General features: G+C 44.4%; 2 protein-coding genes and 1 pseudogene across 2 annotated transcripts; 2 read left to right on the top strand and 1 right to left on the bottom strand.

The window, feature by feature from the left end:
• The first annotated feature begins 30,035 nt into the window (after positions 1-30,035).
• On the top strand, positions 30,036-49,191 carry LOC146199145 (uncharacterized). The gene is made up of 3 exons (XM_084592057.1): positions 30,036-30,047; positions 30,639-31,124; positions 48,538-49,191. Exons 1-3 carry the CDS (start codon positions 30,036-30,038, stop codon positions 49,189-49,191), a joined length of 1,152 nt encoding a protein of 383 aa, XP_084448183.1.
• Positions 49,192-55,095: 5,904 nt separating this feature from the next.
• Positions 55,096-60,140, bottom strand: LOC146199144 (uncharacterized). Its single transcript, XM_084592056.1, has 3 exons — positions 60,129-60,140; positions 56,710-56,835; positions 55,096-56,046 (listed from the first exon to the last, which is right to left on the bottom strand). The coding sequence occupies exons 1-3, from the start codon at positions 60,138-60,140 to the stop codon at positions 55,402-55,404; spliced, it is 783 nt and encodes a 260-aa protein (XP_084448182.1). The 3' UTR covers positions 55,096-55,401.
• Positions 60,141-71,126: 10,986 nt separating this feature from the next.
• The window catches only part of LOC146199143 (cuticle protein 16.8 pseudogene), a 1,479-nt pseudogene continuing 516 nt past the window's right edge, over positions 71,127-72,089 (top strand).

Genomic DNA, 72,089 nt, shown 5'->3' with positions numbered 1-72,089 from the left:
GAATTTATTACTTGGTTTTAGTGAATTGTAAAAATATTGAGCACTATTATGTACATAATGTCCGCCATAGCACACCTGTATATGTAAAGCCCTTCACAAAGGTAATACCGTAAGTCATATGATAGCTCGTCAGTGCTCCATTGCTGTCATTACTTCGTTTGCGTCGACCCAGCTCCCGTCTTAATTCCCCTAGTTATTTTGTGCCAAACGTTAGAAAAACAGCTCCATGGGCTTATTGCAACTTTGCTCATTATGAGCCAGGATGTTGGCACTGACAGCCTTAAGGCTGTACTGCTGCCTAGTTTGTAGTGCAGCGGAAGGGGATGGGGAGGAAAACATGTCGAGCGTGTTTATTTCTGCTGGCGAATTAATGACGATGAATTGCGAAGCGAGTGCGGAAGCCGAAGCACGTTTTGAAATTAAGAGAAAAAAAAATATCTCATTTCTCGGCACGTGAATTTGGGATCCCGGCCATTCAGGTATCACCTTCAAAATGGCGGCATCTGAAATGCACTGCACCAGAACACGGAAGGCTCGCACCCTAATCTACTTACCAGTTCGAGACTTCAACCAAACCCTTTCACTTTGAAGGATGATGTCAGCCATAGTTGATATGAGAACAGATCTGAGGCCAGCGCAGCCACTGCAGCATGATGGCAGTGATATCTCTAATGCATCACAATTATAACCGAGCTCTAGGCTCCATGCAGATAAAATACCTTTGTAGTTTAATGATTCTACGTTCCTTTTTCACCTCCCGTCGGGTCACGAATAGGGACCTAATTAAAATGTCATTTCTCTGCGCCGCGGGCATATATAGTGTCTATAAATTAGAGACTGCAGCGCTCCGTAGCCTGCTTCCCGAATCCTACATCGTTTTCTGTTATATATGTCGACCCTAAACAATCCAGACACAGCGGATTCACTTCACCGCGCCTGAAGGCACGGAAGCCTCGGGAGGCACTCATTAATCTCCTACTTGCTTTTTCCCCCACGAGGCCTTCGAGTGAGTTTTCTTTTAGAATCGTGTCCAGGAAGCCAGGCGCCGCCACCGGGAACCGGCGCTCGCGTCTCACTGTATAACTGAGACGAAGGCCTTTCCTCTCAGCGGTTAAAGCACAATACCCCCCGCTACGCTGAACATCCACTCGCCCTCTGCACACACGGGCCAAGATGCGTACAAAGGCAACGTTAGTACGGTTGGCCAGAAGCCTTAACTTGTGTACACGCACCAGTGCCAGAAAGAAAACGAGACACTGACCGCGGCAGACCTTTCTCTTTCTCCCTGCCCATGTGCGTGCGTGTTATAACGGTTGTGCATTATAATAAGGACAGGCTGCCGTAATCTCGTAATCTCTCGTTGCGCAATTGAACCTCGGAGGCCTTCAAACGGACTTATGCCAGCCGCCGAGTTCGCGCATGATAGAGGTGCGTGAGTCCGCTGCCGTGCGCGGTGCCACCGACGAAATGACGGCTGAGCTCGGTCGCTTTCTTTCTTTCGCCCCCTACACTGTACACGCGTTCGCGAGTGGGCAGCAGCAGGGCCCCAGGGGGCGACGCGGTAACCCGTATAATTCTTTTGGCTACCTCGGGTCGTTTACTCAGCAAGCGTTGAGGCTTCTGGTTATTGTTCCCGTTGCGTGCCGTATATACAACGGCGTGCCCGCAGGCGGCTCCTGCCTCTACGCTCGGTATCGACGTGCGGACGCAGGCGCTGTCTATACCATGCTAAGTTGTACGTGCATAAAGAGTTCCAAACACGGGAGGCCTGAGCGTACAATGCGGATTCCTACTGTTGCTAGCGCGCGCGCACGCACGCACGCACGCACGCACGCACGCACGCACGCACGCACGCACGTACACACACACACACACACACACACACACACACACACACACACACACACACACACACACACACACACACACACACACACACACACACACACACACACACACACACACACACACACACACACACACACACACACACACACACACACACACACACACACACACACACACACACACACACACACACACACACACACACACACACACACACACACACACACACACACATGACCGAGTATATATATTAGAAAGGATGTAACACAACTCTCCCGGTGGTCATATTTTATTCTGACAACAGTTTGAACGGTGGACCCTCCTTCTTAAGGGTAGGAATTCCACCCTGAAGAAGGACGGTCCACCGTCTGAAACACGACACTGCTGTTATAATAACGTGGGATAATCGGGAAAGTTGTGTGACATTTTCTATGTCCGGACTGTTCATAATCTCATGTGCTTCACGTGCGAGATATAAGATTCAAACTGAATAACTTTCACTTTAAAATTATTTTAATTTCCAAGTATTGCTACTGTTCCGTCATTTTTGTTGTTTTCCGCCCGGCTTCCCAGGACGTCACAAAGAAGTAGCAATGGACACGGAGGCTCAGAGAAAGGAGCGTCATGTTTAGCAATGAACAAACCTCCACCGGTTATTTTTTGCATGAGCGCCCCTGCGCTGTTTATTTTATGCAGCCGCATGAAAGAAGAAAAAAAGAAACAACAACACTACATCCGTAGGTATCCGTGACTTCATTCTTTGTTGAAGCTATAATAGGCGTTTTAGGTGCGTTGAGGTCGCTCCACAAAAATAGCAGCGTCGTATTGGAGTCTGCGCTCCGATATCAGCTGCTTATCCTTTCGCGTAAATCTCAGCTGGTGGTCACGCGAAGCCGCTCCCCGCAGAGCCTGTATGGACCGGAAATGCAAAAGCTCCGTGCTGCGTTCTATGGCTGGGTGAACGTGGAAGGTTCGAACAAGCATCTACTGTGACACTGACCGATGGCCCAAAACCAGCGCCAGTGGCGATGTTGAATAAAAAGGCTGTGTTCAGGAGAATTGAATGCACATTACAGTCCCGTTTCGTTGTCAAATAGCGTTGGTGGAGAGCTGAATAACGAAATGATGATTGCGCCTACATGTATTACTACAAACAAACAAAAAAAAAACAAGAAAAAAGAACGAGTAACCGATGAACAAGGCGCGAAAACTGTTTACTGAGTGGAGTGTCTCCTTTTTTAAGTGGAGTGTCTCCCCTCAGTCTACCAATTTTTTATGTTTTGGGTTCTGTACGTGTGCCTCTCTCTCCGTAAGTTATTTGTCATTTTGTATGAATGTTGTGCTGCTGTTCTCTTCTTTTCTGGTTCTGGTTCCTGTTTTTGTTTCATTTTCAGGTCTGGATGCTACATTCTGGGTTTTTCTTTTAATTCTTCTTAAGCCAGCGTGGACCGCCTTGCGAGATGGACCTTGTTTTTTTTTTTTTTAAATACATTCTTTCGCATTTTAAAAAAAGTTTTTTTTTATCTCGAGCTTCTGCTCCCTTTTATTTATTTTTAATTGGTTTTAAGCCTGGCAAAGCTTTTGCCTGTCCGGGCTCCTTTTTTTTAATGTTTTTTTTTATCAGTTCGAGAGGACGAATAAAATGATAAAATGGAGTGAAGATATTCAAGAAGTACCGCAGGGCAAATGGGCAATGTGTTCTTAGGGAGACTTTTCTGAGGGAAAAATAAAGTTGTTCTGTATAGAGAGATTACCGCATTCTAACCGCATCCATATGAAAAAGAGCCCCTTGTGCCGAAGGTGGACTTTATTACAGTGGAAAATACGGAGGGATGAAATTCATGTCTCGCCGCCGGCGGATATTTTCGCATGCAAACCGCGCTGACGTGTTGCAGGTTTCTGGCAGGGCATCCCTAAATCTAAGCCGCACTGCCATTTCCTACCAGTCGATTCTGACGCAATACTTGTCATCTCTGATATGAGCAGTTCGATTCAATGGAGCACTCAGAAAAAGTACTCATGACCCAAGGATAAACTGAAAGAACTAAAGAACGTTTTTGACAAAATGAAATTGTGTAAACTTGTCATCGCGATGCCTTCAGTGCTTGTTAACGCGACCGCTTTAGATGCCCTGTTCACCGAGAATCAGGGCGCCGGTTCAGCATGCGGCGGCGGCAGCGTTGTGAGCAAAAAGTCACGAGCATTGCGCTGGCAGATGTTAGCGGGCAGCTGACTTGGCTGCACACTGACTGTACGTAGGGTTGCCTGACGTTACGCGTGGCAGAAGCTGCCAACTCGTGCCTCTTATTTCATACGGGAGGGTGATATCAGAATCAGCCTGCCATGACGTTTGAATTAACGTTACCCCTTGACCACGCAGCTTTATATATGTGCTGGTAGGTTACGCTATTTCGTTATACTTTAAAGGCGAAACTTAAGCGTTCCCATAAATGTTTATTTACATTGGCCATGCTGGGAAATGCTAAGCTCAAATGTGACTTAGAAGTTGTTTAAAACTTGTTTTACAATATATTCTTTTTGGTGCGTGAGGAAATTGCTTGCCCAGATTCTTTAAGTAAGCTTCCTTGCAAAAAGGACATGATTTTTGCAACTGAATCTTTGTTTTCGGCAAAATGGGAAGTTCGCTTTCCCGTCGAGCCCGCGGTCATCGAAATGCGCTTTGTTGACCTCCATTGATCACTGACCCAGTCATGCATTGGACCGCATAATTCTTGCGCTGATACTTTGATTTTCTTCTCCGCCCAAATGAGCTGCAAATGTGATTTGTGATTCTCTGGCCGTCTAGTTTAATATGAGCAGATTTTTGAATTTCAATGCAGCCGTAGATTTAGACGTCCACGTACATGACTGTGCAGCTAAGCCCCACAGCCACGGGAGAAAAAAAAAAAATATATATATATATATATATATATATATATATATATATATATATATATATATATATATATATATATATATATATATATATATATATTTTGGTAGCTCCCTAAACGTTGAGAACATGAAAATTTATTTCAGTCTATTCATAAACAGTTCATCTCTCCAGTTCAGAAAGATAGGAGTCATTCGAGATGGACTTGTTTCTCGACTTGTTGCCAAAATCAACATAAGCGGCTTCTGCGTATCAGCCAACCCAACCCAACTCTTTAAAATCCTGTCTATCCGCTAACCGGTGGCAAGATTAATCGAACCGAGCGCCGGCCTCCCCTCAAGGCAACCATTTGAGCAGGCCTCACGCTTGTTAAAAGCTGCTCGCGATACATGTGACAGCAAGTTTGAGCAGCGCGACAACCACAGTGCCCAGACTAGCCGGGCGAACGCTTTGACACTCGATGTCAATGTCGCATGCGGATAGTGCCAAGAAAGAGAGTCCCGATGGCATTTCAAAGCGGCCGCACAGCTGAGTATAACGGGCATACAAAAGGCCATTTGACTTGCTTCTTTTACAGTTAACAGGTGCGGCTGATTTAATTCCGGAGCAGGCAAGCATGCGGCATCTATGCGGGCATTCGTCGAGCGAGTTCGGTCACGCCTTTTTCACTGGGCAGCCGCATACGGAGCGTTCGGCTATGTTTTGTTTCTTTCTTTGGTCCGCGCAACGCGACCTTGCGTGCGTGTTACTTCGTTAAGAAAGGCGGATGAAGGTCGAGCGCGAGCAGAGCTCAGGCTCCTTAAAGGCTCGCGAGAGGAATAGCGGTAAGGCCAAATTGCCTGGCACTGTATGGCGGGGCGCAATATATACACTCGCGCGCGGTTTCGCTGGCACGATTACATTTAATTTTCTTTTTTTCGCTCCCCCTTCGTTTCTCGGTGTCCGACCTTATACATATGAATTAGATCGCCCTCCGCCGGACACACGCTTAGGCACTGTATAAAGAAGACCAAGAAGGGCAGTCGACCAAAAGAATGTCGGAGCACGGAGTGAGGAAGGAAATGAGGGAGCGAATGTCGTGGTGGCTGGTGTTCCTTCTCTCCCTCGTTTAAAGAATGTGGCCCGCAGGGAAGGAGGAGCGCATTGTTGTGAGTGGTACGAAGTGGCCAGTATATATAATTCGTCACCCCTTCTTTCCATCGTCTTCGTGCCGCACCCTGATCGCAACCACGTCAGGGCGGACTTAGCGATTGTTTCTTTGTCTTCATCGAAAGCATACCGCCACTCAGGCGTGAAATCTTGATTACCACCCACTCTTCGCATTGCGGTGCGCAGGCATGGCTCCTCCTCTCAGTCGAAAGGTGGCGTGTTGCTGGAGGGTATGAAAGGAAGGAACTGGCGAAGAGAAAAAACAAAACGAAAATGCGAGGAAATAATGGTTGTTTGTTCGCTGTTTGCTTTTTTCTCGCCTCCCCGTCAAATTCGTGATCATCAGCGGGCGTGGACGCGCTCGTTCATCAGCTTGCCACGACCGCGGTTGTGACAGCCGCGCCTTAGAGGTGTGGGTGTGCAGCTTTCCAGAGCTGCTGAAGCTGCGGGCGTCCACAGAGCTGTGATCGAAATTTCCGTCTTTACACTCTCCGACCAGGCTTTTCCGGAGAAGGAGTGATGGTTCGACAGAGCATGACGAAAGGGATTTTTTGTGCTTTTATTGCAAATACATGAGGAAGACTTTTCCCTCATCGCGTCTACCTTAAGGTCGACAACACCATCGATGAACTCCTAGACTGACTTTCTAAGCAAACTTTCCGCCTCTCTGAAACCACCACTTGACGGCAATTACTTGACGAGTTCGGCAGCAGCCTTCCCAGCACCACGCAACAGAGAATGGCATACCACGTGAATGGAGGAACAAACTTCACACCCCACCCCTAGCACTCAAAATGCACACGAAATACCATGCGGCACGACACAAAGCACGAGCCAGGGCGATGGACAAGGACTATTCCAAGTACAAAGGTGCCTTCTTTGCGGACGCTGTGGGTTCCTGTGAAGACATTACAACAATAGCCGTCACTCGCCCATACCATACGGTAGCGGGCTGACGGCTAAAATATCACACATGGCACGAGTGGAGGAGACAGCAATCGTATTAGCCGCAACACACACCAAATGCTTATACATTGTTACCAACTCCCAAGCTGCCCGCAGAAACTACATTGCGAGTCCAGGTTTCTTCCTTGGCCTGTAAAATGTTGTCACAAGCCAGACACCAGGTCTTAAAGAAGTAATATGGGTATCTGGTCATTAAGGGTTAGAGGGAAACGAGAGTGCACTCGCCGCAGCCCGAGAATTTCTTTCCCGGAATCCCTTAGCACTCCATTCCCATGACCATTTCGAGCCCCTCACTACATACCGCCAGATACTCTAACACATCCGCTTAGAGCGATAAACATTCCTTGCACCTGCTACAGGACTTAATAAATCAGAGGAATGTCACCTCAGTCGTTTACAAAAACTGTCCTGCAATAGCCTAGCTAGACTGCACGCAATTATTCCGGATACATTCTCGGGTGAATGCACGCTTTGCGGCCAGAAAGCACACCTTTACCATAGAGTATAGAGACTTGCCAAGAAAAGCAAGTCAAATCTCGCAAAGAAAACCCAAAGTGGGCTGATTGGGAGGTGGCCCTGTCCAGCTCCGACCTCGTGGTAGAAAGGAACTTGGTTGCGAGAGCTCAGTCAGCGGCTCCAGCCAATGGAGTGGCGGAGTGTGAACTCAACCCACCCCTCCTATAACACATAAGCCATACTCCTAGTAAATGTCTTATACTACTACTACTTAGTTGACGAAGCCCTTCCTACCTATTCGTAAAGCCTGAAACGATAGTGAGGGAAGGTGCACTTTCTTTTATATCCTTTTTTTTTTGTTTCCTCATTTTTTATTTCCTTTCAAACAGCGAACTGATGCCACTTTGTCTTTGGCTCGAGCGAGTGGTTTAGTTCTGCGTTGTAGAGCTCCACGTGAAAACCTTGTGCAGTAATCAAAATTATATAATGGGTTGTAAATGTTTTAGAGCCCCGAGCGACATCTCGCAAGTGCGACGCAGCCGTTGATATATTTTTTTTCTCATCCGGCGACATTAGAAACAGAAGTGGCAGGGGAAGAAGTCAGATAGAATTCAGCAGTTCCCGCTAGAACAAAATGCTTCTGATTACCCCCCGTAGGCGAACGTTTCCAGACAAGGCGCTCGTCAAAAAGGATTGATACGCTCGAGGAGTTGGTTATATCAATTAGAAATATGGGCAACGTAAATCGTTGTTCTCCGAAATTCAGCGGCTGCCTGAAGACAATGGCTTATGCCGATTCACAGTTTGCGACGGAAACCCAGTAAATTAGGCAGAGCGGAATACTTTCAAGGATGCTCATAATGGAAAAAGCTTTGGATAAACGGAGGACAGGCACAATGTTTATAAATTTTACACTGTCAGATTATGTAAAGTGATTGCACAGAAAGGAATGATGTCGTGGAATCCGGAGTGTGGTAACTTTTTCCTGTCTTACTCTGTTCGAATTCTACACTGCTATAGCCCATTTATCCTTATTATGTGGGTTTTGAGCATGAACTGTGGATAGACTGTGAACATAGAAGGTAAAGCGCATAAGTCTGACGCGGATTACCGACATATTGTGGGAACCATTGAAGTCATACTGGCAGAGGTCACCTGCATCACCACCACAAGACCAGTAATCTTCATAATCACCGCGTCAGACGAGGTTGATTCAATGTACGGCACAGCGACCTTTTTATGACACCAATTACTTGCTTTTGTGCGATTGGTACCCAATTTAACACAGGAAATTTCAATGTCCTATTTACATCCGACTCCTTTAAGCACCTGGCGGTGTTTCCTTTCTGCCGGTAGCAAATCTCGTGTTATATTTGATAACAGTCAGCGGCTGGGATCATTAGATGCCTGGCGTATGTATATATATATATATATATATAAGTGAAAAATTGCTTCATACTGTTTCCAAGTTTATTTGTAGTCGACGTTTCGGCAGGAGCCCTGCCTTTCTTGGAGAAAGGCAGGGCTCCTGCCGAAACGTCGACTACAAATAAACTTGGAAACAGTATGAAGCAATTTTTCACTTGTATGTAACCGCTAGCAACCAAGTTCGTCTATTTACTTATGCTATATATATATATATATATATATATATATATATATATATATATATATATATATATATATATATCAGATCTCTTCATATCTCCAGCTCCATATTTCAGCTACAGCTTCCGAGCCCGAAGCTCGTTTTAAAATTCTTGCCGCCACTACTTATGGCGTTTTAAGCTGCATTTTTCTTTTTTTTTTCTTTAGATCCCTTCGTTATATCTGGTTCTGTAAATTCCAGTTTTCTGTCTGTCCTTTTTTTTTGTTAAATTTCCATGCATTCCTAGTTATTTCTGGAAAATATATCAGTCATTTATATACTGTGCCGTTCAGGAATAGGGGTTAGTGAGACGCCCGTAATAATAAATTTCGCATGCAGGTAATTATATGTACGCCGGCTTAGGAAATCTAACTCTGACATCACGGGGAGTGTAGGTAAGGCGACATTTAAATTTTGGATTTTTTTATATCACCCCTTGACTGGAAGCTCGACTTGAATAAATACCTAAATAAATTTCTGTGATGATAGTGTAATTTTATTTTACGCTTACGGGAAGCAATATTCAGCAGTGAACAAGCGAAAGGTAAAAAGTATTCTTATTCTAGAGGCAAGGCTTCCAGTGTTAGTTAGCTGCGGCGCATGTGCCACTGAGTGGGTGTACACGGAGTAGGAAGCGTTGGCAACTATAAAATATAAAAGTATCGCAAAAAAGACATGATTTAAGGGTCGCATGTGTGGAGCTCATGAATCTCAAATTATTTATTTTGATCCCCCCTTTCCATCTTCAGCCAATCTCACACGTGTCTCAATGCCCTTGCAGCCTTGTTTTTGAGGCGGCTACGAACGCATTTCTAGTTAAGGGTTGCGGTCATTAATTTCTTGAAAATAAATATCTCGAATGAAGGAAGGAACTGGTGAATACTAAGGTGCGTATGTTCTCTAACTGAGTCATATAGATATATGTTGTGATCGAATCACAGAGGACGTCCTTCTTGAGCTTGGTGCGCATGTTTATGTGCAATCGGCGTACCACGATGTCGCCCCCCCCCCCTCCCCCCCAAGCAAGGGAAAAGCTCTGTGCTGGAGAGCCTAACCCTGTTGTGTTCACATACAAATACTTTCGAATCCGCGACAGGCTTGCTTTTCTTTTTTTTGAACGCACGAACAGAACACCGGAATGTAAGGGTTGTGCAGCTTGTTGTTAGTACTATATCGGTGAAAAGATTTTGCTAGGCTAATTGGTTCACGTACTAGGGAGAGCACGATGGCAGATAAAGATTTGTAAGGCTAACAACTCAATGCTTTGCCTTCCGGCAGCAACGGTATCGTGAATTTAGTAAAAAGTCACTAAGAAATTATGAAATAGAAAGACCCTGCGAATTTGTAAGCCGAATGCACAATATTTGATTAGTCCTTCATGGAGAGCATAGAGATTTCTTTTTCCGATTTGGTCGTTTTTGCTTTGCCACAGGTGTCAGAAATAATGATTTCCATTTTCATATCCGCGAGAGCGACTGACTAGCCCTAACGCATTCACTATGTTATCCGAGTTTCATGCAATACGCTTCTAATATCTCTCGCGTCATCTTGCCCTTTAAGTCCTACCGTGTTTTATTTCGGAGTGCCCGCTCAAAACCCATAGTACAGAATTTTAAGGCGCAAGCTTCTTTCTCGCACCATGCAATAAGGAAACCTGAACGGCACGCCAGGTGATAGTTGGTACCCGTTTGCGAAAACCGACGGGTATCGATCCGGCCGACAGCGGGAGTCGAACCTACCCGCTCTCGACAGCGAGGCAGATGCTCCACCACGAGGTCAAGACTTAAGTAATTAGTGTACGTTCTAGCAGCTGAAATCATTCATCAACGTAATACTGCACCAACTAGCCTTCCTTCAATTTTTTTTTTATGGTCATAGAAGATGCTTTTGTGATGGCACGGCATGAATGACTAACGACTCATACGATGAGGCGCATGTAACCAAGACTTTCCCTGCTGCGTGCGACTGGGTGGGGCAGCACGGGGAGATGTATTCGAGCACTTTGGCGCCGGGCAGCTGAGGCCTTGGCTGACATCAGAGAACGAATCAAGTCAGGGAGCTTTCTAGCCGAGATGTAAGCGGGTCACACTAAATCAGATGCACGGGCGATACATAGGGGTGCTATGCACTTTCTTGTCCTACATCGCTGTAAGATAGCATGTTGGGCGTGCTGGTAATGAGACATGACTAAAATAACGTTACTGTGGTTGTCCTGTTCTTTACTTGTTTAGTCGTTGTCTGCTGCAGCGCAGTACTATTTTTTCCTACATCGCTACTGAAGATTTTCATGCTGCCCAGAATCTAGAGCAAAAAAGCTTAAGTACTGAGGCGTTCAGTCAAGACGGTAACCTTAAAATGACGCACTAAACTACTTCTGGATTGGCTTCCTCTTTTTTATCGCCGCAGATAACTTCAGGAAGGCATGAGCAAAAGGGAAAAGTGCTCATTGCCACCTATTTATATCATATGTGTTGGAAATTCGAAAGGATTAGAAGATGTTGACACGAGAAGTGTACACAAGAATCACAGTTGTGTAAAAAGAACATCATAGCACTGCTTTATAAGAAATTGAGGCCTTTGGTTGCATTTGGGTAAAGTTTAAACTCTATACTATTATTGAAATTTGGCTTCATTAAGCAAACGCCATAAAGGGCGCGACAAGTGAAACAGCCAGTTTTCTAAAATTTTCACTCCCTTATACTACTCTATTTTTTGTTAATCAAGACTGCTTGATGTGGATGGTAAACAATATTACAGCGAAATATTCAATGAAATTAGGACATTTATAATGCAAACATGCATGGTATATAATAAGTAGAGACCGTTCTTGAGACAAATACCTATTTTTCGGCGCATCATAGGCCCACCATCTTTATTTATTAGCGAATAAGGCGCTAACAATAACTTTAATAAAAGTGTTGTAGTGCCTATAAATGCCTATTTTTGGGTGGTCATGCCTACATATATGTTTATGTGAGTTTAATTCCTAAAGAGGTCCTATTTTAGCGAAAATAGCCCCGAAATACAACGAAAACCACGTGAACAAGAAACACCTAAAAGACCGTTTTCCTCCTGATATTTTACTTTTGGAGTTAGTAGACTTTTTCTGATGAAGTGGAATCGACCGGATGGTGCCGCGTATTGAAAAGTATGCGTAACGAGCTACAGGTGTTTTGGAACATTTCCCGGTTGGTTTCAGCTCTAACAAGTCGTTATTCTTACATACACCTGCTGCAACCAGCTTATCTGCTTAAGATGTCCATCTGAGTAATCCGCCTTATGTTCTTTGCTCATGCTCCGGACGTATGTTATGCTCACCAAATGATAACTGACGGCTATCTGGTAGATGCACGCCACACTGGAAAGCTTTCAGTCGTGCATGCATATGACACATTCGTCCTCTAACATCAGCAAAGTTTATTAGGGCTCAGATCTAAAGCCTGTATCAATATCACTTTTCAGCTGTTGCTCCCTCTACCCTTCAATCGTAGCGATTCCATCCGCCGTTTGGCAGGTTGCGCAACACACCTGTAAAAGAACCGCTAACAAAAGCAGCAGAAGCGACGCTGCAGCATCATGCCTCCTTAATTTCATATTTAGTATGCCAACGACCTCAACTGTGCTTAGGAGGCGCTAGCCGGCCACCATTCTAGGATACTGAGGAGTGTAAATCTATCAGATGTTACGCAGTACAAGTAAGCTTCTGGATTTTTTGTTTTCAGCTTGCAATCTAGTTCTGAGTGAGAAAAGGCATAACTTCAAGCTCATTAACCAGGGGTTGGTGCTTGAGGGCGACTGCTTTTATAACTTAAACAGTGATTTCTAGGTTGACAGCGTTTATAGGTCATATGACCAATAAACAAACTGTACTGCACGGGTCTGCGTATGTCCACTGATGGCCCATCGGGCCATCAGCGGACGTACGCAGACCCGTGCAGTACAATTTTTTGTCGGAATATTCAATCTCAAGCATTAATGCCGGCAAAATTTTCTCGCATCAGATAGTTCGGATGCTCCAGCCCTAATATAGTGACAAGCACCATTAAGAGGGGGCGTGGCTCAAGACGCTTGAAGCTACTTGCTAAAAAATTCTACATAAAATGGCAACGTATTTGTAAGTGTTGGAGTATCGCCTATAACGAAATAACTAAGAATAATTATTTTAATAGTGAAGACTTTGAACTCATATATCAGATAATTTAAGCTAACAATATTTCTGTTTCTTTTATTCAAATAGATGACCTGCTGTGAATGGTGCATTGTTTGTCTTTACTTTTGTAGAATATGACAGGCCAATCATGGCGCTATACATTTTTATTAAAGATTTTTATAGTACTTTAGTGCTTTTCAATATTTGTATTTGCGTTTTATTGTTTGCTTCCACGCCAAATGCCTTTTTAAATTGTGGGTAAGACTGTTTACAACATTTCTGTCAGTAGAAGGCCACCTCACGGTGTGCTGAAGCATGTGCGTTGTATGGTATGTTGCGGGACAGTGTTCAAAAAATTGCTTCTAATGTTCGCGCCTTTATTGAAATCCCAAATCATCTCCCGTGATCTTTTTCTTTTACTATTTTTTTGCGCCAAATAATATATATCGAGCACTTTTGATATTGTTTTTAGTGGCTATATTTTTTCATTGTTGCCTAAAATGTAAATCTTACTCCCTATTTCTGACGCCTAAAACGTCTTTTTAGTGCCTAGAAATCAAGGCCTCTGATTATAGGTAATATTTAAAACTCCACGAATTACCGAAACCTCTTAGCTTAGTTGCACACAATATAACTTTGCAAACGTGATGAATTTGCATTTTACTAAATATTTATGTCCCAGGGGTGCATTACGAGTATGTTAACCGTAAATACACGATGGTTGCAAAACTAGCTTTAAACTGAAGGCAGTTCTGAAATCAGTATAAAAACACAAGTGTGTCGCATTACGGCTACATTTCATGCATAAACAAGGAAAACAGTGTTATTTTCGCGTCGCCTTAATAGTACTGTGCCACAGTGTTTGCAGGCACTATACGTCCGCAAATTTATGAAATCCATGGCCTAAACTGTTATCATAATTTAATCAAAACTGTGGGGAAATATCTGCAATTTTAAGCATTGCTAAGAGTAAATTATTTGTCTTCACGGCTTTCTTTGAAGCTCAAGAGTACGCAAGAACGATTTTTTTATAGTGTGAGAATAATTGTCGATTGAACGCAGAATGATTTCAGAAAATCGTCATACGGCGTCGAATAGTGAATTGCAGCGTGATTACCCTTCGGCACACCGCGTACTGATCTCAGGTGTCTTGATATGTGGTTTCAGGTGGGGCAAACAAGAGGGCAGTCAGCTCGGAAATACTCTCGAAACTTCGGCAGGGCGAAGTCTTACCACGTACGGCATAACGGTTACTCTGCCACTTATTCGGTTACTCTATATATGTCCGAAGGTGTAAAATTATGCTCGCAGCCTTGTGAAATAGAGAAAATTGCTTCAGAATTAAGTACGTTAGAGCCTGACGCCCAAGAGAAAATATCTAAAGAATGGGGCGGTATATGAATGGAAATCACCCTTCCGCGGTGGCTCAGTAGTTAGGACGCTCAACTGCTGAAGCCAAGGACGCGGGGTTAATCCTAACAGAGGCAGCAAGGATTTGGATGGAGGCTAAAAGTAAGGCACCCGTGCAATGCACTGTGCCAGTGCACGTTTTAGAAACCCCAATTGGTTAGTACTTTCACAAACCTCCAATACTGTCTGAGAGTCTTTGAGACGTTAAACCCTCTGAATAAAAAACAAAGCAAAAAACGGAACTTCGTATAAATTCCATGGATAGTCACGTAAGCAAATTTTTATCACTAGGGTTTGACTTAGACACAAAGTTCAACAGAAGGAGGGTATATTAGCGCAGAAATTGACCTTTCAGTTGAGACTCGGTGACCGCATTATTCCTGAACATGCATGCACGCGATCTTATGAAACACAAGGGAAGCGTCGACAACGGCCGTAAAACAGGATTGTTTGACTTATCGGTGATCGCTTTCCTTGTGCGTACGGCTGCACTGTGGCTGGGTTTACTCCACTGAGCCCTCTGTCAGGGGTTCGAAGTAAGCTGAAGAATCGAACGAAATCCCCACCATCCCAGTTCCCGCGGCACCGAAGTACGCAGCAGTGCCCGGGCCAATGTGTAAGCTACTTCTCACACCGTGGTTCCGGCATAATTAGACCGCGCGAACTTAACATGCACCCTCCAGCATCGACGAACTACCGGCTGTCGCTGATTCGGTACTTACAGTGGTGGAGATGTCAACAGCAGTTTAGCGAGACAAGCTGTATGAAACGAAGTGACACAATATGACCGCACGATGCCCATTGAGGAAGCCACTACTGTTTACTGCAGTACGGATGTATTTATCAGTCCAACACTTTACAAGAAAATAGAGAAATGAGAAAGAGCACAAATTTACACCTGAAACGCATTAAATTCCAAAATATTCTGTTGGCTGCAAGGTACGTAAATAAATCACTATATTTTTGCAGGCAAGCACTAATAAAAACGTTTTTGTGGATTTGCAAGGTTTGATTTGTCAGCTTATCTTAATCGGAGCACGCGAAGTTGCGCGCGTCACAGAAATCGCTCGGGGTGGTTAGAGCACCTGCCGCTGGCCGAATATTGGCGCCTGGAGGTGACTAAACCTCTCCGTCGCAGTGTTATGACGGATGTATAAGGGAGATAATTATAGGCTTGTCTAGATGATGATGCTTCCATTTTCGTCACATCTTCAATCTCTCCAAAAGAAAACAAAACATGACACCCGTAATAGAAAACAACATGTTGGGATTGTCTTCAGAACATTTTTAAAGTAAAAGCTTTAGTGGCCTCGTCGAGCCAGTGTCATCGCCGGCGCAATTTGACCTTAGGTACACTGCGATGCGACGGCGGTTGTTGTTGTTGTGCCCTCAGATAATGGCACATATACTCACGAGGGGCATTGGCCAATGTGAAACCAGTAGCAAGGGAGGTATGCTGTTAGATATGTAAATAAAAAAAAAACTAAAACATATTATAATGCAATACGACAGAAAACGGCCCGACTGATCAGAAAACAAGGAATAATTTCAACTAAATAAGGACCTGCAGAGAAGCAGCGGAATCGCCACATACCTAGCAGGGAATCCAACCAGAGGCGTTAACAAATTTGTGCACCGGTAAGCGAACTGCCCCGCTGCTGAAGCCCAGTTGAGTAGCGCCAAACGAAAGTAAACTTGGAACAGTCTAGTACATAGATACATTTTTGAAAGAAATTTCAAGGAAGAGTTCTCGGAGCGAGGCGAAACGACGCCGGCGCCGGGCAACGCTTCTTCTTCGCACTTGTGGCACATTGAGACGGCGGCGCTAAGTTCTTCTTCAGCTTCTGCTCTTTCGCTTCTATTTCGCACACCTGCTGCTTCTTCTTCCTTACACGCCTGACAAACTTCATTCGTACATGTACATATCTCCCCAAATATACTACAATGCCTGACACAATGCCATTCAGCCTTCCGGTCCCCTGCCCACACTTTTCATCCACCGCCATCGTTGGCTACCTAGCTCACCTCCTGGGACTTCACCTTCAAAATTCCCTCCACACTATTCGGATAGACCCGGCTGTGGTGTTTTGGAGGTTCTCAGACAGCCATGGAGGAGTAGCGCGCTGGACAAAGTGTTTTGGTGGCGCTCCTTTGACGTTCGCAGGCAGCCATGTAGGGGTTAAATCAAGGCAAACCATTCCTGAACGTGCTTAAGCGAGCTTCTGATTTGCAAACAAGGCCATCTATATGAGTCTAACGTGGCTTAGAAACTCAGGGTAACCAAGCATAACAAAGATTGGGCTTGCATAACCAGGCCTAGTCGAGCTAAGTCGCGGCAATTACTTCTTTTCTACAGTTTGGCAAAGTTGATCCCAATCGCAAGAAAAGTCACTGCTCAATAATCTTGTATTATCATTTTAAGCTTAGTGTTTTCGCCAAGTGTGATGCACAATCAAAGAGGTGCATTGGCCACGAATTATGGTGACTCTGCTATAGTTGATAGTTGATCAAGCAAGCCACGAAGGTGATCCTGTGCTAGCTACAGCCAGATGAAGGCTACTCAAAAGCTGTCCTGGGAGTCCTCAAGGTGTTCGGTGCCTGGTGCTTCTTCGTAGTGAGGCCTTTCCACGTTCAGGGGGCTTTTGGTCAGTGTTCAGGCTAGCTTTATAGGATTTGGTAATGTAAAGGTGTCATTACCTTGCGCTGCAGGCATGTCTTTCACCCTCCCCGGGAGGGGGCTCGACAGATTGGTTCGCCAGCCTGCCGATTGAAAGCTTTTCTCTGGAATCATTTGCTAAAAATGGTGTTAATGTGATTCCTGTCGCACTCATACCGATAGGCGATGGAATGCTGAAAATAAAAAAATCCGAAAACTATTCAGCAGCAACTGAAGAGTCTGACGGATCACTACCTTGATATCTCTGAGGTGCGACCTTTCGGAAGACGAGGTATAATTTGCAAATCTGCAAACATTAATTGTGTGTCAGATCTACTACGCTGCAGTTCTTTTACCTCGATTCCTGTCCAAGTCTTTATTCCTAAATAGCTGGCTTGCACTAAGGGTATTGTACGTGGAGTGGATCCTGCATCTACTGCTCAAGAAATTTTGGAGGAATTTCAGGACGCAGAAGCTGGTGTTCTTTCAGTGTATCGCTGCTCTCGCATGGTGTCCGGGGTGCGTGTTGATACAGAGTCAGTTATAACAACTTTTGCCGGTCTCATGTGTCCATCTGAGTTAAAAAATTTGTCCAATTATTTATTGCATTGACCCGCTACGTCCTCGCTCCGTTCATTGTACAAACTGTTGGCGATTTGGACACACTGGAAGAGCGTGTAAGTCTGCGACAAGATGCAGGGTTTGTGGGGAAGGACGCTCTTCTAATAGCTGTACCGCTGAAAAACCTATCTGTTGTCTATGTAATAACGAGCACTCGGCTGATGACGCTAGTTGTGAGAAACGGTCTCAGGAACAGGCATTACTAGAATTAATTCAAGAGAATCGTTGCTCTCGAGCAGATGCTTATGCCCTTCTTGATCGGAAAAGGCACACTTGTGCCAACTGTGTGCGCCCTTCTACTCAAGACTTTGAGGCCACGTTGTCTACCGCAATTGTAAAAACGGTTGAAAAACCCCTTTCTGTCGTGGTTGACCGTATGCTTACCAGCTTTACTGAAGCCTTGTCTGGTATTGTTGGTAGCCAGTCATCTTTCCCACCTCAACCTGTGCTGACTCCAGCATCTATTTCATCTCAAACCTGTGCTGAAAGTTTAAATGCATATTCTCCTCTAGTGCTGGCTCAAGTGCACCCTATCTACAGTGTCCCTGTAAGCATTTGTCGCAAAGGTATTTGCTCTAATGATGTTGAAATGGCATGCCCTACTCAGAAGTGCCGTGCTTCTAGCTTACCCTCTAAGTCCTCCATTTCCCAGACCAAAGTTAAAAAAGGGCCTTCCAAAGTTTTACAGCAAACAGATGTGTTAAAAGAGGCTGTTGCGGCCTCATTTTTAGGTATGTAATCATGGCTGGTGTACATGGTCTGTAGTGGAATTGTCGCTCTATTGTATCTTCACTTCCAGATTTATATCTTCTCCTTTCAACACATAAACCAGACATAGTGCTTTTGCAAGAAACTTGGCTCTCCCCCCCAAAGTCATTTACCTTAAAGAAATTTCATGTTTTCCGCGCCGATCGTATAAACGGTAGGGGCGGTGGCTTATTAACCTTCATATCATCAAAATTATGTCACCGGGCAAAAATAAGCAAAACAATAATGAGTCCTGAGTGTGAGATTTTGGCTGTAGATATCACATTGTCGCATTGTGGCCCTGTCACAATCGCTAACGTCTACTGCCCTACAGGTGTACGTAGCACAGACTGTTTTGACAGATTACTTACAAATTCTAATAGGTCGTTATCGCAGGTGATTTTAACTCGCACCATATATATTGGAATAACTACTCCGACGCATGTGGACAGCTATTGGACGTCGATGTCGGCAAATGCTGTGCGCTGCTGCAATCCTCGGGCTATAGCCTTCATGCACGGAAATTCGCGATCTGTCATCGATTTACCCCTGGCAGCAGATGGGACAGGTATAGGAGGATGGTCAACAGTAGACAGTGGTACATCTAGTGACCACTTTTCAATCACATTTACCATCATGATGAGCACAACACGAGATAGCACTTTTGACATTAAACTAGTAAACAACGCCAAATATGCAGCTTCGCTACGCTCCTCCCTCAAATCAGACCTTTGTTCATGTAGGTCCAACAAAGCACAAAAGGTATTTTCCTCAATAGCGAATGCTACTGTAGATTCCCAGTACACTGGGCGGTCTGCAGTAAACAATAAGTCGCCATCCCCATGGTGGAATGACGCGTGTCAGAAAGCCTTCCGCCGTAGGAAAGCAGCATGGAAAAACCTTTCTTATAACCAGAGCCCAGTAAACTGGATAAACTACAAATTTTGTTCGGCGTCATTCAAAAGAGCCATAGCGCAGGCAAAGGACGAGTACAACGAAAATTTAAATACTTATTTGTCAAACCCTAAGCACAGGAAGGCTTTGTGTCGTTTCATGGAACTAAATAGAAACTCGGACCTTTCTCAGTCATTAAATTCAGTAGTGTTGTCTCCACAGGAGGCAAAGGATGAGTTGGAACAAATTGCACAAGGGCTAGCATTACGTTTTCAGGAGCAGTGCAGAGTTCCCTTGCACGCTCCCATTTCCTGCTCAGACTATGTTGAGGTTGATAGGTCAGAACTCCTATCTGTGATTTCCTCCAAGCAAAACTCGGCTCCAGGTTGGAGCGGGGTTACGGTAGGTATGCTCAAAATTTCAGCAAATGAATTCAATCAGGATATCCTGGATCTGGTAAATGAATCATTAGAATCTGCATGGCTGCGGTACGTCAGGAAAGTGGCGAAATTTATATTGCTCTTGAAAGACCCTGGTAAAGGATTTCATGTTGAAAACATTCGGCCGATACCTTTGACTTCAAATCTAGCAAAATTAATAGAAAGAATCCTGCATGGCCGCCTCTCAGAGCATATCTCAGAGGTTAATGCTTTGAGTTCTTCCCTGATTGGTTTCCGAAATGGATGCTCAATATGGTCTGCACATGTAGATTTAGAAAGCAGGATTTGCCTTGCAATGTGCAACAAGGAGGTATCAGCGTTAGTGACGTTTGATATTGCTAAGGCCTATGACAGCATTGAACATTCCATTCTACTTAACAAGTTTTCATTATTACGTCCTCCGTTCTACATTTACACGTGGATCAGAAAATTTTTGAAAGGACGAGAATTCTTTTGCACTGATGGCTCATTAATATCAGACACCTGTGCACAGACAAGAGGAGTGCCTCAGGGCTCTGTGCTCTCCCCACTCCTTTTTAATGTATTAATGTGCGATATTCCGGTTCATCCTGATGTCACTGTATATGTATGTGCAGATGACATAGCATTCGTCGCCTCTGCAAAAGATATTCATCCTATATCGTTCACTACAGGCTTACCTAAATGCACTTGAGGTCTGGTTGGACAAAATTAAATTGGTTTTAAATGTGTCCAAAAGTAGTGTGCTGGTTTTTAAAACCAGAACCCCCTTACATGTTTCGTTAAACTACCGCTCAGATGTCATACCTCAAGTGGAATGTGTGCGGTATTTAGGCATTATGTATGATGCTAGAAGGGATTGGAGGCTTCACATCAAGTATAATGTTCGGAAAGGTGAGCGTGCCCCTGGTAGGCTAATACGGATAAGTAATTGGAAATTTGGTATGCGTCGAGATACTCTTCCACTTTTGCACAAAGCCTATGTGAGACCGATTCTGGAATTTGGATGCATTCTTTTTTCTGGGTGTCCAAAATATAAGCTGCATCCTTTGCTGCTTTTAGAAAGACGGGCGCTGCGCCTCTGCCTAGGGCTTCCACAGTCAGTCTCTATTACTGTTCTGTACTTGGAGGACCGCATTCGGGACCTTAACTCCTGTTTCCGCCTTCTAACTGTCAGATCATTCTTCAGATCATTTGAGGCTACTCCCGGTGTGGCTATACCTATTTTTGTGTCAAGCACCACCCTCTTTCTCACACACCACTGGCCAAGGGTCTGGAAGCGCCAGGTTGTTTACACGCAGAGCATTTTAGCAAACATTGATGTGGACCTTGCTTCTATATGTCCTATTGGTTGCTCAACGTCCTTTGTGGATATAAATTATGATTCTATGTTTCCATCTAATGTGAAGCACTTGCCCTGAAGTCTAACATCCAGTCTCCTATTTGGACACCTTGAAATGTTCCCTGATCACACTGTAATTGCCCCTGATGCGTCTGTGATTGCGCACAAAGCAGCGATTGCAAATTTTTTCAGAGTCTCTTTCCTGGAGGTTTTCGGTGCGTGTCCCGGATTACACACCGATATTTCTAGCAGAGTTCATGGAAATTGTGCTAGCACTACTAAAAGTTCCTTGCAGTCAATCAAAAATAATTTTTCTATCAGACTCTCCTTCTGTTTTGTTGTCACTGGAGTCAGCACGGGATGCTCTGTTGAGTCGCTCACTAAAGTATTTCATACCGGGGTGGGTGAAAGAAATACGCTTCATCTGGGTCCCCAGTCACAGCGGTATTTTCCAGAACGAAGCGGCTGATTTCCTGGCTAAATCAGCTCTTGATGCATCTGTTTCATGTACCATTCCTAATATCACCATTTTTGGAATGTCCCGTTTCCAGCGATATCAATACCTAGCCGCTTCATGCAATGATCCTTTGCTATCTACAGCCGAATACCAGCATGTCATGTACTCATGAAAGTTCGTTCATGTAAATCACGGCAGTGTGAGGTAACGATGACTCTCCCGAGATTCAGGATTCCTCGCCTAAATCTTTATTTATGTAGATGCGGGATCAGCCCCACAAACCTTTGTGAGGCTTGCGGTGAAATTGAAAATATTGATCACTTCCTTTTCGCTTGCCGAAGGTTTTCACGTCAGAGGAGGGTGCATTTAGAAACTCCAATTGCACGCTTGGGATTTACGTTGTTGGTCCCGCTTCTACTTCCTTCGGTGCGAGTGCGAAAGGATTTGCGTTGCCTCAAATTTGTCAGTACGTACATAACTGCATCACAGCTACGGACGGATTCCCTTGCTAATTGTATTCCAAATTTACAAAATTCCAAATTCTTGCTTCATATTTTTTCTTTCAATAACTTTTGTGATCTTAAATCTTATTTTTTTGTTTAGTTGTCAATTACTGTAATACACTAATTCAGCTTGTGTAGGACATTTGTCAGTCCACACTGAACCCTGGACAATACCCCTTCGGGGGTATGTGCCAAATATCAAGGAAGAAGAAGAAGAAGAAGAAGAAGAAGAAGAAGAAGAAGAAGAAGAAGAAGAAGAAGAAGAAGAAGAAGAAGAAGAAGAAGAAGAAGAAGAAGAAGAAGAAGAAGAAGAAGAAGAAGAAGAAGAAGAAGAAGAAGAAGAAGAAGAAGAAGAAGAAGAAGAAGAAGAAGAAGAAGAAGAAGAAGAAGAAGAAGAAGAAGAAGAAGAAGAAGAAGAAGAACAATAGCTCCAGACCTGATCAAGCTCTCGGTGCTCAAAAGGCACGGAAAAGGACGCTGCTTACCTGATTTATGAACACAGTAACAACGTAAGCAATCACTTTCACTACAGAACTTTGAGCATTCGCATTTTTAGTGCGCATCTCATTCGACCGTAATCCGTCATAATGGAACTAAATTGAATTCAGAGCCTCAGAATTCACTCTATACGCATAGCAGCTCCCATACAACTCCATTTCAACTGAATTCAATTTCACCTGCTCTTAAGACACGAGAATTCGTCCTTAATGGGAGTTCATACAGCGTGATCTACCCTGCTGCAACTTAATTCAATATAATCACCTTCACTTCGGCAGGGATTATCAGAGTCCTAAAGGGACAGAAAACTAACTAAACTATGTGATGAGATTATGGTGGATAGCAAAGATGGTGCCTCATATTGTACAGGTGGAGCAACAAATAGGAAAAGAACGAGAATTTATAATTTTTATTTCGAAAGGAAAATCGCATGAAACCAATTAAAGTTACCTATTTCGGCGAAAGCGAAACGTCGTTATCACTGTAGCACCGAACGTTACCGCATCACAGGGATTACCAAATATTTTCTTAACTGCACAACGTTTTCTTTCAGGAGGGTTCTTCAAGCTTTATTATGTTTTGCGCAGTGCACCCTTCCACATCAGGTATGACGTGTTTTTATTGCTTGTGTTTAGATGGTGCCAGAGTTTTTAAATTATTTGGGTAAAGAGATGAGCATTGGCACACTAAACCTTACTTCGACGAGGTATACGTTCCTGTGCCATCATAGCATTAACCAGGGAACTTATAAATTGGACGCTGTGCATTAAAATATCAAGTTACTCTTTGGCGGAAGAGATTTATATTAGTTTCCGGTTCATTACTTTTGTTGACGCCATCTCGTCAACGCGGTCGCTGCTCATGGTTTTCAGCATCGGTCTGCATAAAAACGGATGCGTGCACTGATCGAAAAATTCTCGGGGGACTTTTTCTACAGAGTTTCCAATAAAGCTGCTGCAGAATCAACCTCTTTAGACAGGAATCTTGCCAATTCTTCAGAAAGGATTGGATGCCCAAACTCTAGTGTTCTGCCCCTTTTATTCCTATTGTTCGTGGCCAACCGGTGGGTCATTCGTTCTCCTTTCTTTCTTTTTTAAGAGTTTACATCGTGTCACTGCCAACTCACAGTAAAGTACAGCCCAGTGGCAGTGGCTCACTGTGAGGCACTGCCATGGTATTTTCTCGGAACCGCCACTAAGTTGCCAGAGGGCCATGCGTGCTTTTTGAAGTCTCGTTGAAAAATCGCAGCTCTCCCACGGTTTCATTGGCGTGAGTCAGTATTTGCTGCCCCTCAGCATAAACAAACGTAACCAGCCGATGTCCCACGGCGCAGTGCATGTGTTTATTCCCCATCAATCCTGAAAACGTAAATTCACGCGGGCCAAGATTCCTTCTTGAATTAGCGGTTGTTGCGAATCATACCTCGGGTTGATGACGTCATAGTCCTTGACAAACATGAGGTTTTTGGGAACATAAATTACCCGCGGCAATGTCGCCGCCAACGACAGGTATCGTTGTTAAGGCCAGTATTGTGCTTTCCCCATAATACATTCTGGCATATTTTTGAAGGAAATCTCGGCAATGGGTGGAAGCTGCGCATGCAAAAATATTGCAGCAGCGAGCGCTAGGCACGCTATCTCTATTTCGCTTGGACGCCTGAATGCTCTTAAACGCGATCATTGACGACTACGGATATGGAGGTGAAGGTAGTGTCAGAAGCGTCGCAGCACATGTTGTAATGCAGATTGTTTGAAATCAGCTGTTATCGGTAGGTTTCTCCCATGCAGATCAAACCACGCATTTAAGCGCTGTAGACAGCCGCGCAGTACTTCACGATGATGAACAGGTTAAACGGCAGGATAGTAAGGAGCGCAAGTAAAAATTAGTGATTCGTTTTGCCGCTGGCTGTCTGGCTAATCTTGACCTGAAATAAACTAAAATAAAATGCAGCGAAGTAATGCAGTGGTCAGCTTCGCTCGTCTATGCCTTAGACCGGTGTCATTACCGGTGCCGAACATTCCCTGTATTTTACTGCCAGCCTCCATCGCCATGCTTTGGATGTCGTCGTCTGCCCCAACTTCCATCAGCGCGCAATCAATTCAAAACACACCGTTGTCGCTTTGCATTCTTAAGGTACGTAAAGTGGCCCCGTATAGTTTTATAGCGCACTACCAAGGCCCTTAGGATCCATTTCGCCGGTTATTGGCTGACTCCTCTTCGACCTTGAAAACCGAGCCTTGAACACAAACCGAATCCTAAGTGAAAACTCAAGTGAAAACCCAAGTGAAAAACAAAGAGCTAGAATGCATAATTGGTTGTTGGCTTAACCGCACTAAACCATTTGCTATTTCTTTTTTCACCGCTTCAGCAGTATTCTCCCATTTTTAAACACGCATGCTCGTCTGTATATATGTGTATGCGTGAGACGCCTCAATTCTTCGAAAGCAGTCGGCAGTGGATGCCTCAATAATCGGGGCCCATCTTCGCCTCCGCACTCCTCATCGCTTGACTACCCCTTCTGCAGGGTGAAGGCCTCTCCCATATTATTCCGGTTAATATCTGTGCCACACGAACACTTTAGATCCTCACTGTACTCTATCTGCAGCGAGATCTAAGAAGGATTGAAGCATCCGGTGCTACACGGGCGATTTTAATGACCATTGAAGAGTTTCTTTCGTGTGCGTTCAGTAGCGTCAAGCGTGGCGTCGGGATTACAAAAAATAACTCAATATCAGCTAGAACTATGTTCAAACAACATTATTCATGCCTTCATAGACTTTTGTGTTAATATTTCAGGATTTGTTTCATTCACTTGATTTTATTTGTAGGGCTCGATGATGACGAGGGCGTCAACGGCAGCTCTAGAATGTGCTTGAAAATTCAAGACATCTTGAGGAAGCAGCTTAGAGCCAAGCAGACTCACGCCTGACTGCAGTTGAAAGTTGCCGTGTGACAGCCTCGATCTGCAGCGAGTTCAATGCAGATATTATTCAACGAGGATCGAAAGTGTTCATGTGGCAGAGGTATGTATGACCCAGTCAGGTATGACCCAGTCCTGCTTCAGCTGAATATATTTGAGTCATGAAAACTTACTAATCTTACCCGCTCACTACATTTATCAGCCGTGACCTGCACAGCTTGCCTACTCTTTGGATGTAACCTGTTACTCTTATCGACGATCGGTTATTTTCTGTTCGCATTAATTGTCCATGCCCGTTTATTCTTACTTGTTTCGATTAGAATGTCATTAAGTCGCACTTGTTCCTTACTTACTCTGTGCTCCTCCTATGTTTTGTCTTTGCAGTACCGGAACCAAACGACAGCAGGCAGGGCGATTAATAAGAAATAAAAATGCACGACCAATGCTGGTAACAAAGATTTGGTTCATCATCAGGAAGTTTTTTATGTCACTCTTTTTTGTGTTATGGTCACGTCTCAAGCGCTGTTTCCATAATTTATTTTTTACTCGTAGCATCATTTGGGCAACAATCAGGTTATGATTTTTTTTGTCTCCGAGACACCTATTATCTCATATTGCGACTTTCTATTTACTCTGGGTCTCGTGTCTGTCTCCGATTGGGCACGCCTGCGTCCGACTTATTATAAACGCGAGCAAAATACTTGACAGATGAAATGGACCTGTTGAGAACGAGCCCAGGAAAAGAAGAGGTGGTTAAGCTTAGTCACTGTGCTTACTGGAGCATTCGGATCTCCGCTGGAAGAGTGAGTCTCTCTTTTGTTTGTTTGTGGATTTATCTATGCTCGCTATAGTAAGAACATTAGGGCTAACGAGAGCACCTCGATTTGAGAGGTAGGATAAATAAATTTCAACAAGCTCGTGCTTTTTAGCATTTTTTGATTTTGAGATTGTTTTAACACAACCGCAGTTCAGCGGCAGACTGATAACAAACGATTGGTTGTCCAGGATGCCTTCGACACAGTCAGAAAAACGGAGTGAGACATGCCGGTCACTCCTTAGGACTTCCCCATGCTAATGCGTTGAGTTCAGAGTTTTATTTTTAATCTTCACCCTATTGTCGAGAATGATAGGTGGATAAATGTTTTGAGTGGAATTGGAAGCCATACACTCTTTGTGTATGTCTTGCCACTCGTTTCCGCAGTCATTCTTTTCTCATACTGAAGTTGTTACACGCAAGTATCATGTTTTGTTTCCGCAGATGAGAATTGATATCGGAGCGTACGATGCCATGTCACTGTAGCCATGCGCTTGCTTTTATATGCTTAAGTCCATGCGCCGTCGTTTTCAGCAATTTCTACCCAATGGGAGAGAAGCAATGAGAGTAAAGGGAATAGTTCCGAGCGAGCTGAACAGCAGACATGAAGGCTAATGTTGTCAGAACTGCCTGAAAATTTAGTTTGTTAAATACAGTCAGGATTGTTTAGCAACTTCCACAGAGTTGCAGAAACGTAATGTTTGGTGCAGGTAAAAGCTCACTCATGTATTAGTTGCTTTTGAAATAATATTAGGGAGAAACCGCTCACTGAGAGAACGGAAATGCTTCCATCATGTGTTCGTGCTGAGCTTCTAAAGAAGTAGAGGTATGACGGTGGCATGGCAGGTATGACAACTGGTGCTTAATCTTGTGTCTTTTTTCCTACACTCCGCAACGGCGTGCTACGCTTTCAATGTTGGACAAAACACTTTCCTTGTTTCCGTTTTCCGTTCCTCCTTTCTCTCGCATGAAACTTTCCTGCCCACTGGATTTCATACGACGAGAAGTATCAATACTTCATTGCTTTTGGACTCCGCCTGTAACTGCCTCCTCCCATTTAGCCGACGTTGCGGTCTGAAAAAGAATTATTCAGTGGTTGATGTCAGAAGCTTCTCCTGCTTTCCGTCTTCCGTTGTCTATAATTAAACCCATTGAACTATCTCCTTGTGTTTTTTCACCGCTGTGGATCTTGGATATTGTCGATTAAAGCGCTCGGAATTCCGACAAGGCAAAACCCTTTGTTGGTGGTTGGTCGTATCCGGCGAGCCATCTGAGTCGGTTCGATGTAGGAAACAAAAACAGAGAAAGTGGGCTCTAGAGACGCGTGCCCCTCACTCTGGCCGAGAAGAACCACGGCCAGTGAGGCAAGATTATTTACAGTAGAGGTAGCACAAACAGGCCCAGGCAGGCGTGAAACGCGGGCCTTTTTGCGCCGCTCAGCTCCCGCTCACTCCCATAGACTTCCTGGAAACGCCGATAACATCGGTAACGAGGAACCTTCATATTCTGCCACAGAGAGGGACGAAAATGTGTCGACGCCTGGAAATCGGAACGGCATTTGCCTCCACACGCGGTATCAGTCGCGCTCGCACCGCTTGCCTTCCGATGGAAATCAGAAGGGCATTTTATTTTTCATTTCGATACTACCGAAGAATACTCGAGCGCATAATATATGACACCAATGTTTTGCATCGAACCGTCTCCAGGAGCTATGAGCTATAGGGACAAAACGCGGAAGCTTTCTCGACATCCGGTGGTGGTCGGGTAGGTTCGAATTAAGGAACAATAGTGTGACTCGCAGTGTGCCGATTGATATCTCAGGTATCGGCGTGAAACATCTGTGACATCTTCCTTCATGGCGGCTTGGCCGCTTTATGTTCAGTCTTGCACCGGAAAGGGGTTTACTATCCGTGAGCTGGTTAACGGAACTGTTGTAGCACGCTGACTACGAGACTGCAAGTTACTTGGCCAGTTATCTCACCTGCTTATTCAGTGTAAATTATGGGCTTTACGTCCTCATTAAACGACAGATAGCGTGGGTGAATACGCACGCAGTTTATCTAAAATTTACGATGTCATATCTTCCTTTAGATCAAATGAAATTAAGCGCCTATTTAGCGGTAAACGTACGTTTCATCTTTTTTTTTTATAACATTCCTTTTTTTTTACTTTTTTGAAGAACGTTTGCTTCATTGTATTGATTGTGTCGTTCATTAAGCTAAATGAACCTACTCTTCGGCACCTATAGGAATACGCAGCTTTCAACCCTCAAAGACAGACATAACTTGTAGCCTACAGCATTCGTATGTGGTTAAGGTGAACACACAAAGTTTAACTTCGTTGTTTTGGCCTTTCTTTTTATGCTGCACGACATGTGCTATACGAATACATAACGCTCTACAAGATGCCTTCTAACACATAGACAAACCTGAAGGACATATATCAGAGCGTGCTGAAGTCTAACGCCGTCAACGCACCAAATATGAATTCCGGCCGCTTCGAAGGATTAATGATTCAACCCTTGCTTTTAGCCATCTCGACCTCTTTGAAAGTCCTTATGTCATGAAAGTTCTCCCTACGCACACGACGCGCTATCTGCGCAAAAGAAAGCCCGCAAATAATTCTGGCGCAAATGCGGTCAATATATACGGCGCTTCAAAGTGTCGAAGGCGGGAAAAGAGTTCAAGCGCCTGCGCATGCACTTCGACGCCGAGCATATGGTCTAAAAGGCGCCTTAGCCGCGCCGCATGCCGGAATAATGAGCTATGGTAATTTGTCGTCCAAGCCCGCAGCGGGCACTTCGCCCGAGCGCATTGGCGAGCCACCAAACCTGCCAGTGGGCCCTCTAAACGACTGCTGGTCTCCATGCCGGCCGTCCGGTGGCCAGCAAATGTGTAGCGGCTGAAACGAGGTGTGTCCCACGCCCGCGGCTACTTTCTCGCTATCAACGGAACGCACGCACGTCCAGGCGGAGGGCGGCGGAATCACGTTCCCACCAACGGCAAATGCGGTGGCGGCCGGCAGCTCGGTTATCGCGCGACACGCACCCGAAAGTGAGACTGGGAGCTGCCGGCGGCAGCAAACTCTCCTTCCCTGCCTAAGCACACACGCGCACGTGAAGCCGAACGGGAAGCAGCGAGGACACACACAGACACACACGCGCCCGCGCAGCCCGCTATTCGGCTCTGGCCACGCAATGCTATAGCTGGTGCAGCCGACAGGATCATCGATGGTCCCTTCGGCCCGAAAGTGGACCAAGCGCAAGGACCACCAAGCATCCGCCGCTCCCGCCTGCCTACTGTTCGCCTCTTTCCCTCTGCCTGTTCTTTCGCTGCTGCTTCTTCTGCTGTCTTTCTTCGCAGCTGGAGGACCCGCCCTACTTTCGACGTTTTCACGTGTTTTGGGGGGTAGCCGGGAGAAGGAGAGAAATCGCGGAGAAGCGCGCTCCTCCAGGCCGGGCCACTCTTCTTCTCCCGGAATACGGCAGCCACCGCCGACTGTGCGGGGCCCGGAATGAAGTGGAGCACTTCCTTATCCTTCTATAAAAACCGTGCCGAGCCGCTGTCCCCAACTTATTCAATCTGATCCTGCGCTGTTATTCGGAGGTGCGTTTTCGAGAGAGCGCGTGTAACGCCATCACCGGCATGATACTACGGGTGAGTCTCGAGCTGCGGATATTACCGACAAGGTAACGTTGTAGACAGGGGAGAGCATTACATGACAATGCTGGAATTGAAATAAGGAGGTGTGAAATATTCAACACGAACTTTTTCAGCACCACTATGGCTTGTGGGCCTCTTAAACAAAGCATTGGCACCTAAGGCCTCTTTGCCTTTTTCGCTTGTTCAGTGAAAGGTGGCTGAGTGCCAGGAATGGTGGAAACTCTGTCATTGAAGTCTTGGGAGGCCCAGTGGACTATTTTTCAGTAAAACGCCTAAAAAACTGTTTTTTTTTCAGCTAGGGGGTATTCAACACTGTCATCAGCCTGCTGTCAAGCAAATCAAGGGTCCTCTGAATTAGATACGCACAGCTGCAATTATACACAGCCCTATGAGCTGTGCCCCCCCCCCTCCCCCCCCTATTTCGTCTATTTTTTCGTTTGCTTGACGCAAACCGTGATGCTGACACATTAGGAGCAAAAATGTTTTCTGCAGGGACTCTGTAAAAGCTCTGAGTGGTTTATCGTTCATTGGCTTCTGGCGCCATTTTCTTTCCATCGCATGCACCTCCGCCGATTACGCGTGAAGACCTTCGCTCTGGTGGCGCTCGCAGTAGCAGCGTCCATCCGAACCACCTTGGGTGAGCACAACTTCGGCAGCCACCAGCAACACCCCGGTGCCTTCCACCCAATTGTGGAAGGGCTCTCGCGACCGCACCTGGTAGAACCTCAGGGCACACCCGTCGGAATCAGCATTGTGCCTCTTCAACACCACGTCGGCGAAGGCGCCGTCGGATACCAGTCGCAGTCCGTGGCGCCTGTGACCGTGCATGTGACTCAAGTGGGCGTCCACCAGGCGCCCGTGATCGGTGTGTCCGCGCCGGACGGCTTGCGCGACGGCGCCCTCGCCCTACACGGCTCGCATCTACTGCTCAAAGCTGTCTCCTCGCCGGGACTGGTGCTCCACGGCGCGCCGGTCTTTGGCGGCGCCGCCTACCAGCCGGCGGCAGGCATCAAGTCGGAGCCCGTCTCCGCTGTGGTGCCCATTCAACCGGTCGCCAGACAAGCGCCGGAAGTGAATGTGAGTACCTGAGTGAAAGGGAGCATCCAGTCTTTGGAAGTTGGAGGGGACTGATAGCACAATGCGTCAGCTGCAGCGGCCGGCTATATTGGTTTTGGTATTTAGGGTTCAAGGTCTCACTTTGTTGCTGTTTATTTACATATTTTTGTTGCTCTGACATGGTGTGCGTCAGAGAGAGTAGCATTACCTTAGAAAATTGTTAAACTGCTTGAAGATGGCTCTGTGTATATGCGAATGTCGGCGCCGCATTGTTGGCCGCTTTCTTATACAAGGTTAGCGAGGGTCGTCATGCGAGCTCCGGAGAGCTATGCGAGGTGTCATGCATGACAAGATCGAAGTGACTGAATTATATATAGCGCTTTTTTGTGCCTGTCAGGCGCCAATTTGCACGATCTCAGCCGTTTGCAAACGACGCATAGTGGTTTATTGTTTAGCGTAGTTTCCGAATATGTGAAAGCCGACAGATCTTGACAGGGTAACTGCTTAAAGCATGAGAACATACAAGCTGTGGACTTTGGCTTCTTTCTTTCACAAGAATAGTCGGCCAAAATAGGCAGCGGTTGTAGCATACCCATTTTAAGTGCTTGCATGGGCTTGTGCTGAAAAAAAAAAAAAAAAAAAAAACACCTCGGCCACTTTGTGATTGATGTAACATGTGCTACTATAAGAAGACATGTAACCGGCACCACATGTCAAGAATAGGTCCTGGAAGTTGGATGTCAAGTCTGTAAATGATGTATTACTATGATTAGAAAATTTCCTATCGGCTAGAACCCTCAAAGGGCTATATCAGGAGTCGATATCTAGAATACATGGCAAGCAGTTGCGTACAGATATTTTTGAATGCATACACACATAAATATACATACAAGATGCAAAATAAAACTAATAAAGAGTAGGTGTTAGTGACATTGAATAGCAGCGAAAAGTTGCAAAAATCAAGCATACAGATTGCGACTGGCAGGGAGTTCCATGTTTTGATGGTACATGGGAAGAATCTTTATTTATGGGTCAGTGTGTGCGCAAAGTAAAAAAAAAAAAAAATATTTATGTGTCAGTGTATGCGTAAAGTAAAAAAAATATATATTCTTTGGTGGCATGCCGTTGGTAAGGTTTAAAAAAATTAACATGGGTGCACATTGCCATAAGGCGCGGTAATGAACGTGTAGATACACCTAATGCCCTCGATATAGCAGTGTGTCGTAAGTGGGGTTCGAGATAATGACCTGAGATTGGAGAGGGAAAACATTTTCTGTCATAGCAGCGGTATATTGAAGTCAATTTTCATCTGCCAAGTTTTACACCCTTGACAGAAGATGAGAAAATTATCATTTATAAGGTTGAGCCCTGAATAGCGGTGATGGTATGGTACAGCACGCAGTCTTCAGCATATAAGCGAATTTTAGTAAATACGTTACAAGGCAGATCTTTATATGCAGCGGAAAAAGAAGTCCCAAAACAGGTCCTTGCGGAACACCTGACGACACATCCATGTTAAAAGCGGCAGAGTTTAAGCATACATACTGCGACCGAAAGGAAAGAAAACTGACAATCCATTTCACCACAGTTGGATTGTATAGTATGGCGACGAGCTTTTTTTTCATAATTTAGGGTGATAAACACTGCCAAATGCGTTTGATAGTTGAAAGATTAGAGTCAATCTGGTTACCGAGATCAAGAAAAAGAGTGATATCATGAGTGCATTCTATTAACTGCTAAATTGTGCCGAAGCTACGGAGAAAACCGTGCAGAAAATCACTCACAACATTGTTAGCTTCAAGAAATTTCATGATATATTTGTAAGTGATATGCTCAATTAGCTCGCAAGAACAGAATGTTAGCGAGATTGCTTTATAATTTTTTAATAATTGAACTTAACCCGATTTATGCAAATGTACAAATTTTACGAGCTTCCTCGGCGCCCTAATAATGGCGCTTCATAAAGAGTTATGAAATATGACAGGTATCTGCGGGTCCTTTCCGCATAGCGTATAAGGAATAAATTGTTAATGCCGTCTGAACCAGGAAGATGTTTAGTTAAGTACACAACCATATATTGCCCAAATGAAAAAAAAAAAAATTGGTCTGGCTTAGCTTATGGTTAAGCCTAGGATGCGAAGTATAGTAGCCTAAAAAAATAAACATTACCTGGCTATACCTGGTTAGCCATTTCATAGACAAGAACAACTCATGTGTTACTCTGCTTCTTCCTTTATTTTTCTCTAACCATTCCTCGATTTCTCCAAAGCTTTCGATAAATTTTCTCACCAATTACTACTTTTCAAATTAAGTAACCTCAAACTCGACCCTAACATCGTTTCGTGGCTTCAGTCTTTTCTCACTAACCGTTCTCAATACGTGACAGCAAATAAATCGAACTCTCGTTCCTCTCCAGTGGGCTCAGGCGTTCCCCAGGGCTCCGTACTAGGGCCCCTACTTTTTCTAATTTATATTAATGATTTGCCTAACAGCATTGCTTCTTCTGTGTGTCTCTTTGCTGACGATTGTGTTATTTACCGTAAAATTAACAGTGACTCTGACATTTCTGTTCTTCAGTCTGATATTAACCAAGTTCCAGAGTGGTGTAAATTATGGCAAATGGAGCTTAACATTAACAAGTGCAAACATATGCGTATTTCTCGTCGTAACAATGAAGTAGCTAATTACAACCTCAATAATACTCCTCTTGAAACTGTGTCTTCGTATAAATACCTTGGTGTGCACATAACTTCCAATCTTTCTTGGAATCTGCATGTGGAATCTATTACTAACAATGCTAACCGCATGCTGGGGTACCTGCGCCGAAACTTTAACCTTTCTTCTAGTTCAATAAAATTGCTTCTTTATAAAACCCTTGTTCGGCCTAAACTGGAATATGCAGCCTCTGTCTGGGACCCTGGCCTTGCATCTCTAGAATCTGAAATAGAATCTGTTCAAACCGCGCGTCACGTTTTATACTTTCCAACTATCACCGTAACTCCAGTGTTACCGTTATGAAAACAACATTATCATTGCCACCGCTTTCACTACGCAGAAAAATTTCTCGCTTATGCCTATTTCACAAAATCTATTACCACAATCCTGTCCTTAAGAGCCGGCTACTAACTACCCCCACATATGTTTCAGGTCACATTGATCATCTTCACAAAGTAGGTGTTCCGTCATGTCGTACTAAACACGCCTCTTATTCTTTTGTTCCAAACACTTCTGTCAGTTGGAACCACCTTCCTAGGTACATTGCTGATATTACGGACCCAAATTCTTTTAAGACTGCCGTATGTAATCTATATTTATAGATGGTAGTCAATTGTTTTTGTTCGTTTTCGGTGACATTGTTGACTGTCGGAAATGTTTTTTTGTCTCAACTGCTTTTCCGCTTTTTTTTTTTTTTGCGCCAATCCTCTTTTTTTATCACTTTTTGCCGTGTTATTGTTTCTCCTATGTTGTTTTATGCTGCACTGTACCCTGTACCAATGTATCTTTCCCACTCCCCTCTTTAATGCCTTCGGGCCCTGAGGATATATAAATGAATAACTAAATAAATAAATAAATAAATAAATAAATAAATAAATAAATACACTATGATGATCAGTCTTCAGCACGCATTTTCCGTTTAGTAGCATTTCGCCGCTCGAACCGAGTAGAAGTACTCGAAGCTTCATCCTTCACCTCGGCATCGGTTGTCGAACGCTGCCGTCTAGCTGCATACTGTGCACGTCGCTTGGCAAGCCGTACTTCTCGTTCTTCTCCCGTTTCCGTGGCTGTTTGTAACTTGCGCTTTGCGGTCTGGTGAGCTGCCCTCTCCCTGGCCGACATCTCGCTGCTCAACTGACTCAACGAGTGCGTCGCCTTTTATAAAACTGCATGACGTCAGTATTTCCTAGCGGTAGGAGCGGGAGTTGGGCCGCCGGCGGAGGCTGTGCGTCCGCAAGCGAGCGCACGAGTTGAGCCCCAGCTTTAACAGCTGTTGTGACGTCATATCACGTGGTGCGCCGATGTATGTCAAGTGGTAGCTACGCAGCCGCGCGCGGCGCAGCAAGGAAAAGCTCGGTTGTGCGGCTAGTATGCTTCGCATAAAAAAAAAAAAAAAAAAAAAAAAAAAAAAGCGAACTTTATTATGTCTACATTGCGCTTGTTGCAGTACTCACATTGAAGGACCTAATCAACGTTCTGGCAGCGCTTTTAACACGTTAGAAACCGATATGCAGTCAGTTATAGTCAGCATTTGATCCATCATGTAGAGTTTGTGCGAGCTGCGTGAAAGACCAAACAGAAGGCATCGAATTCGTATGCCTAGATGGAGCAGCGATTGTTTACCTTAAAAATCTATATCTGTTGCCTGTGTGGAACATCTGTGTGGAAAAAGAAAGTGAGTTGGACGCTTGCTGGTAGTCATCTATTCGCGCCCCCGTTTGCTGCACACATGTTACTAGAGTGAGGACACATTTTGGATAAGAAGGCATTGGTGACTGAAAACGTGTTGATGTCTAGCTTCGAATGCAAGCTTGATTATAGCAATTATTATGCGGCCTGCAAACAGTATGTTGCCAGTTCGTGACATCGGGTGGTTATGGGCTTGAACAAACATCGGCGATTAGTTAAGCAGTGTCGAAGTGCACTTTTTAGAGGCCTCAGTAATAGAAAGAAACAAAGAGGACACCCCAGCAAAAGACAAACCGATGTGCGTGTGAAATATGCGCGAGGGCCATCTTTGTTCGAAAGGCGCTACCCCCAAATTTTCTCGTCGTGCAACAGAAAACGAGTGAGGCTATTTCGAGGTTGTCATTTGCTTTCTGTGACCGACAGAGAGATATCCAAGCGGAAGTGATTATCAGTCCGTGAATAATATTCCAAGTAACCAAATTCTTTATCGCTTTCACTGAAGTTTGCAGAGGCAAATTCATAAGTGCCGCAGTACAAATGTGCGTTGCGCTGGCAATAACATACATACTTGGTTGAGTGGCGCCATCTAAGAAAGATCCCGGGAACTTCTAATTCCTAGAAACGTGGGGCTACACACTTTAAACGCAGCAGGAATTATCGTCGATTGAATTTGGCCAAAGCAGGAATGTTTTGTAGAGAAGAGCACTAACGGGAGAAAGACGTCTCAATAGAGCTACTGCAGCACGCATTATTATCGGTCTGGAAAAGATTATCGTAAATCGGGAGACACATTTCTGCAGTAAAATGCAAAGATTGCTTGATCCTTTTTGTAACACGCGAGTGCTAACGTCTTTCTCTGATCTTACCTTTTTGCCACGCGGAGAATAATATCTCTCAGACTGTTTCACTGTTTTTTTTTAAATGGTGCATCAGAATAATACACTCATTTTAGGTTTCGGGTGTGTAGAGCACTGAATATCATTTTTACCTGGACCATGAGCCATTTACGGTCTCATAAATACACTCATGCCTCCTAATCCGCTGCAGCTAACGTAGAGCTACCGGGGTATGTAGCAATCGAGAGTCTAAATAAATATGTCATGTGTTTGAAGGGTGTCTGTTTGACCAGCCCTTCTACTAATGCGCACCGGACTATCGCTATTGTCATGGGATGGGCTCGAGACAATCGTGTGCAATTATTACATTCGAGGTGCTCTGGTCGTTTGGTCCCTACGGGATGGTATTCGAGTTTTGGCACCAACCTTCAGAGCAAGCGGATTGAAGGACAAATCATGAGTCTAGTAACATCCGCATGAAATCTACGAAGTGTTGGTTCTTTTTGCGTTTTCACCAACAGTATTCCGAGGTGAGATCCAATTCTAGAAGCACGAAACGTCACATCATGGCGAGATAGCGGTTCAGCAACAGGAGACATATGAAAGTGAGGATATTTTTGTTAGACATACCTAACTTGAGGGCATAAACACGGACACAAAAAGAATATGAGGACACAAGAAGCGCTCACTGCAAATTCTTCCTAAGTCCAGGGGGCAAATGCACAGAACGAAACAAAATACGTAACAAGCCAGAAAAACAGTAATAACACAAAGACTTGAAAAAAAATAAAGAACCTAAAAACAAAATATAAATATAAGAAAAATTATAAAAACTATAGTTAATGCACAACCATAGTACCCGGCTTTTTCCTTGAGTTCAGAAGTTTAAGTGAGCGATTATTGTGGTTCAATATTCTCTACTTGTCCGTGTTTATGTGCTAACGTTAGCTATGTATTTCTAGCAACTCGCCGAGATGTCTGCATTGAGCAATGCTATTTTTATTAGTACTGCATTGCAGATACTTTATTGAAGCACTGCATTAGTAAAACTAGTGGCGCGAAGCTTTGTAACTATTGGTAGTTTAAGTTAAGTTCTTCGCAAGCTTTTGTTTGAGGGCGGCCAAGAGCCGCAGTCATTCTTCCTAGGATGGCCACCCGATATTCTTGTCGCTGTCGTCGCAGCCAAACGGTCCCTGTCTTTGCGGGTGCAAGTTAGTATGCGCATGAATTGTCCACCATATTGCCATCCGTACGCGAAAAAATGGGAAGATTTTTATTTGGTGCACATACGCTGAGGCAATCCTTATTATATAATATTAAATAAAATTAACTTCTCAAGACTTCTGCAGCACGCAGGTCGTAGTTTAATATCCATAATATGCACCTTAGTGATTTAGCGAAACTAGTTTTGCCTCAGAATGGGTGTTTACATTCCGTGAAACCAAATAAACTGTGGGACGTTTTGAAGACGTCGCCCACATGCATGAGGCTGCCTCATTCACAGAGGTATATGGAGTAAAGCGCTCACTTTAGCTAATATTGACTTGGCTGCACCTAAACGTCTTGCAAAAGTGTACTTAACTGAGAAGATTTAAAATGCAGCGTTATATAACTAAAAGGAAACAACGGTCATGCTTATATTGGTAGCTAAGACAAATCGCACGGACGGCGGCTAGACGCCCACGGCGACCAAGGAAAGCGATTACATGCGACATACAAACCACAACAGCTGTGTCAACCAGAAAATTTCACATGACACGAATATGCGCATTATGCATGGAAAATATATACGTTGCCTAGAAAATTGTGTACCACGTATAGAGGATTCTTCTCATATGGCTTCTGACATACAGTTGGTCAAAACTACATTATTTTAATACCGGCCGGTTGTATCTCAAATCGAGGATACAATAAACCAGTTTCATTATACTCGCTGCCGCTGCAGATTCTCAGATCATCTGTGATAGCGCTGCCGCCTCTAGTCTACATCACTGCAGCGATTAAAGGAACATTTTTCTTGTCGTATTTCCTGACGTACTCGAGTGCGTACCCTTAGATTGCCTCGGTTCGGCAAACACAAATGGCCTTTTTGATAGACAATAAATTCAAGTAGAGCATAATCTAAATTGGTTACACAAATTAATCATGCTACTTTGAAGGATTACTAATAAGCCTTTCCTGTCGCCACAAAGATGACCTAAATAATTGTTTTTATGCAACTCCGTTACGGACTATAAATACCGGCATTTCCCACGGCATCTGGGATTTAGATGTGATCAGTGTAAAATCAGGTTACTTCGCTCATCAAGCTGTTGTGAAGTTTTATTAAAAGAAACGTATTACTTTTATTTTAGGGCACTTGTCGCGAATAATGTTTCGTGAGGCGAACTATTTGAAATGGCAAGGAACTAGCTCCCAAGGATGATGCATTGGAATCATGCATTACCTTCTTAAAAAACAAGAAAGGAAAAAAAAAAAAACAGCCGTCGGCGTGGTTTTCTTTATTCTACAACCGAATTTTTACTGAGGTGAGTTCTTTAATAGTCGTGCGATACAGCATTACCCTGCACTTGTCTCTGCATTGCCAGAGATCTTGAACAACTCATAACAACGGTAGAATTAAGATCTGCTTTAAGTCTATTTACGCAGTTGTGACTTTAATTGAATTCGCGAAATTGTATGCTTCAGCAAAATACTTCCTTAATAGTAAGTGAAATCTGATTCAAAGAACAAGCCAACGTGCAGAGGGAAGAGTTTTCCAAAAGCTCGGCTACTCTGCTATGAGAGAATAATGATGCGTAGGAGGAGGAAGGAGCGAGAGACCGCGCTGCAGCCCCATTAAGTTAAAATGACGGTACTTTCTTGCACTGTCGCGTAGTGACCCAATGCATCAGCACCATAAAATATAGGCCAAAAAGCAGCAAAGATCCTAGCAGATGCAGCGCTATGTACGAGGATGTCCTAGTAATTGCAGCTCTGTGCAACCTGGTTCATTCCGAGATGAATGAGGGCCATGATTAAGTGACAGTTTTAAATCTTCCCCTGCGGCGGCTGTTTGGCAGCATAAAAACAACACCTTTGTACTGTGCATTGTCAGTGCACGGTAAAAAGCACGCACGAGCAATCTAATTTAACCCTATAGATTCCTCCTTTAGATCACTCTTCATAGTCCATGAGCAACTTCCTGAAGTTAAGCAATAACACTAATGTAGTTTTAGATGCGGCGTAATGCTTAGGTTAAAAAGGGCATTGAGCATAACATACGACTAATGGAATTTCTCAACAAATGTTACAAATTTTAAAGTGAATATTTTGTCCTAATCTCATTAAAAGGGGTTAGGTAACTTGCTTTCGTTACTTAGCGAATCAGCAGCTTAAAAAAAATTCGTCTTAGGCGCTTTGTACTGTTCACGTGTAGAAATACGAGAAGATTACAGTCCTGCAAATGCAGTGTTTTCGAGTGAACCGTTCGACCTACATTACAGTTATTTCCGCTAGAATTTTTGTGCGTCCATTCGACGTGGACTGCTATGCTTCAGGCAGTTTCTGGAAGCCGTAACCACTGAAATTTCGTATGAAGGCGTACAATAGAACGTATTGGTTGAAATCCTGGTTGAAATCATTGTAGACTGCTAGCCTCCAGTTTGACTAGCAGCTGTAGGCTATCTGCAATGTGAAAACGTATGACATCAAACGAAACGCTTTGCGACGAATGGTTGTACACGAATTTTGATGCGAATCGCTGGAAAACTAATAATACGATAATAACGCTTTCGCATTCTAATGTTGGCCTGGTGGCGCCAATTATCTGTTTAGAAAAACTAGTAAAACCTTTTAGAGCGCACTGCATTGTTTGAAGCTTGACACGTAAGTTAACAAAAGCAGGCAGCATCAGCAAGGCCATCATCGTAATTTCCAAGCATAAACGTGTATTAAAAGAGAATTCCGTATTATCTAAGAACTCGTTCTGTCAGACCAAACTATAACATTCGCCTATGTTTTTCATTTAGTACATGCTGGCTGTTTGTTTCTTGAAACAAAAATTCCCTTTAGTGCGTGTTTACTACTCCTGGTAGTAACCGGAAACAAGTGCTTCTCTTTCAGCGCAGTCAGGATAGCCGTTCCAAAGAGACACGCACCCTTATTAAGTTTTGTTGCATAAAATATCGCGCTAGTGTTCGTGAGTGTGCTGGAAATGAAATACGGAAGGAATTTAGGCATTTTGGCGATATTTGGGTCTTAGCGGGATTTTCTTGTTAGTTTTGAGCGCCATCAAGCAAGTTGTAGTAGCGAAACAGGCGTTTAAATTGCTGTATTTTATTACTCTCTTTCATCTGGTATATAGCTGTGAACCCAGACGGGACAGGCTAATACACACATGAATGAATGACATTTACTCAGGAAAACTTAAAATACGCCAAACATAAGTGACACTTCGCTTTTAATGCTGTACATGCATGCGAAGTCGTCATCTAATTCCCATATATAGTTTACTGCTGCAGAAGCATTGAGTCCAACACTCAAGCATTCTACTGGGAGTCTCATGCCGTATCGCGTGGGAAACTACTACTTCCTGTATGTGCGAGGGTAACCATTCTCATTGTCTTTTCTCTTCCGGTTCAAATCTAAATCCCGTGAAGGTTTAAGTCGTCCTGAATTCCCACTAGAGGGGCGCGATTGAAGTGTACCGTTACGTGCGACGCATAAGTGAAGACCGGTTCAAGCCAGGCCCGTTGACCCCGAGAGGCGCGACAGGTCGCCGATATTCAGCTCGGATTAGGAAGTCCTGCCAGCCCGCAACTGGTTTCCCTCAGAGGCCTCGACTGGGAAAGCACGCGCGGTCATTTCCGATAGCGATACGCACAGTCCGGAAGCCAATGACAAAAAAGGTGATGGTTTTATACGACTGCAGAAAGTAGGCAGAAACGGCGGCGCAGGGCCGTGTTGAAACCAGTTACCGGTGCGAATATCGATGCCTGCGCTGGCGCTGGTTGTCTATCGCGGTTTAGCGGTTGCCTGACTAAGGGGCCATCGATAGTTAGTTGCACGGATCGAGTCCGGAGAACTATTTATTTGCCCTCTGTGCAAAAATAGTCTAGGAGCACGCGACATGGCCACCTTGTTATTTGGAATTTAGGCACGAAGGTTTTATATACAGCGCCACTGATTGCGATATTGAACAATGTGCTTTGCGCAGTAGAAGATATATCCTTCGGGAAAACTGCCATGAAACAAGTCTCCTTTTTTAACCCTCTGCGACATCACGTTTATAAAAAAGGGCCGTGTCCAGTAGGAAGAGCAGTTTGTGCAGAGACTGTATGCGAAGCTTAAACCTGTAAATTATCCTAGAATACTAGTTGCAATAGTTTAACTAGGATGTATAGGAAACTGCAAAGCAGCACAGAGCTGTTTTGTAAAGATCAATTATTACCGAGGAGAAAGCATGCCACAGAAGGCTTGCATGACACGTCTTGTCACGCAAGACGTGTCTTTTGAGCTCGAGTTCAAGTTCAAGTTTATTTCCTTTCTTAAAAAGGAGGAGTCGGGACTAAAAGCTGTGGTGATAGTTTGACTGAAGGTCCCGACTCCTAGAGACAGCGGCAGTACAGAAGTAAGATAACTTTCACATCATTTCATACCATCATTTGTAGGTTATATAGCGCTGCACTTACGCTAAGCGCGAGCACACTTGCAAGAAACAACACAAAAAGAAAAACCATATGTAGTGAAAGCAACTAGAATATACGCAGTACATGGTCTCAAAGAACAATCAACAAATAATTTATATGTCTGCTTCTTTCACATACGGAAATTGTCACGGCAGTAATCACAGATTTCGTGTTTTGAATTGCTGGTAATATCAAAATTATCATCACTTAATTTGTTTATCAAGACGGGAAGGTTGTAACTCTAGGACTGATCCATAGAGTAAGTTATGGGTGTTAGTGTGATCCAAGTTTCTCTGTGTCTCGTGCTACAGCAGCTGATGTTTTCTTTGAGTTGTCCAAGTGCAGTGAATGGACTATCACGTTGCTGTGAATGGTATTTATAGCATAACATGAACCTGTAAAAGCATAATGCAAAGATCGGAAGGATATCGTACTTTATAAATATATGTCTTGTGAGGAAAAGATATGGCACATTCGCTATAGACCGGGCAGCTTTTTTCTGCAGTTAATGCAACCTATGTAGATTTGTTACCCCTGTTGTTCCCCAAACCAAGCTTCAGTATTGAATATGAGTTTGTACTAACGCATTGTAGAGCAACATCTTTACCTTACTGGGAAAATGTGTCTAAAGCGCGAAAGTATACCTAGAGCTGAGGAAACGTTCGAACAAATGACATTGTTCTATGTGGGCATTCCAGGTTAGATTAGTTGAAAAGATAACTCTTAGCGTTTTTACAGAAGTAACAAGCTCTATTTGATGGCTATTTAAGACTATTTTGAGAGGATTAGATATTTCCTCCCCTTCGAGAGGTATAAAAGAATTTGGGCTTTTGTGAGATTTATGCGCAGAAAGTTTGCATCTTCTCAGTAGATATTCGGCGCAGCTGATACTTGCACACAGCCGATAAACATGCAAGGTTTAAACTGGCTAGTTTGGTTTATGTATTTTAACGTCCCAAAGCGTCTCAGGTTAAGAGAGACACCAGGGGAGGGCTCCGAAAATTTTGACCATCTGGGGTTTTTAGCGAGCGCTAAGATTACATAGAACACTTTCACCTAGCTTTTCGCTTTCATCTAAAAGCGGTCGCCACGGCTTGGATTCGATCCCGCTCTCTTGGGCGCAGTTGACGAGAGCCCTAACCACTACACCCCCATGGCGGTGTAGCAAGCAACTTTCACACTGTAAACAAAATCTGTGATAGCATAGACAATTATTCACCAACCTGAAAAACCTGTATCGGGGCTATTACGAAAACGGACGGTTTTCGATCTCTAAGCATGATGCTGGAATTTTCAGTATTGCCGCCAGGTTACGTGATTTGGCTGTAGCGTTGTCTTTAGGCACTAGCGAGTTATAAATACAGTGGCAGTGCACACAAAATTCATTGGCATTTATGTTCTCGTCCAGAGGCTTTTTGGACTTAAATTCAGAACCTGGCGTTTCAAATCTGGCTTCGCAATATGCAGTGACTTCTTGGAATGACTGGTATAATTAATAACAGGCATATATCAACATTTCGAAAAGCATTATTCTGAAGTATCATAGACATACTGAAAAAAGCTCATTTTTAAAGGGTACTTTTCTTTCATGCTTAATATGCAGATTGCCAAAAGCACACGCAATTTCTAAAACGAAAAAAAATAAGGATTTAAATCTTGTACAAAAATTTTGTTTTTGCTTTATTACTTTCCTGTTAGCCTTCAATTAACGACGAGATATAAACGGGTGTACCTCTGCCGCTATATTTATAAGGACGTTACTGCTGAAACAAGAAAATGTGGTATGCGTATAAATTTGTTTAAAGATTAACTCTTGTAGTTTTGTAACTGTTATATTGACAAGTAAAATAATTTGTTCACCGAAACGCAGCCCACTCTTAAAACGACCGACTATAATATTGTCAGGCATGCGATCTGAAGCTGGAGAGTAATTTCGTGGTGGTTCATAGCGGTAGGAGCCCGAAGAGGGTAGAAAGGTCTGGTCACGGACTTCAGGACTCACATTATATCGACAGTTCGACCATTGGCGCTGGTAACGTGGAGCCTGGTTCCGTCGGCTGCAGAATCTGAATACGTGGCCGAGCATACCACAGCGATAACGTACAGGTGGTTCGCGAGCACGGTCCAAATAATAGTCCTCGAAGGCAGGATCGAAGCGATCAGCAAAGTCCGGCCGCTGGTGTTGTTGCGGAGGCAGTGACGCGCTGTGATTGGAACGAGGGAGTAGACCAGGGCCGTATGAGTCGTTCCGGGGTCTACGGACAGAATGAGTGTGAGCGGTAGTAGCCCAAGAAGTGGAGCGCTGGACTGGAGCTGCCTGCAAGGAACAGCTGTCACAGGAGACTGCATTGCGGCTCACAACATCTTGATGGCGAGAGAGTTCATCACGGACGATGTGGCGAATCATGCCGGCTAAATTTAGAGGCTCCTGAGAATGCTCATTATATTCCAGGCTTGCAACAGTGGTCACATTAGGCAAGCGGCCGAACTTCGGGTTATGCGACGCTGCTTTAAAGTTTCGAACGTGCGACTGTTCTTGATGACGGCCGTGGGAGAGTCCAAGTTATCTTTCGTGATAAAAAAAAAATTATATACGTCCACAGCGATGCCTTTGAAGAGGGGACCAACCCTGTCTTCCTCAGGCATGCGGGGATCCGCCGCTCTGCAAAGCTTTAGGACCTCTTCAATATACGTCGTGCACGTTTCTCTCGGCACTCGCGCGCTGGAGTGATGTCTGCTCAGCACATTTTCGTTTTGTCGTGGTATGCCCAAAACAACTGCGAATCTGATCTTCGAAGCGGTCCCAGCTAGTTAAGGGTGCTTCATAGTTCTCAAACCATGTCAGTGCTGTGGAGTCCAAGAAGAAAACAACGTTAGCCAGCTTAACTGTGGCTTCCCAACGATTGTACTTGCTCACCCGCTGGTAACTGGTGTGCCACTCATCCACATCTTCGCCAGCCTTGCCAGAAAAGGTCCGCGGCTCACGGTAATGCTGCCATGTGGGTGCCGCTGAGCCTGGCTGCCGTGCGTCGCCGCCCTGGATCATTGTCACGCTCAAAGGGGGGAGTCCAGCGAGTCATCGGCTCGAACGAGGTAGCGACGAATTCGTGGTGATCGTAGCAGCACCTGCCACCACACTGTTAATGTTTGTTTACAGAGCACAGCCTGATGCGCTAACCAACCGATGGTGAGTTTCCTCTTCCTCAACCTCTATTCTGTAGAGCCTCTTTTTCATTTCCTTGTCTTCTTCTGTGCGCATGCCTGACAAAAGTCAGGCATGCGCGCAGAAGAAGACAAGGCAGAAGAAGAAGAAGAAAAAGAGGAAGCTCACCATCGGTTGGTTAGCGCACCAGGCTGGGCTCTGTAAATAAACCTTAACAGTGTTGCGACGGTGATAGGCGACACAAAATCGCCATGTGCCATCTTTCTTTTTCACAAGAATCACAGGGGCGGCCCACGGGCTAGACGATTACTGAATAATTCCCCGTTACATCATATTACGGACCTGTTCGTCAATTATCTTGCGTTCTGAAGGTGAGACACGGTATGGCGTCTGTCTAATCGGGTGTGCAGACCCAGTGTCGATCATGTGATGGGTGCGGGAAGGTGGAATCGGTTGTCGCTGATATCGAGCAAAGTCGAACACGTTCACATGTTTCTTAAGAACTTCCATCAATATCTGGCGGTCGCTCGTGGGTAGCGATTCGTTGATCATGAACTGGGATGACGTGCTTCAATTCATTACATATGCATATAACACCTCGAAGCATGAGACAACTGTTTATAGTCCATTTTTTCTCCTATACGCCCACCCGCCTCGACGTTCTCTCGACACCATTTTGCCGTTCTCTCTCGACACCGAGCCTTCTGTTTCGAGCACCCTCTGCCGCGCTGAAGAGGCTCATCGGGTAGCCCGATTACGCACTCCGGCCTCGCAGGACCGCTCTAAGCAGCGCTATGATCGTCGGCATCAGGATGTCTCCTACCTTTCCGGCGACTTAGTGTGGCTCTGGACACCTCTGTGCAAGCGTGGTTTGTCCCAGAAGATCCTGTCGCACTACACAGGCCCATTTATTGTGCTGAAACGCATCAATGAGTTGAATTACGTCGTGTCTCGCCAATTTTCCCAAGGTTGCCCCTCTCGGAAAACACAAGTAATCCATGTCGCAAGAATGAAGCGCTGCCAGTCTCGGGACTCTGACTGACAGCCCAGTGGCTTCGTCTGCGAAGGTGAAAATGTCAGGCATGCACACAGAGGAAGACAAGGAAGTGAAAAAGAGGCTCTCCAGTATAGAGGGGGAAAACGAGGATGCTCACCATCGGTTGGTTAGCGCACCAGGCTGTGCTCTGTAAATAAACCTTAACAATGTTATTGATTCATCTCTCGGAAAAAAAAAAAAAAAAACTATTTGAACCTTAACTGATCGTGAGCTATTTCCTCGGCTAACTACCAATAACAAGCGCAGAATTTATCTTAAAGAATGGTCTAAGCAAATAGGCATGCACTAATTCCTGTTACTACGATGAAATCAAACAAGCACATCTTTGGTGATTTAGTCCTGTATAAACAGAACTTGTTTTATGTACTTAAATAGTTTTCGATATATCCAGTATTTTAGTAAGCAGTAGGTTTATTTGAGATGTTTTCGACATTGCAAAAAAAAGAAGAAAAGAAAAGAAAAAAAGAATTGATTGGGTAAAAGAATGGTTGTGTGAGTTAGAGGGATACAAAATGCCTCTGTGCGAAATTTCGTTAATTAAAGTCGAAAAAGTCCATTACATGTCGGATTATACAAGGACGTCGATACAGTGTGCAGACATCAAAAGAGCGACGGACGTCACCATAGTCCAACAAATGCGCCCACACTTGGCAAAGGAGCATAAATAGAGGAAAAGGAGCAAAACAATAAAGCATGAAACATGAAACATAAAAAAGAAGCATGAAACGCATTCGCCTTACCGCACTTAAGAGATATCTAAGTTCATTCAACGAAGCTTTGCTGGCGTCCAGGATTCTGAAGGAGATTTGATTGGTCATCAGTGGTGCCGCGTCTCAGTTGCGAACTATTCATTTCTGACAAACAGGCTTAAACTCTTAGCTGTCTTACGGGCATGCGGCCAATCGCCATGTTCCGTTGTAAGAGCGAAATTAGAAAATGCTCCCCTCTACAGGAGCTATAAAACGTTACATCGTAGACGCCGAACAAAACTTATAAAAAACAAAAACAAAAATGCGCCTACAGATGGCATCTGCACAAACGTCCGTTGTGAAAGCGAATGATGCTTCTCTGAGTTTCCTGTCGGTCGCTAGCACCCTACTAAGGCCACTGAATTTGAGCTATACTTTGTGACTATGCAGCGTGCTTTTAGATTTTCGAAACAAAAATTTTCTATAGTGCGCAGGTACCTCGCTGTCGAAATAACGAAGAAATTAACTTGGGTGGGCCGCATCACAAAAATTTCTGCTAACACTTCTATAACATTTGGCTTCATTCAAAGATCAGGGACTATGTCCTCTCCTCCTTGCATCAGACAATTAGCTCTTGAAACTTACGTCCGCTCTAAAATGGAATATCCCTCGGCAATATGGAACCCCTACCAGGTCTACTTGATCCAGTCGCTGGGAGTCATTCAGAATCGTGCAGCACTATTCATAACTTCCCGACGTACAACTCAGCTCAGCTTTCCTAACATGAAATCGACTCTTGGTACTATGGGCGCCAAAACTTTGTATGCTTTGCATTCTCACTCAAGGGGAAGTTCACTACTTTTTCTACATATAGATGCATTGCGAGGAGAGAGAGGCTCCAGGGCCTTAATGTTTTGCTGCCGTCGAGACAATGTAACAGTACTTGTATACGCTGTTCCAGTTCGTGTCGCGATTACCTTTTCGCTGTAGAACAGTGGGTGAATAAGAGTTTCTTTTATAGTCAACCCATTTGTACCCGCCGTTGTGTTGCAGTGGTTACTCCCCTAATGTGGCCAAGGATGCGAGATCAAATCCCCGCCGCTGCCGCCGCTTTTCGGTGTAGGCAAAAAGCAAGGCGCCCGTGTGCTGTGCGTATTAATTGGATGTTAAAGAACCCCAGGTTATCGAAATTACCGCAGCCTTCTTTCCACTGCGGTGCCTCTAAAAGTCTTAGTCGCTTTGGGACGTTAAACCCAATAAAACAAACCAAACCAAACCAAAACAATGCGTTTGCGGCTACATTTCCTTTTCCCTTTTCTCAGTTTTCGGCATGACATTTAAAAGCTAAATGAAATATGAACGAGTGTATCCATTACACATTTCTAGGCGCTTTATCGTCCTAGTGTGTGCACTGAATACCCTGCACGTTGTCTGTTGTATTGTTGACAGCTTGGAAAACATATTGGATGTAAACAAAAATAAACATTTAATAGTGCAGCAGCACCACCGCTGAGCAAAATTTAGTCGATGTGGACACTATTTGAAAATGCTTAATACAATGTTCGAAATTACAGCTGTGTTGTTAATCGATTTACTTTGTTTTTTCAAAGGTGCCGCAGCCCTACCAGTTCGGCTACGAGATCTCGGACGGGTACGGAAATAAGCAGGTGCGGTACGAGGTGAGCGACGGCCAAAATCGGAAGCGGGGCTCGTACGGTTTCGTGGATGCGCACGGCGTCTACCGCCAGGTGCGCTACGTGGCAGACCACCACGGCTTCCGAGCAACCATTGACACCAACGAACCGGGCGTCGCAGCCGGCTACTCGGCTGCAGCTGTCTTCAAGGTCGGCCAGCGACCCACGAAGCCCGTGGTGCACCACAGGCCCATACCGCCTCCGCCGCACCGCATTCCCGTGGTTATCCAGGACGCTGCCGCCCACCTTGCGCAGAAGCCCGTGGCAGTCCAGGAGCCGGCATTGCAGGCGGTGCAGGCCGTTCAGAACATTCAGAAATCGCCACTAGGGGTGGTGTCACTGCCGATTTCTTCGGTCGAATACAGTCCCGGGGTAGAGCACTCCGGAGGTGTGGACTTCATTCCATCGGCACCACGTCTGTCAGCCGCCATAACTGGTGGCGGCCTTTTTGACCCACGGCGATCACACGTAACGTATGTTGAGCCACCGCAGGAACACCCTTTCACAAACCTGAGGACGTCACCACCTATGTACTACGAGAGGGTGCCGGAAGCTCAGAAATCCCACTAGTCTGTTTCTGTTAGCCATGTAAATAGTAGTTTCCTACATTTATTCCTATGTGTGACTGTGGGTGTCCAGGAGCCGAGTATTTTAACAGGGTGGAAAGTTGGGATGGTTGGTGCGTGATCTTGAGTCTAAAAACAGCGCTAATACGGGACGAATGATAGAGATTGGGGACATGGCACTGTGTCACCCCTCTATATCTTTCGTCTCGTGTCAGCGCTGTTTTTATGCACAAGAGCCGAGTACATCGAACGGCTTCACTCAGACCTGATAGTGCGGTCTTCACTGGCCCAGAAAAATATTTTTCTCGTGTTTGTGGGCGCCTAGTGCAGAGGTACGTTTAAATAAATCTGGAAGACGTCAGAAAATGGAGAGATATCACACCGTCTGGGACATTTGATTCAGTCGCATTGACATGGAATCGGCGCCAGGCTGAAAGAAGGTGATCCACCAAAAACATCGCTAATTGACGGAACAAGCCCATGCTTCGAGTATCTCCATATCGTTAGGAATATGGGGCAGTGGCAAGGTTAATTTGTGCTGTTGACTTTAATAATAGTAAAATCTTACTTATTTGCATAAACACACAAATCGGAATGTAAAACAACCAGTAACGATGCAATTTAAAGCCAGGAAACCAGAAAAGAAAAACATCATTAGGGTCGATCACTGAGGGGTTGAGCTGTCGTCGCTCATAAAGAGTCGTAATTTTCATTGGTTACATTGATAATTATTTCATTTTTTTTTCGTTGCCATAAGCTTGTATTCGCGCATCTAAATGACGACACTGCTGCCATTGGCAAGCGCGGCAGAGGCACTCTGCTATCTATACGATTAGCCTAAAATTTGGCTTGTTCGGGATGAGGCCGCTATGCCGCAAGGCTTTGCGGCGCTAGCTAGAAACAATACAATATTCTTAATGACGTAGTTTTTACATGTTGACTACAAGGTGCCGCACTTAAAGCAGCTTTTCCTTTGTCTAACGAAAGAAAAGTGCTCGCTTCTATTCAGTGCTACAGGCGACTGTCCTTTGCTAGTTAATTTCGCAAGATACACCTGCCTCAGATAGCAGGCGGATGGCTGCTTTTGCAGTTATCCATTTGTGCCTCAGCATGTGTGCCATAATACTTCATGAGGTTAACTGAGAATGAAAGGAGCCTGAGAATGAATGGAACAGTATTATTAAAGAACAGATTAGTTATTGCATGTGGCCTCCACCCGGGTTGCTCACTAGACAGGAACAAGAAGGATAAAGTTAAGTGCAATGTCTGCTTTTATACATTCATGTTCTCCTGACACTTATTCTTAGCGTGCAGCCTTTTTAAAATGAAAATACGCTGGCCACTTCGTACGCTGAACGAGAACACTGACGTTGCACTTCTGACGCAAGAATGCGACTGTGGGGTTGTAGAAAGTAGGAAAGGTAGACTAGCCCGTTATCTGAAAAGTCTGCCGCGACAAACGTTTTCCAAGTTCTTTGAAGATCAACCTGAAAAGTTCTAGGATAAGTCACGAAATGGCCAGCGTATTTGGGCAAAGCGCGTAAATGGAAAGTCGTCGATGTTAAGCCTGGTGCGCAGTCGTGTTCTGTGTAAATGTTTGTAGAGCCAGGAACTCAACTATGATCTGTCAGAAGTTAATAGAGTGAACACAATGAATTTTTTTAAAGAGGCGACTATGCCAATTTTTACCAAGCAAGGCTTTTTGCTGGTGCTTATACGTCCGATCCCTTAATCCATTGTCTAAGCATAATTTTCCTCAGCATACCAAAGTCAGTAACAGTCACCTGGTACCATGCATGGTACTGAATGTACAGGGAATAACAGAATTCTTTAAGCTACACTTATTTGTATAGAGGTCGCATGTTCATTTCTAACATTGTGCACAATTGCTCGCTATTTCACCAATAAAGAAAACATCAACCTGAATTGAAAGTGCGCCTGCCTTAGTTCTATTGTATTTTGTCTTATTTTACCTCTCGTTCCCTGTCTGTATAGTTGTGAAGACTCTTTTTCGGTCCACCTTGATGTGATAAGGCGGAACGAAACAAAATAATCAAACTAATCAAAAACGACAAGAAGTTGCTCACGGCGGTGCCATTTTCATTCGTTTTTTCGCACGTGTTTCCGCGTCCTAAAGGCGACTGGACTCTTCCTAAAGCGGGTGTCGGAAAACTAATCCCGAAGGCCGGCATTTGTGATCAGCGTGGTGCTTGGTGTCGTCCGAAAATAGCGCTAGGCGTTGGGAAAGTGGAGCGAACTTCCCCGCGTTTTCAAGCCCCTCCACGTGTTGCTTGTCTTAAACGCCCACGTCGTATATGTGCACGGAAGAGTCAGCTGGCCCTGCAGCTCTCAGCGCTTCCTCGCCACAGGATAGATTTTGATCAATTATTCGGTATTTGCTTTCTACCTCCACGTCCAGCTCGGACAACGTTCCAGCTCGGACAACGTTACTCGCCAAACGCACCTTCCAATACTCTTCGGGGAGAGAGAGGCTGCCAGCGGGAGGCAGCCGATCGGAATGCACGATCTCGTTAAGGCTTATCTGGCTTACTTCAATGCCGACCGATGCACGTGGTGTTTTGACGCTTAAATAGTTCTAGCATGACCTCGATGCGAACTGCACCTGCTGACATCAAACGAACAGAAGCTCTTCTGATTATTTCCCTGCAGTTATCCGTATTTATAGCATGCATCTGTAATGCCCCTAACCATGAACCAGTGGTCAGCAGCAAGACAAGATAGCCCATCTGCAAAAAAGCCTTGGTAGGTGCTTAAAAGTTTATAGCAATTTTAATTGCGATCAATTTTTATAGCAGCTGCAATCTTTTAATTGGGAATTGTCATGCATCTTATAGAGGCATCGAAACTGGCACTTTCTGAGGATGCTTCTGAACGGTCAGCGTTAAGGCTCACGTACCGTTGAATCAAATGAATAGGACGCCGTTTAGAGATATTCAATAGGCTTTCATTGCTTGACGATAACGTTCAAATATTGGCAAAGAAAAATTTATGTCAACGTAATAGCGCAGTTCTGAAAGATGTTGGTTTCGAAGTAATCTTAGGTTACTGAATAGTTTTCGTTCCAAGTTGCCGAAGCAAAATCGCGCCTTCGGTAACGAAAACCGTGGGAAATGGAACCAAGGTCGCAGTAGAAGTGCTCACGAGCAAAATGTGTACATAACGGCTGAAATAGCGCATTTTGAGTGACATGTATTTGCATCTTAGTTATTAGTTATATACGTGAAGGCGGTTTTGTGTTCTCAATTTCTAGACGAACTCGCGAAGACTCATTCAGCTTTCACTATGCTCTTGCAAGGAAATAAACATAGACTTATTAAATAATTGCAAATTACTGATACACAGATGGTGTGACTTCATGGTTAAGATGCCGCCTTCAATCTTTGTGTGAATGTGAAAGTGCACGTTACAGCAGTGCTTATAATTATGTATGCTGGGGTAAGAGACCCGCTTCAGTATGCAGTGGTGAATATAAGTATCTGTCTATCATATCCTCGTATAAGAAATAATATGTTGCTTAGAAACAGCACTCTGAGTGTCAAATTAAGATTAATCGGCGAGGAATTTTATACCCAAACCAAGTGACACTTTTAAAAGTGACTTTTTGTTTTTTTAAAGAAACCGATATAAAGGAATTGTAGAAATGAGGGTGAAAAGATGAGTTTTCATAAAAACTGTGTTATATTCTGTTGCTTATGAAGAGCATAAGTTACAGCTCCTACGCCGTGAAGAGGCGTATCTACGGTCTCCTCATAAAAAAGAAATCAACCTGCCATGACATTTGAATTCACGTTACCCCTATGCCACGGGCAGGAGCTGCCAACTCGGGTCGCTCCTTTTTATATGGGAGGGTGATATCAAAATCAGCCTGCCAGAACCTTTTGCATTCTCGTTACCCCTACCACCCGCAGGCAGGTCCATACGGCTTGGTTGAAGCATGACTTATATGTGGGATGGCCGCTTAAGATCTCGCGTCGCACCATTAAAGGATGAGCTTAAGTGCCCCCAATAATGTAGCACGTCTTACAGTGATAGGGCGTGACAGAGGAATAATGTAGCAGGCAAAAGAAGCTTCCGCCGTTACTTTCACAATTCAACTAGAGTTAAGCAGAGCTAAACCACAACTAATTTTTTTCCACTGAATGTTCGGGTCAGCGCATATGACCGTGAAATCTGAATGTAACCAAACCAAAATTATTGGTAGATCCACCTGTACATCGCGCCAATGAGCCGAGATAAATCTACATATCCCATAAACAGGTACAAAATGGACGCAGTTACAGTGACGGTTGTCGCTGTGAGGTCGCTGTCACCGTTCAAGGCATGTGGCAGCGGCACGTGCTCTGTCTGCTCTATGCGAATAAAAAATATCGCTCCTTTGCGTTTTACTTTGTATTTCGGACTTTCTAAAACTTATTTCGTCCTCTTTACTTGATTTTATTTGTCAGCGCAATGAAGTAAAATGTCCTTGCATAGTTATTGCGTGAATACATGACATATTTTGTTATTAAAATAACCTGTCTTTGATAACATGCCGAAATGCATGTAGTCCTTCTCTCTGGGATATTTCACTAGCCTAGCGTTATCTGTTGGTTTATATCAAAGGTTCCAGAGAATGTTTGCATTTTGTCTGCTTGTAAGAAAGACAACGAAATTTGTCCTAGTCTTAGTTTACGTGCGTTTCAAATCGATGCACAGATCGATGCAGTGTGTGTAATGTGAAAGTAATGGTTGTCCATGAGAGGCCACTAAAGAGAAGTAAAAGCCTTTACCAGTGCAACCAGCTATGCTTGGCTGGCCACCAAAATTGTAAAGTAATAGAAATCTTCCAGTTTGTTTATATGTGTCAGCAACTATCCTGACAGCATTAAATTCAATGTAGATGTGTGTAAAGGCTATGAAACGTGTCTAATCGAAAATTTCCTTCCGGTTTTGTTTTTATTACACCGAGGAAAATACATACATTGAAAACAACTAAAGAAAGGAATAAACATGAATGCATGAAGGCTTCTTCCTTCAATGAATGTACTTTAAAGACATGAACGCTCTACGTCCAGTGCGACAAATGAACGCACACTTCGGTTGCACCAGGTGGAAGCCATTAATCTGACTCAGCTTTTGAACAAATGACTGCTGTGTGCCAGATACAAAAGCACGTCTGGACAAAAGTTATGAAGTCGCTGCGTAAGAAGCAATTTTACGATGCAAAGGAACATGACAACAATGTAAGCAGGGAGCCTTTCTATCAATAAGTGCAGGGTGTTAGACTAGACTATAGTGCTTGAAACTTACACAAACAGTGCAACGCCCAGCATAAGAAATGCTATGCACAACTGGGAAGAAACTATGTATGTTACTATGATGCAATCATGAATGACTTATGAAATTTTTTCTCTTGGACAATAACCTTTAATAGATAAGAATTTTCTGACAGCTTCAGCCTACAAGCAAACATACGTAACAAGCAAAATGTGAAATCGTGGTCTTCATATATAAGAACTATAATTTAGCGAGAGAGTTACATTTATTGTCGAGCTTCTAAACGTTGAAACCATTATTGGCTGCTGAACTAATATAAATATTACCCCTAGATATATCTAATGTGGTTTGCACAACGACAACCGAAAGATGCTCGCACTCCCTTCTACAACGTGTAGCGGCCATAAAGGTTGCATGTTCTGCCTTTGATAACCAGCCTTCTGCAGGTCAGACATCTAGGCCTTGCATAAGGGATGACCGCAGTTAGTGTTCTACAACGGCAGCAGCAACCGCCTGTAAAATCAATGGTTTCTAGGAGACAGTTGGAATGAAACCTGCAGTTATGCCCTTAGTGTTATTTAGGCCGATCCTGCAGCTATTTCCAGTATAAAAAACTTCGTCAGATGCCCGCTACAATGGTTGTCTGATTTTCTCGTATGCTTACTGGCGGCTGGCTATAACAATTGAGGTTTTCTCTAAAAAACCCCATTGCGCCGCTGGTTTTTGTCTGTAGGCCTAGTTGGTATGCGAGTTCGCATTTCACCAGTTCAAGTAATGCAGCGTCTCTTGTTCTGTGAATAACTGGGCCGGAACTGGGCATCAAAGACCTATCCATTCGATGTTTTGAGCACGTTCCGTCTGCTCTGGTTGTCGTATTAACGACCGATGAAGTGACATGGTTGATCTGTGATTTATCCCGGACACCTCAGGTGATCTCTCAGTAGTAGTGAAAGTATTGTCCACCGGCTACCAGGGGAGCAGGTGCTGGAGCCGTGAGGGCGACCGCAGCTGGCCGTACGCCGTAGACGGGTGGTGGCGGCAGCGCGGGGGCATGCACGACAGGCGCCGGGAACACTGGCGCCGCCGAGTGGACGACCGGAGCCGCGGGAGGGTATGGGTGCGCGTAAACTGCGGCCGGTGGGGCATGGAACACGGGAGGTGCTGCGACGGCCGCTGGAGCTGGGTAAGCCCTGGCGTAGGGAGCTGGACCAAAGAACAGAGGAGCCGGAGGGGCGACAACTGGGGCGGGCTTGAAATGTGGACGAACAGGCGCAGCCGCCACCAGGGGAGCGGCGGGTACGACCGGCCGTGCCACTGGCGCGGGTGCGGGCACGGCAGCGGCTGGCGAGGTGTACGCGGCAGCGGCTGGCGCCGAAGGAGCAGTGCCGGGTTCGTTGGTGTATACGTTGGCCCGGAAACCCGCCCCGTCGGCCACGTAGTCGACTTGCCTGAAGACGCCTCCGGCATCTTTGTAGCCGTAATTTCCGCGCTTCTGGTTAGCCGCGTCGCTCACTTCGTTCCGGTACTGGTGGGTGCCGTACTCGTCCTTGGAGTCATACCCAAAGCTGTACGGATGCGGAGGCTGGCAAGGGAGAAACGTATCACACGAAGTCGATCATTGCGAACGATTGACGATAGACGCAATAGTTTTAAGCAGTTACTTAAATAGAACACTGGAAGTAACAAAGCAACGGATATATGTGTCCATATAGGCTGCTGTACACAGTTTATAAAACAGACGAATAGGAGAAACACAGGAGAACACAAGAAGCTGACAGAGGTCATAATGCACCTGATTTGCAACCGCACTTAAAAACACTATGACAATCGTGGAATGTTAAAACTTCTTGCTGGACAATGCAAAACTTATGCCGCCTATGTTTTCAGGTGAGAGCACTGTGACCTGACAGCTAACGCTGGTGCTTCAGAAAAGACTCTACTGCCATTGAGACATGGGCTGTCCGAGTAAACATTCCGATGTCCCACTGTCACTCTCCTTTTGTTCAGTAAAGCAGCGTTAGCCTGGAAGGTGCAGCTAAGGAATAAATTTTATTTCGTTATGCTATTATTGCGGAGCAAGATTTCGTTCTATTCAATGTAATCAACAAGTAGACTGGGAAAAATTGGCCACAGCCGATGCTTATAAAACTGATGTACTTCCTCTCCGTTGGGACACGCTTGTGTTTTTAAGTGGACTTAACTATAATAGCGATAAAGCTGCCTCCATAAGCACAATTCCACTCACCTGCACAAGGACCGCTGGTGCCGGTGCCGGCGCTGCGAGAACGGGTGCGGCGACGGCGGGAGCCGCCAGTGCGGGCCGGGCATAGCCGGCGAGGGCGCAGCTGGCGACGGCCGCAATCAAGAGCAACTGTAAACCATGATCATGATGTATTGCCTATGATCAGACTATCACACTTTAACTGCACAGCTGGCTGCAGTGGTGCGATTACGTTTCGCTATAACAGCAATGGAATCCAGTCGTTTGCTTGGAAAGAACTATAGAATGCATCCGTGCAGTACGTCAGGCCGGGGTGCATTAATACCTCAAAGCCTGCTCTTGTTATTTCTCTTGTTGAGAACGGATAGCATCTTTATATCTTAGGTTCGCTAGTATCCGCCTACTGAGATGGGAAGCATCTCTTGGCTTTATAGCCGTAGGGTGAGTATATGATCTTTTGCATTGAAGGGTTAAGTTCTTGTTTTTATGTGTTGCTGTGAAACATCTACAACTTACCTGAACCTACATGGACAGTCTCGAGAAATGACCCCTAGTTATCATAGCGGTAGTATACATATTTCAGTCGCTTTTGCTCTCTAGCGCTACGTGCATGCTAGGAGCAATTTGCAGGCTCGGGAATATTTTGTTAGATTTTATTTCGAGATAAGATATTACATACGATGTTTTATGAGCGAAGTGATTAAAATATTTCTTTATCGGTAAGTAAACCCGTGCTTGTTCCTAAATTGTGAGCTATTATTTCCTTTATGTTGATTAATTAGTTGACGCTATAGCTTCATGGAAACGGTTTGAAATACGTGATTGAACATTAAAAGTCCTCGGCTAGTCGATCTTGCTGAGGTTATGTTTTTTTACGAAACATACCGACCGGCCTTCCGACCCCTGGAGGAATGAAAACAGCATGTGTTTATCCCGTCTCTTTAAGAATAGCAAACATCCTTGATCTAAACGGGTTTATACTGCAAAGTCCAGTCTGAAAGCAACGCCATGGAAAGTTGCTATCTTTAACCTTCCTTTGTAAAAAAGCTGTGGGCAGCAGACTTTACCAAAGCATGAGCAAACGAAAACATACTGATGCTATTTATACTCAAGGCCTTTAATTCTTCATGCAGCTTACTTTTAACAAAAAAAAAAGTATTCCGTCTCTTTATTAATTATCAGCTGGTCAATGCCAGTACTCAAGTTGACAATATGATTTGTCCTTAAAATTCACTCACCAAAGTACCTGAGCGAAATCAACAAGTACAGTACTGCTTAATAGCACGTGGCACGCAAAATTAAGCCACTTTTCGTCCTTGCTATGCTAGGGGCAGCACGCGAGATTTTGTACGCGAGTGAGGCTCTCGTAAGAAAACACCTGCAAGGAGAAGCCAGGCGAAAACATGTCAAATGCTTTCTTGCTCTTGATTGCTGCCTTCTCGCGACTTAATTTTCTGTTAGGGCTTCATTTGCACCAGCGTCTCGGTATTCGATTGCGACCCACATACAGCGTGTGACCGGCAAAACACACGCTCAGCTTTTCAGCCCAAGCCAGGTGTCCAGTGCATGAAGGGACCATCCTTGACTATGGAGAGCGACACGCATGGCTGGCCACGTCGCGAAAAGTGCGGCAGAGCGGTGCCCGCGTCTTATCTCAAAATCCGTACCGAAGGACGACCTGTCGCCATAACGGCATGCGCCGAGAATGTCGTAGGCAGTACTTAGCCATACATTCCCGATTAAAGCAAGTTCTTTGACTAGCTAGTTTTGTGATGCCAAACAAACCGTCTTTGAACGGTGCCCCGAAGTCTGTTTACGTGTCTGATAGGCCACATAAACCTGTTCTCAACGTGGAGGTTGAACAGGATGACTAGTGCAGTTAAATATGGTTCAGAGGTTGGATCCAGATATCAAACCTTGGTACTAGGAAAATTTGGATGCACCAGTATTGTTAACGCTGCGCATGAATTTGAATTAATTGGAACTTTAAGCTGCCTTGGACTTAACGAGACGGGTCTTACGATTAGTCAATTTTTAGCTTACTGGGAATGCGGTCAGAAAGTCAGCTGCTAATGGCATATTTGCGAACACCTACGGATCTGCAATGACAAGTTTTGTGCTTTACACTTCCACTTTCACATTTGTAATCGGTGCAGGCCTGTCTGGAGGCTTTTGAACTGCGAATCTTCCATCTGTTGTATGGCTTACCTAAATTAATACGAAAACCGCTTCTGTACGGCGGAAATGTACTCTCGGTCATACGGGAGCCCAGGTTCTGCTAAGCACAAACCAAAAACGCGAGAGGCGAGTTAGATCTTACGCATATCCGATTTTAAGACATATACAGAAGTGGTTTGAAGTTACTGTGCAACGTCATATTCGCTCTTGAGGTGGGAACTCGTTAAATCGCTTGAGCGTCACCGCTTCATCTACTATTGAGATCAAATACTTTAATGCGAACCAAATGGTAGTAGCAAAGATGTTCATGAACCTGATATTGATAATATTTGGTTGTGCCTTGCGCCACACTGTCAAATTTCCCTCCTTAACTACGCAGCATCTACAAAGTTAGCCAAGTTCAACACTCTCCAATCGAAACTTTAATCGTAGGGGCAACAGTACGGAAACGAAATGAACATGCTTGAAGTCCTGAGTATGCGCAGGATCTCTGACATAAACATCAAACATCAACCATGCAAAGCAAGAAGGTCCACGCTGTGCGAAATTCAGGAGCAGTTATCAGCATTAATGTGCCTCTATGTTATCGATTCGTTTCGGGTTATATTTAGTCCTGTTCGCTCACTGAGTGATGAGTACATGCTGACATCGGCAAGAAAATAATATATTGATATCTGAGGAGCGATGCTGAACAGATTTGGCTTTTCGACTTTGCAAGGCAAGGAAATCTGCAGCTTTACAAAAGAGTTTCAACTGCAGTGGCGATGTAAAACATTGCAGATAAAGGTCGGCGGTTACTTGCATTGAGTAGTTGGAAATGCTTATCCAAAAAGGAAAAATGCTTGCTCTATACGATGTGTCGTGCGACACACTTCCTCCCGTTACGCAAAGCAGAGGCTTGTGTGCAACCGAAGCTCTGTCTGAGGAAACAGCGAGAAAGCGTTTCTCGCGGAAACTAACGTGTCTCATCCGCGCCAGGTTATAGCGCGCCTCCCGGGCAATCAGCTCGCGTCCATTTGCGGACATCAGGAAGCTCTGGCGCCACGAAGAAGTTGTTCATTCCGTATCATTCCCACGCCTGCGTTTGTTTCCTTATTTTGCGCTTCTTGGTGCTGCGCTACGTGTATATATAGAAACGAAACGCAAGCGACGCATTTCGATACCTCGGCAATAACGAGAGGCCGAGAGGAAGTGTATCTGAAGCGACCACAACCACTACACTTTCAAGCAATGGCTTCGCCCCCGGTCTTTCCGCACAATCTCACCTGGAATACCATGGTTGTTTCCTTCGTGGGGGCTGTCACCGCGGCGACACACAGATGCTCTTCTAGACTGTGGACGTGCGAGGTAGTCGGCGTCCGCTCTGCGCGTATATCCTCTGGAGGCCTCACCAGGTGCGCTTCGGCAATGGGTGAGAAAAGCTCGCTGTCAACAGGAATTCGCGAGCTTATATAGCGGGGGTGCGGCGTCGTGTCTCGGGGAGTACGTCGCCCTACTTTCTATTTCATGGCGCCAAAGGCGCCAACCGACATGTGCATGAATTAGCCACCATTTCCCGGCGGTGACGGTGGTCGTGTCGCGAATATGGCCACAGGCACTGAACGAGTAGAGCACGTGCAAGCTCGCGGTGCTTACGAGGAAAGACAGACCCGAGCGTGAAAAGGGTGGTCGCCGGGGATTTCGTCTCGTGCCGCCCAGAAAAATCTGCATGTCTGACACGACGAAGCCACTTTCGGTGCTCAGCCGAAAAAAGAAAAGGAAACAAAAAGCGTGAAATAGCGCGCACTTTCGGTTTGACCTGAAAGGTCGCTCAGCGGGGCACGCGTGAGAGTTTTGAGGCCAAGTTGCGGCGCACGGCCGCTTTGGGCGTGTCTCTTGCGGCAGCCAGCGGTTGACACTCCTGGACATGTCGTTAAAAGTGAACGTTTCCGTGCCATTTACGGAAGTGTGCTGGTGCCCTCTTCAAGGTTGCCTACTTTGGTTCGATCAGGTCTGCTCAGTTTGAAATCTTATGCGCGCGAAATTACGTGGGAAGTAAAAAAAAAACGTACATGCTCGACAGACCACCGGTGTTGTATTCTTACCTAAGCAGCCTCATAGGTTTTTGCCCTGTTAATACCGTAGTTTTTGTTTAACGGCAGCGTTTTGAAACTGAAGGGTGAGCTGCGTTTAGGTGTAGGCAAAGTGTGGAAAGCCCAGGCAATAAAAATTCGCTCTATATTTTAGAACCCCAGATGACCAGCATAATCAGAAACCTTTGCCTATGGCCGAACAGGTGGCAGGCACCCTGCGCTGCCTCGGTACGTGAATATGAAGGCATCAATACGAGACTCGGTCTTGACTGATTTTAAATCGATGACGACAACTATATGTTTCAGTGGTCCTGCATAACCGTTTGTTCCAGAGTTAGCGGGGCTATAATTTGTTATTATTCCGCCATAGTAAAAGGAAATTTGCCCTATAAGTTCCGTCAGAATCGAAGAATATTGTTTGAAGCATCCATATGGCAACCTAAACAGCGCAATAAATTTTCAGAGCTTAACTTTCACTGGCCAGATACAGAGTCAAACTCTCATGTTCCTAAGTGCGTAGTAGCATTCAGTTCCTTCATATGACGAGTAAAACATGACAGCTGCGTATCTCATTTATTTATTTTTTTATGAATGTGCGGAGGCTTCGAAGCACACGCACCAGAATCGATAGCACAGCAAAAAAATACCTTAGGCAGTTCGATGCTGTCGAACATGTATATAGAGCGTTGTTTGACCTCGGTTATGACGAAGATGAAATTTTCTTTGTAATCGAATACGCATGTTCTTAAATAGGAAGTAACTTGGTATTCGTGCTTCTTCGTTAAGTAGAGGTTTGTGTAGAGGTCGAATTATCCATTAACCAAGTTTCACTAGCTCTAGCTATCGGCCGCGGCCGTAATCACGGCCGCGGCTTCAATCTTGGATCGCGTCTGTCCTTGGTAAGCCTTTCATCAACGGACTAGTCTGGCTTCTGGGGGTTCGATGGTGACGGCAGCCTGTATGGTACGGCTTGGGTCTCTGTCTTTAGCGAGATGATATATCTGTGTGGTGTATATACCTAGGTTTAATGAAGGATAGGCGCAGATGGAACTGCATGAAGTCTGTGATGTTCAATGCACGAACGACGATGTTTGCTGCACAGCGAGATATGAAACAATATGCGGTGTACAAGTACGTGGCGCCATCTGTGAAACGCATGAGGTGCTAGGTCTAGGAATAATGTAAAATTCATAAATGAACGCAGTAGTGCGAACGCTCCAAACCAAACATATACGCAACAAAAAAGCTAAAAGAGAGGGAAAACTGAGTAAATTGTGAGCTATATTTGGACCTAACGCGAAAATTAATTTACTAATCTACCCCGATTTATGATTACCTCCACGATGGAATATTGTTATATTATACTTTGTTGTTTATTATATATTATATTATACTTTGTTATGTTATGTTATATTTATAGCTTAGGAGTCTGCTGCAGTTTATACAACTGTACTGATTCAATAATTTTTTCTTCATTGCACAAGATATGGGTTGTAGGTGGCGGAACTGCCAGAGGACAAAAAGGAGACCGATGCAAATTATACGCTATTATTTACAGGCTTGATAGGAATGCTGCACACGCCCTTACTGTATCGCACTGTGCTTCGTGTTCAAGGTTCTTAACGGTCGTTTTTCTGCAACAAACTGCTCTAAGAATTCATCAAGCAGCTTTAAGTCTCCACAAATGTGTTATAGCTCTCTTAGCGATAGCTTATAGCAGTTTTTTCCTTTTGGCGGAGCAGAATCTATGCTTTTCGGCTTGAACGACTGCAAAATTTATATTTTATGGCAAACATAAAAACGCCAAGAAGATCCCGGACCCCCGACTAATAGATAGAGGATGGTGCTTAAGAACGCAGTGCAAGATGCCTTCGAAGAGAGGGCCATCACCTCTGGAGCCGAGTGGCCGCATAGCGATACGCCCACGTAAAGGGAGTGCCCGCTAAACGGCCATTCGCTCATGAGAGCTGCATGGATCAGCACCCGAAGAACCGCAATGCTCGAGATAGCAGCTTGATTGCACCTTGCGGCGGCAGTGCGCATCCCGGTTCCGAAGGCCAGTCGAGTTTGCGCCACGTTTCCTTTTCTCGACCAGCGGCGATCGGCCGTCGCTCGCCGGGAGCCCGCTACGGTACCTGCAAGGCTTGTCCGAGAGTGAGGTGAAAATTTCGATCTCTCCGCACGTATACCATCTCGGACCCAGTTTCGTGCCGCAGTCTGTCTGGCTCCCGCCGGGCGCAAGCTTCTTTATTTATGGTTCAAGGACGAACCTATACGGCATCGCCAGGAGAGATTCCAGCTACACGTTCCTCCTCCCTGCGAATTAATAGATGTAGAGCGTTCCTGAGTGGCGTCCATTTTCTACACGTTACCTTCCCCAGGGCACAATTATGTGGTTTCGTTTTAAGCACCCTTTGCAGCCAAGTTTAGGGAGTCCTCCGTAGTCACACGTATTCGTTTTATTTCTCTTTAGTTTTTAGTACCTGGTGGCATACGTGCGCGACTACAAGCAGTCGGCACCTTTCTCTGCGGTTACCCGCCCCGTATTAGGGCTTTCCTTCTCTACTCTTTAGATGTGCAGAATAACGTATTTCTCTCCCTTATGGCTTGTCGTCAGGCTTGCATTAAATGCATTAGGGTGCGTCGAAATCCACTGATGTCCTTGCCTTTGCCTTGCCGTGACTCTGCTCAATTGGCTCAAGAATGACCGGCAATGACCTGCAAGGAACAAGAATTTCCATCTTTCTTTTTGGTTGCGAGGCGGCAACCATGCAAGAAAATGGTGTTTGAGCAGTCCCAGGTCATTCAGGATTTGCTGCAACAAAGAAAGGAAAGTGGTTATTGCGATGTATTTGTCTGATGCTCATTTATGTTTTCACTTTTCGACACCCGAGCATGACCTAGCCATGGCTGATTAAAAGACTGACACCAGAATACATGTTGACTGGTTTATTTGCGAAGGCTTTTGGTGCAGTAAGTGAGAATGAATGCGGCGCTTTGACTAGTACTATTGAATTTCTGCGTTTATTTATGGACAACTAGGTATAGAGGCTCGCATAGGACCCGCACGTTTATCTTGTTTCCTTTGCGACGAATGAAACAATGCGTAGAACAAAATACATGCCGATATATCGAATATTGATGCAAGCGTCACACGTGTAGCGAAGAAAGGCTTGCAAGTATGCTCAGCGACGTTTGCTAACAGAAGTAACGGAGTCTGCATTTTTGAAGAAAAGGAACAAAATTTCGCATGTAGTGCACACAAAATATTTAATAATGCAGCATGCCAAAATTATTCAGGAACAGCATATCTTATCACCCTTCCTCTCTAAGTTTGTGAGAAATAACATACCATAATACTTGTACAAAAGTGACAAATCCTGTTCCGGCTTGATCGTCTTACCCCCTCTGGGACATAGAGAAGTGCGCTCAGTCGGGTGCTTATCGGGTGCGTGCCCGTTTCTAGCATATTTTTATTGCACAGCAGGCGACTACTCTAGATATTCAGGGACGATAAAGGGCGACGAGAGAAACCGTGAAAGGAGTGCTGCATAGAGCAACAGCTTTACGCAGTGCAGAGAGCCGCTTGCGCTGTTGTTAAATGAGACCAATTTGCATAGAAGACCAGACAAAGATTAAAGTGGCAATCATAAGCACTGAGAGACTGTGAAATAATATTTTTGATCTGATGTGCCACTCATGTGTACGCTGACGTTTACGCTGTCTTGAGTGGAAATAACATTATATGAGGAAGTCAGTCTGTCGCTGAAAAAATTATGTAGCCTAGAGAATCGCACATCGTTTAATTTATATACACGCGGTCTCAAAAACTAGTGCGTCATTTTGAGGGCTGGAAGGCATTCAAACCTTGTGTCTATTGTGTCATAAAGAAACTTGTGCCAGCTTCTTTAGAAAGTCCATGGATTATTATAGACTTCAGTTAATTAGGTCTTTAGACTACCCACAGATTTATAACCTTAAGCTCTTAGACATTTATCTATACGCTATGACAGACAAATTTTAATATGGATAGTGTATGAAGGAAAGGAAAGCAAGCCATTTGTAGACTGTAGTAGTAGTAAATCTAAAGCTGGCAGTCGAATCTAGAAAACTTCATAGACAATATATACGTCATTTTTATAATGATAAATTGGTTAGTATACACTTAAACTATACTTAAACAATGGGAACCAGAAGCACTCTGCCAACTTTCTTCAGTTTTACCTGTAAGAAGTGGTGGCAGCTGGTCTTTCCCCCATTAATATGTCGTCATATGCCGCTTGGACGCAGGGACCGCATCGTCGTTCACTTCTGGACTTCGTTACATCCGCTAACTTTTTTTCATTTATTTTACCTTACCCCTGATTTGTCATAACATATCCTTTTATTCCGCGAGGTAACAAATATCGCAAAAAAAGTACCAAGTGTCTGATTAGCCTTATTCGTTTCATGCAAGAAAGCAATTGAGGCAGTTGAATCGGCCTTAATTCTGAACCTTGACACTTTCCTCTACCGTATAGACGTATCTGCTGAAATAGCACAATACTAGTTCTCCCAGAAGGACACGTTGACTCATGTCTTAGCAACAAAAAAGGGTGGCCAAGGTGCCGATAGTTTAAGGCGATTTACTACACTCTTAATAACAAATTACCTCACCACCAGAAAATACGGTAATGGATGCAAGTACTAGTCAGGCCGCGCGCGGCCACAATTCTTGCGCAAAAGTTCTACCTCTCAGCCTTTCCGCCCATTCCCTGAGCGTTCGCTTTTATTTTAAAAGGCAGAAACCTTCATACTCGTTTCCTGCGCGGTTTCCACATGCACCGTTTGCCAGGTGGAAAGATGTTTCTTATTTCTCGAAATATGAACTACCGCACACGTGTTTTATGGGTTTCGCATGCTGAACACGTTATTATCCCGGCTTACTGGCGCCTCACGTTGTTCGCGACGCATACCTAAAAGGTTTATTGCAATTCGTTCCTCTGAAAAACAAGCGTGTCTTAATATTTCGGCTCATACTTAATCTTCGCTTGATGAATTTTCTCAACGTGATTAGAAATGGTATTCACGCACTATATCCCTAGACCTTCTTGATGAACACTGAGGCGACGCATAGATTTAGGTTACAGAAAGCAATTCTAGGCTTATGTGGAAATATTCCTCCATCACTCACCTATCGAACCGTTATTATGGTTGTTAAAGTTAGTTGCATTATTTTTAAGCAGCACTGCAAGCAGTTTCTACTCTTAATTGTACAGTATTGGTAACAAAACATTCTCATGTATATGTAGACATTGCATGAGACAAAAGAGAAAAAACGAATAAGAAGACTTTTATTAAACGTTTTAAATATGTATATGTGGTCGGAAATAAGTAATCATTTTTAGTAATTATGGCATAATAATGACTTTAGGTTCTACTGATAGGAATTAAGCTCAACGTTGTCCTGAATTACTGGAGGATTGTTCCAACTATGCGAAATATAGCGATGGTCGTTATGTGAAACAAGAAAGTGATGGTCAAATAAAAAAATTAGTACGACGCTCAAGTTTCGGCCACGTAGACGCGAAACGCTTTTAAAACCGCCTTTGGATTGCGTCTATATTTTATTGTTGTTTTGTTTAAGTTGGTTCTGGGGAAATTAACGTCTAGTATCTCACTTCTCAGTGCACATCTACACTTGTCGCCGGTGTACATGTCGTCGGTTCAAATACATATCCCGAACTAGCCTCCAACATGGCTAATGAATTGATGCTCTATGGGAAGCGAAATGGAATAACATTGTATTCCCTTGAATGCTGCACAAAATGCGGTTGCATTAAATGTTTGATAAAAAATCACGTGCGCATTTTCTCTGATATCATTTTTCTCCTCCTTGTTTCTTTATCGAAGCATAAACGGACGTTAAAAATGTCAATAACCATAATCTGGCTGTTGGTACATTATTAAAAGGGCTTGATAGTAAACAACTCGTCTAACACAGAACCCCATGATGATGGCTCTTTTTGAGCCTAGAAAACCTCTCGAACATGTATGACACTCTAAGTAACGTTCACTCTCCCAGAACGAATGTCAAAATCAGCTTGGTGCACAGAAGTACGCGTTTTCCACATGACATGTAAACTCAAGGCCATAAACATGCCGTATGGCACGCTTATATCGTCATCCACAGGCAGGAAACGGATATCATATGGCGTTATTGGCAGTTCTTTCTTGTGCCCCATTGAAAAACGGCATTCCAGCAATCGCGAAAAAATATGATCGGCTGTTTCTGGCTTCCGACAAAGAAGACAGTTCAGTGTCCAAGGACATAAAATCCTGTTACCCCGGAGCCAAGGTTTGACAAGGAGCGTGTCACTATGAGTTGGTAAAAGAATGATTTGACAGAGGGTCAAACAGGTGTCAGTTTAACTGTTTTCAAAACGTCATTCGTGGCGTAGATACAGTATCTCGAGCAATTGTTATGCATAGCAACATGCCATCAACAAGATCGCAAGAACGAGCTGTAAATGCTTTGGATAAAAGCTTAATGTCTTTTTTTAAAAGACGGATAAAAGGCCTGAGTCATTTTTTTTTTAACTTCGACCACCCAGCCAGCAAACAAACAAATAAAAAGAATAAAACACCACACTAGACCTAACCAAACAAAGCGAAAGCAAACCAAAAGATGAAAAGTCTGGGAATGAACCCCAAGTGTTTTGTGCATACCCACAGGCCGAAGCACTGAACTAGCTTCTGAACCTATTAGCTTAGTATCATTACGTGTCGATTCGGCTACGCTAGTTGTTATTTACTCTGGCAAGCAGCTTCTCCGAAAAGATCGCCTTATGGATGGTTTCAACCCAAAGAGCGATAGGTAGCTCTTTGCACTCCAATTTGATATGCTCTATTTTTTTCTAAGCGGTATAACTTGATAAGAAAATTAGTTTTAGTATGAAACACAAATGAATTCAGGCTCCTTTGTTAAGTTACTGAAGGCCAAAAGGAAGTGTTCCTTGTTAGAATTCAACAGGTACCACGAGTGACGCTTTTAAATTGCTGGTGCATCTCAAACATCGAAAGAAAGAGAAAACAAGAGTTCACAGGCGTCTCATCGTCTATAGCCCACGTGCGCGTTTCCAGATGCGTGCTGCCCCAGATTATATAGTGCTTTCACGTGTCCTCCCCTTCAGGGTCGCATGCGCAACTACGCGACTTTAAATAAATAATGCGAGGCGTTCGCATATTTGGAGACAGCATGATGAAGAAGGGAGAAACCGAGACGCGATTTTGGTATTGCCTCTGTCTGACCTCCTGACTGAAACGTGCGACCCTAAATATGACGCACATAAACGACCGCTTATGCAGCACATCACCTTGCCATGCTCTTCTGATGTATCCGAATGGAGAAAATGTATTTAACATGGGATGTTAAATTCAGAAAAACTGAACTAGTACCTTGACTAAAAGCCCAAATGTCGTCCCTGTGTTCGAAGTATATATTAACTAGTGCAAAAGCGCTGCGAGAGGACATGTGCTCGTATCTGGCTACCTAGACGCCTGTAAAGGTGAGTACGCTACAGAAAATTAATCACAGTAAACCAATTTTACATGCTGTGCTGTTGTGCAGGCTTCAGACATTTTATTAGAAATACTGCCGGCATGCAAGTTTACCTAAATATGATAGCTCCACTCTTGTAGACATTCTGCACATCCTGCCTCGGCACATCGCGTTGGTATTTCTATTGTATGTTTCTATATTAGGGTATGTATATTCTCGTTTCGCCACCTTGCATACATTAAGAGTACGTATTCAGGGTAACCGAACAGTGATGGACATGTTCCAGCAGGTTGGTTTTCAACATTGTTGCCACAAGTACTAGAACGCCGCTTTGTGTCCGCAGGCAATAAACATCTTTCTTTGTCCTCCACTCAAGCTTCGATGCCTCTAAGAATCACCGGTAACCGCCGTTTCATTTTGCAGTCGAGTTTAGCAGTAATATTGTTTTACCTATGACACTACATGCACCTGGTACAGGTATGGAAAGTAGTTTTTTAATACAATTGTTAATGACGCTTTGACCAAGATAACTGCGGCAAAGTACCACGAGTTACAGATTAGAGGTTCTCCTCTCTAGACGAAAAACACACACACACACACACACAAAACACCGCTTCAATCGTTATTTTTTGGTCTAGTAACCAGACAAAGGAAAGCGTTTTACATTGCGCTTGTTAAGACGCCAATTTCTCGCATTTCGAGGCACCGTCTTCGTCGACTTCTGTTATTGTGCTAGCCAGTTACAAAGCAACACCTGTGAGGCGCTTTCACGTGCAAGCCAAGATTTGAACGCGCCACCGCATCCGCTTAGACAACCGTGCCACGCCGCAGGCGTTAACGACTTTTCGGTTTCCGGCGGGGCAAAGAGCTGGAATTGAGAGCAAAGCTTATAGCCTGCCCTCCCTGCATAAATCGGCATCATTCTACCACTCTACGCATTTCGGTACCTAATGTAAATCAGCTCAAGCTGACTGATATGTTATAAGCCATTAAACTGAGCTGCCACTTTTTAGTCTTGAATCCATCAAACTCGGAAAACGAGGAAACGTTTCTGTACAAAGAATACCAGCTTGGCTTCAAAAGCACTGAAATTATCCTTGCACAATGCAAAAACATATTTAGGAATCGACGTCTAAAAAGCTATGACCTGCCTACCTTCAAAAGAAAGGCCCTGTAAGGAAACGTTTTTGATTTCAGTAAGAAGAATAAGTACCGCACTGATGCACCCTAATTACAAAATAACGGAATTGAGTGATCCCTTTTCATGCAATCAATTAAAAAAAATGAGTACCATTGGAACACGCCAAATTTAAAAAAGCTCAGGTAACATATAAATAATGGGATACGCCTATTCCCAGCTCCTTTCTAGGAGTGGGGAAGTAAATAAAGGACAGGAAGAGCCTTCTTCCAGCTTATCATCTTTTAAATGAGTGAAGAGAGACGTTATGAGGGTATCAGGAAAAACGAAGCAAATGTTTCATTTCAACACTTTCTGTTCATCCTAATAATGAGATGTAATCGACAGAGCTGCTGAAGTAATCAATAATCACACCAGCTGCCAAAGTAAATGTCGCCTAATCTTAATACCCAATCAGAGACTAGAGTAAGAAACAAGATTTCCGCACAGGAAGTGCGTTGCATTTAAATAACCAGATGAGAGAACATGCATATAGCTCTGTGTAATATAAGCACTACCACCACCTGAAATGTACATGATTGATTGTTTCACAACCGAGACACTTTCCGTGAGAAAAAGAAAAAAAAAAACACGTTTTACAGAGGCGAGGCAATAAGAACTAAAGCAATGGCTTTCAGCACCTAGGTAAGCCAGGGATCGAGGTCATCGTAGCTGAGAAGACCCTCGCTTAGCAGAGAAAGAGAGCTTGTCCCCATCGTTTGCCAATCAGACAGGTGACCTTTTTGACTACGCAGTGTGTGACCCCGTGTACTACATGATACTTGCAAAACACTTGGTCGTCTCAGACAGTGCACTCGAATGTGCGATACTACATGGTGTACACCGGAAATACCAATAACGGCTCATACCTCGCTAGCGGTCATCGTTACAAAATTTGTGATATCTCAAGCGAGATCTAGCTCGGCGCAAGGGGATGAGTATAAGCGTTTGAAAAACATTTATGCGAATCTTTCGGACGCGTACACAGCGTGTCTGGAGGCTGCAGCTAAAATGAATACCGCTCATAAGTGCGGTCGACCTTTTGGCTTAGGAGATTCCTCCGTATCACAGAGCAACCTGTAACCTCATTTTTTTTCTCCTCCAGCTATGCCATCGTCTACAAGGTTGACGATGCGGATGCCAGTGCAAATACATGCTGGTGACATAACTGTGTCCCTCGATCAACAAATTGCGAGAAAATAAAACGCATCACTTGCCCCATTGGCTATTTGCTGAAACGAAGCAATTGAAGAATAAAAAGCGTCGTCGACAGTGACCACGTGCCGGACTGGGTCATCCTGGCCTCGAAAGGACGCTTGCCGTCGTCCAATGAATGGCGATAAAGCGGTCCCAATTCGCCAATCAAAGCGCGGTTTGAGCACGAGGGTATATAAGCCTCGGATCGTTCTCATCGGACACTTTGCAGACTCGTTGGAAGCCTTGCAAGTGGATTGCCAGACAGACGAAAATAACCATGTGGACGAAGGTAAGTAGGAGAAAAAAAACGGTTCGGATAAGTCCATCGAAATCGAGCGCACGTCTTTTCAACTTGTGGGCCGAGGACACTTCGATTTTTGAGAGCCATAAAACATTCCTTCCTTGCGAACTAACGATTACTTTACTGAAGCTATTTTCTCTTTATGTATGCAATTTTGAGCAAAGTTTAAAAACCGCTAATGATGTCACAGCAGTGGTCTGGTTATATTACTTGACTTGCAGGGATGATTTAGAGAGAGCTGCCGATGTATATCAGGCAAATAATGAAATAATGGCCACTCGCCAGGCCATGAATGTGGAATAAGAAAGGAAGAAACAATTTCTTTGCAAACTGAATTTAAATAATGCGCACTACTCACCTGAGCTCTTTGGGCTCGTAGTAAATGACTCACCTGCCAGAAAAGTTTCCCGCCCAGTGTAGGTTTGGTGTATAGAGACCCTCACATATAACCAGTTATTGACAGTTCATTTTACTTGTTATAGGTCATTCTTATCTGCTTCATCGCCTGTGTCAGCGCCCAGGTGAATCCTGTGAGTAGATCCCCTTATCGCTTGTATATTGCACAGTTTTTTTATTCTTATTATTCTGAGCTCGACGAGGTTGTGCTTCTGAATGAAATGCTGCATAGCTGCTTCGGAAGGCTTATCGTCACCAGCTAAACATCGACCTCTTAAAATACCGTAAAATGCTTTGACCTAATGATCATTTTCCGGAACGGTATGCTAATCACATTCACACTTAGTTTTGTTTCAAGGGAGAAATTCTAAGTGTTAGGGGACGCCACCCAAAACGTTCCAACCATCACTGCATGCGAAACACAACTTTCTCCCGGTGTCCCATTCGTGCTTTTAGTTTCGAAACTTCTCTCCGCGATTAACTTCGACGCGTATAGTAGTCATGCAAAAAACGCGACAAGAGGAAGTTAGGAAGGAAAAGTCG

Source organism: Amblyomma maculatum, chromosome 2 (genome assembly GCF_055883805.1).
Source record: "Amblyomma maculatum isolate TAMU_Amacu chromosome 2, ASM5588380v1, whole genome shotgun sequence".
Classification (NCBI taxonomy): Eukaryota; Metazoa; Arthropoda; class Arachnida; order Ixodida; family Ixodidae; genus Amblyomma; species Amblyomma maculatum.
This window is presented reverse-complemented; position numbering and strand designations above follow the sequence as displayed.

What these genes read in the sequence shown, in the direction of transcription:
- LOC146199145 (XM_084592057.1), top strand. An exon ending in TCGCCAGACAAGCGCCGGAA is followed by an intron (nt 31,125 to 48,537) that starts GTGAATGTGAGT and finishes GTTTTTTCAAAG; the next exon opens with GTGCCGCAGCCCTACCAGTT.
- LOC146199144 (XM_084592056.1), bottom strand. An exon ending in CACCAGCGGTCCTTGTGCAG is followed by an intron (nt 56,047 to 56,709) that starts GTGAGTGGAATT and finishes CTCCCTTGCCAG; the next exon opens with CCTCCGCATCCGTACAGCTT.